General features: G+C 47.7%; 1 long non-coding RNA gene across 1 annotated transcript; it reads right to left on the reverse strand.

Annotated features, from left to right (window-relative positions):
- Nucleotides 1-14,911: 14,911 nt before the first annotated feature.
- Nucleotides 14,912-41,334, reverse strand: LOC123330220. The gene is made up of 2 exons (XR_006545952.2): nt 39,349-41,334; nt 14,912-15,452 (listed from the first exon to the last, which is right to left on the reverse strand). It is a non-coding gene; the product is annotated as an uncharacterized LOC123330220 (long non-coding RNA).
- Between the last annotated feature and the right edge of the window lie 30,755 nt (nt 41,335-72,089).

Here is a 72,089-nt window from a genome sequence, read left to right on the forward strand (position 1 = left end):
TCCCTGAGGTCGCGGCTAGCTCCTCCCCACGCGCCACTGGACAAGCTCTGCGCACAGGTCCGAGAGGAGTGAAGCACGGAGCATGCGCACAGGGAAGCAGCGGGGTGGCGGAGGCGGAAGGCGATCACCAAGGGCCAGAACCACAGCGGGCAAAGATGCTGTCACCGTGCACCGAGGAGGGGGGCAGGGGACAGGCTGTCGACTTCTCACAGCGCATGCCAGGCCCCCAGAGGGAACGCATCACTCCTCTTCCTTCCATAAATGTAGCATCAGGGCCGCCATGACAGACACTGCGGGAGGCGATGGGAACCGGACGGGGCCGAAGGAAAAGGAGGGGGCTGATTATTGCTGGGAAGAGGCACGCGGTATCACGAGAGCATATAACGGACAGGAGAGACCAGATTAGGAAGCTTCTCTGAGGAAGCAACCACTGAGAATGAAAATAAGCGTTTGCTCTGTTCTAGAAGAAGTGACTACAGATTCAAAGACCCTGCTGGAAGAGGGAGGTTATGCATTCACTTCATTCAAAGGTTACTGCGGCTGGGTCGAGAGAGGGGCAAAGGTGGCCGTGATTTGGAGCAAACAGGCACCAAGGTCCCCAGGGTCCCTGAGGAATGCTCTGGTCTCCATCCCAGGTGACGATCGTCCTGGCCCCTCGTGCCCTCTCTTGACCTGTCCCCAGGTGGCAGGGCAAGAATGTGAGCTGGCCCTCATAGAGCAGTGGCCTTCTTGACAAGTGCCAGCTGCCCAAAGGGTAGAAGAGGTTGGGGGGAGCTGGGGTGGAGACTGATAAAAAGGCTTAGGGAAGAAACGACACCCCACAGGCTCCAGCATGCTCCTGGGCAGTTTCCATTTACAATCTCATGTCATCACCAGCATCCTTTGACGGGGTCTGTTATTAAAACCCATGGCCCCACCCAAGGGACAAGGAGGCCAGGAGAGGGAGGGGGCCCTGCCCACAGCCATATAACAAGCAATCAGAGAACCAAGGCAGGACTCCAGGTCCCCTGAGAGCCAAGCAAATTCCCTCCTCACTCAGCAACTGGCAGTGGGGCTGGGGTTGGGGAGATGCTCATGGCTTCTCCAGGTTACCAACTTTCTTGGCCAGATCAGCCCTTACTTCCCCATACGCTGGAGCCAGAGTGCTCAGGTGACCCAGCTCCATGGTGACTGAGAAGGGAGCAGGGCAGGCTATCTGTAGATGACCTCAGGGGTGACTCAGCCTTTCCACTGGGCAGCTACTGGGCATTCTCTGGGCCGAGTCCTCATCCAAGGTCAGCCAGGCTCCCTTCTGCAGCTCGGGGTCCCTGCTCTGATGGGAAGTGGAGGGGCTGGCCCTTACCTTCAGAAAGGGATGCAGGAGACAGTTTCCCTTGGACAGTTTTTCAGGGATGTTCCCAGGGACAGCCCTGACCAGGTGTTGCCATGAAGGTGGAGATACCCATACCCTGGTCACTTGAGCTCTGGGCCGAGTTCTGATAGAGGGTCAGGTGAGGCCACTCCCATGGGCCCCTTTGTGACAAGGCTCCATATTTGGAATGAATTGAGCCACTGGCAGCTAGGAAAGAGATGTGCGTGTGTGTGTGTGAATGTAGTTTTACAAAATGCTAGTTAGCTAGAGAAAGAAGCTATAGACTTGGCTTAATGTGCACAGTGCAGCTGAATAGAATTTAGAATCAAGAAGAGCCAGATTTGAACCTTGGATCTGCCACTTAGATGCTCCACGACTCTGGGCAAGCTACTCAGCATCCCTGAGTCTCAATTCATTACCTATAAAAGTGGCTATAATACTTGCCTTAAAAGCTTTTTTGAAAATTAAACCAAATAGTGTGTGAAATAATTTATCCTGAGACCTGGTATACAGAATACACTCGATAAAAGCCAGTTTCCTCTTGAAAGCTGCTAATGGCCCCACCTCTGCCACTGACTAGCTGTGTGATCCCGGGCAGATGTCTTGACCTCTCTGTGCCTCAGTGTCCTCACATTTAAACAGAAATAATAATATTACGTACCTCACGGAGGGCTGAGGAGTAAGAGTCAGTACATTTAAGTGCTAAGCACGGCGACAGGTCGCATTAAACACTGTCTTTTCCATCAGCACCACACGTCTATGATTATTTTGTGAGTAGTTTTTTTGTTTTTTAACTATATGGCCTGAATCTTCAAACAAGCGAGTCCTCCTTGACAACCAGGGCTAAGGTTTCTCTTCCGAGAATCCCTCTTCAAATCCAGCACAGGATAAAAGGACTAAAAATGTGTGCTGATTATATATTGAATTTAGCCCATGAGCACAGATTCACAATCTGAGATAATAAAACGGTATATGAAGGCCTTCTTTTCTCAATCTCTTGCAAATGTTAGATCAGGTGATACAAAAGCATCATGAAACTTGCAATGTGTCTTCTTTGAGCAATAAAATCTGTTTGGTCCCCCCAGAACTTTCCCTCTCTCCGAAGGACTTAATACAATTAAAAGCAGCAAGCAGACTTCCTGTCTGGCCAAACAAAAGCAAGCTGAAAATGGGCCATGGATGCCCAGAGGCTGGCAGACCGCATAGGAATGAATTAGCAAATTAGCAGAAACAACTTCTGCTGAAAAACGACTAAGATGTTCCTCTGATAATGGGACAGATTTGTAACGGATGAAACTGTGGGATTCCTGCAGATGGGAAATCTGGGCCTCTGTGGAGTACAGGAGGAATTTTGGAAGCAATTATTGATTGCTCCAAAACACATCTCAGAGAAAAAAAAAGGTTAAAAGAGATGATAAACCCTGATTACAGACTGTCTCGCATGACTCGCTGATAACTATCACTTCCCCACTCACCCATGACCTTCTCTTGCCAGCTCAGGAGCCTTTGAGTTCCATTTTGGGCTCATTTCTCTTGATTTTTAGAGGCAGCAGTGTAGTTATATGGGAAAGAGAAGCCTTTCTGGTGCTTCTGTGATGCAAAATAATTAGCTTCAGAATAAAGTAAAATGAAGTTTACATAAAACCAATAAAATAAATTTCCCCCCAATGGGTATTTCCATTCATATTCTGAAAAAGTTTTGAAAGTGATATTACCTTCACTTTGATAATTTAAAGATGTTTTAAATCTCAGGATAACCTGAGAAAATAACAGATGGAGGCCTTATGTTTATCATAAAGTGAAAGTCGCTCAGTCGTGTCCGACTCTTTGTGACCCCATGGACTATACAGTCCATAGAATTCTCCAGGCCAGAATACTGGAGTGGGTAGCCTTTCCCTTCTCCAGGGGATCTTCCCAACCCAGGAATCAAACCAGGATCTCCTGCATTGCAGGTAGATTCTTTACCTACTGAGCTATCAGGAAAGCCCATGTTTATCATAAGTAAAATGTAAATGTAAAATTCTTCTACCCAAAGACTGACTTACTGACTGCTGGCTTTTAGTACCTAAGTTACAGGAAAATGAGTTCTCTGAGACAGAAAGAGACATTATAAGACATTATAAGAGAGTTCTGTGGTAAAGATGTTTAGCTGATGCTGACGCAACCACATCACTATCTTTGCAGCAGGACTTAGCAGCTTTAATATGCTAATTGACGATGAGCATTATAAATCTCCAAAACAGAGACAGAACATGAAATACTTCTCAGATTCACTGGACCACTAACTTTCCTCTACAACATCATTCAGAAGAATTGTTAACCCTCCTTCAATAAATAAATCCGTATTGTTACTCACCCTGGGTCGGCCAGATCTGCCTGAGGGAGAGACAAACTTTATCACCAATCAGGGCTCGCAGTTTCTCTTGGGTCATTTGGCTAAGTTTTTGAGGGGCCCATGCAGCTCTTCCAAAGTGGATTTTGAGTAGATCAGTTCATATACTTTAAACAATCCATCCTAAATAGGCTGCCCAGATTTGGTGCAGGTTAATCCTGTAGTTTTCATTTACAGGGGTGGGGGTCAGATCAGATCAGATCAGTTGCTCAGTCGTGTCCGACTCTTTGGGACCCCATGAATCGCAGCACGCCAGGCCTCCAAAGCCTTAGAGTTCCTCCCCTTTTTGCAAAGAAAATCAGTTGTTTCACATACTTGCATTAAGACCTTTTAACCAGAGACCATTGGTTATATATGGTTATGTATTTGGTTAGAGAACACCCGGCTTTCAGTGCTAATTTCGTGTCCAACGATGATGCAGCACCAAGAAAGCACATCCTGTGTGCTCTGCTTTCCTGAAGCTGGAACCAGACAAGACTAATCCATGATGATGGCAGTCAGAACAGTGCTTACTTGAGAAAGGGACATGGGGGTGTCCCCTTTTGCTTCTGGGAATATTCTACATTTTGATCTGGGTAGTGTATGGTAAAAATTCACCAAGCTGTTATGCACTTAAGAATTGTACACTTAAAAAAAAAAAAAGAATTGTACACTTTACTGCATTGTACAGCTTATTAAAAAAATAAATGTAAAAGACTAGGATGACTGGTCCCTGTTTGGGGCAACTCTGTGAAGTTATTTTAAAATGAAGAAAAAGAAGAAGTCCTTTATCTATTTGAATCTCTTCAAGAGATATGATAATTCTCAATGCATCTTTTGGGAGAAATCTTTATTTTATTATCTAAGATATAAAAGGTTAATGTGAAGGTGAAAAAAAAAAAAACAAACCCAAAATGCTCAGTGTCTACACTGACCTAATGCCTCTTAGATTCAGAAGATGTGACCCGTGGAGAGAACTCTGGGAGGCTCCGTGCACAGCTAGGTCACTAGGAGTCTCTGTGGCCACTCCCTTGTTCCTGATGATGGCTCTTCTCTCTCCAGCCCGCATCTCCATCGGAAATGAGAGCTTTCCAATGCAGAGGATCGGGCCCGCACTCACAGCGCTCGAGTGGAAAAGACACGGGGAAATTAGACAGCCTGTCAATCCATTTATGTGAGATGGATGTGGTTACAAATCAGGGAGAGAGCATTTGCATCAAGAATGGAAAAGTAGATGGCTCGGGACTTAAAAAGTCAGTCCCTGGAGACCCCGAGTGGCACGCTGGGGCACCTGGCACTGCCACCTGGATCCCTCAGCCCACTCATCCCTCACCTCTGCCCTCCAGGAAGAGCAGGCAGAGAGGAGGTGGCTGGGGAACACTCCCCAGCCAGCCAGAATCCTTTTTGATCCAGCTTCTTTCCCACTTAGTGGAGAAAACGAAACTTTCGGCCCAGAAGGATTCGATTCTCCTTCCTTTGGGAGCAGCTGGACGGCAGGTTCAGGGGTCGCACTGCTTAGGACTGGAGCCCAGTCCTGCTGCTTAATACCGGGGTGACCCTGGGCAAGTTCCACAGCCCCCAGAACCCTCGCTATAAACGGAAGGCTGTATCCTATGTGGTACCCACTGCTGGGGTCACCCCGAGGATGACAGGGACAGTGATGGGAGCGGGCGGAACACGGTGTGGAACACACATCATGCGTGGTACAGAGGAGGTGCCTGTTATTACTTGATGGTTCATCTTATCACCATGATTAGAGAGACCAAAGGGGCCCGCCTGCAAGGGAAAAGCTGCCTTGGCCACTGGTTAGTTCACCTGTACCTTTTATTTCTGGCCCGGGCGCCATGACAGCTTGCATGGCAACCAGGGGCACCCACCTCCACCTTCTATTCATGAGCTTCCCACAGCTCATTGAGAAAACCAGTCCTTCCGCAGACACTGAGGGAGAGGCTCCCGGCGTGGTGCCCTAGACAAGGGGAAGACAGAATTATTTCTCCTTCCAGACTCTGCCACCCCTCTGCTGATCTTCCAGGGCGGAGGACATTGTGCCATGAAGCAAAGGGGAGGATTGGAGCTGCTTCAAATTACCCAGCTCCATTCCACTGATGCCTGAAACAGAGTGGCACAGGCAGGGATTCAGACTCTCCCATCCTTCCTTGCATCTTATCTATCCATCCACCCATCATCCATCCAGCCATCTGTTCATCCCGTGTACCCCAAAGATGTCTTACACATCGGTTCCTGTGACAGGAGCTGAGGATATAAAGCTGAGTAAGGCAGGGTCTTCCCCTTGGAGAATTCACACAGAGAGTGCACATGGATGGCTTCACTGCATGAGGTAAGGTCAGTGGTAGAGAGAAAGGGGCTGTCTCATTGGAAAACAGAAGTATCTAGTCTAGTCCAGGTGATCAGGGGAGCCTTCTTACAGAAAGAAGTAGCTTCTCAGACTTAAATAAAGAGGTGGGAAGGATGATCCAAAGAGAAGCATCAGTGTAGCTGAAGAGACAGCAGTGAGAAACTGAGCATCTAATACCGGTGCAGAGAGGGGGTGAGGGTCAAACAGAAGGCAGAGCGTCTGAGTAGGGAAGGCGTCCTGTTCTTGGGCTCTGCTCCGCAGGCAGTGGCGAGCCAGGGGGAAGGGGTCTCTATGGGATGTGGTTAGACAAGCTTCTCCTGACAGTGACTCTGCATGGGCTGGAGAAAGACAAGCGTGATCAGTGGCCATCATCAGAGAAGTGACGACAGGCCTGGACTGTGGGGCAGGCATCCTGGAAATGTGCTGGAGGCAGGGCATGCGGTGGATGGAGAAAGTCACCAAGGATGAAAGCCAGTGTCTTATGAGAGTCTAGGGAGTGGGATTCTGGAGAAGGGGGACCTTGAAGGAAGGATGGGTCACCTGCATCCGTGGTCAAGATGTCTTACACCTGAAGGTAGAGAGGCCCAGGATGCAGTTACATTTCAAACTCAGCAAGATGATCCAAGAGTTGAGGAAGTGGATGAGACTGTACAGAGTGGAAAGATAAAGGGGCCAAGGATGAACCACTGGAGGACTCTAATGTCTATGTGGTCCTGATTCTGCAGGCTATCTACCTGAACTCCTTCATGTCTTTAAAATATCCTGGACACGGGCACAGCTGGAAGTCTTTCTTGGCCTTGACTGAACAGCCAGTCATGAAGACGAGGCAGAAATGAAGACACCACCTCAGAGACTTAGATTCATCAAAATTGTCTGGACCAGAGGAAACCCAAGCCCTGTGTGGGCTGGGGCTAGCCTCCTGCAGAGATGCTGGAGAGAGAATTCCTCTGCCTGAAAGCACTCGCTGTGTTGTAAGATTCTCTGGGTATAACTGGATAAATAAACAATGATACACTTATACAGTGCAACTGACCACAGCCATTAAAAAGAATAAGACAAATCTCTATGTACTGACATGCAAGGGTATCTCAGATGTATGGTTAAGTGAAGCATGTGTGTGCGCGCGCGCACGCACACACACACACACAAATACATGATTTGGGTGGGGCTTCCCTGGTGGCTCAGGGGTAAAAACTCTGCCTGCCAGTGCAGGAGACTCGGGTTTGATTCCTGATCCAGGAAGATCTCACATGTCACGGAACAACTGAGCCCGTGCGCCACAACTATTGAGCCTGGGATCTAGAGTCTGGGATCGGCGACGGCTGAGTCCACGTGCTGCAACTGCTGGAGCCCAGGAGTGCCCTAGAGTCCCTGCTCTGCAACAAGAGAGGCCACCACAATGAGAAGCCCGCGCACTGCAACTAGAGAGCCACTACTCCCCATTCTCCACAACTGGAGAAAAGCCAGAGCAGCAACAAAGACTCAGCACAGCCAAAAATAAATAATAAAAATTATATTTATATAAAGATTTGGGTGAACATATACCAAACTGCTGGAGAGGCTGGGAAAGACTGCAAGGTGTTTTCACTGTCTAAGTTACGTACATTAAGATATACAGATACCTGTTTCCTAATGAGAACACAATGGTGACTATCAAGGCATGAAGATGACATGATCTGCTATTTCTAACTGTGCGGATCCCTTTCTTGGGCTGTCCCATCTTCCAGCCGCACGTGGGGCTCAGGGCTCTCTGAGCAGGGGAATGAGGAAGAGGAACCACATCCTGCAGCTTATCGAGGATGTCTGATCACATTCTTGTAGATGAAGCGTCCCAGCTGTGATAACAAGGGGAACCACTGTGTGAGCTAAAGAAATCACGTTAAGAATCGGAAAAAAAGAAAATGATGAGTCTACAAACGGGAACATGTCACACACAGTCAGAATTCAAGACAAGAATGGAAAGCGGAGGTGAGATGGGAGGGCGAGTGGCTAGACTTAAGTCGGGACTATGTGGGAGCCCACCAGCTTGATGCGACACGGAGCTGACTATGCACTCTGGGGTGCCGGCCGTTTCAAGCAACCGCGAGGACCAGACCCGGCACCGCCAGTATCACAGATGGCGGGGAGGGAGCGGACGGCTGGGAGCTGACCGACTGCAGCAGCTGCCTCGTGAAATTAACCAGAGCGCAGGTACGAAGACAGAAATCCCGGGATGATTGGAAACAAGCAAACAAAAATCCTTCTCTGTGGGGTGATGGCATTCTTAGTGCAGATTCTTCTTCGAGGGGTACAGAACAGAAGGACCAGCTTTGCAGCTCCGGGTTCCAATCATCTCTGAAGCCATCATGCCCCTGCCCTGCTTTCCCCCAGAGAAGTCAACCACCATCTCAATTAGACCCTCAGTTTCCAGCTCCGGGTCTCCCCCAGCCTTGAACGAGCCTGGATTTGCACACGCTGCTCAAGTGCTCAGAACACCAGACCACCGGCACGGAACAAAATAGAAAACGCTCTGCTCCAGACGAGTAAATTAGGCTGACTGATGAACAGTTTTTCTTAAGAGGATTTGCTTACCTAAACCCAATAAACCCAGCCCTGCAAAGTCTCATCCTATCAGGCTGATACCTGCTCCACTAAGCCGTGGGACAGAGCTGCCTAAAGAGACAGGAAATGGGTGATGGAGAGTCTCTTCATGTTGAAGAAGCAGAGGAAAGGAACGTTTTAGTAAGCAGCGTCTGCCCTGATCTGGCTGTGAGTGCAGCCCCTCCACCCACCTCTACCCAGCCAGACCTTCCTAAACAGCATTTGCCCTCTCCCCTCCCCACTCTCTTTTCTAACAGTCCAGAAACCACGAATGCAGACATGAGAAGCCACCTTGGCCGCCCCAACCCAATTAATAAATTAAATGTTTCACTTGAAACAGTCCATGTCCTTCCTGCCCCCTCCAGGCCAACAAATTTCAAATCACCTTGCAAAGGTCTTTGTGAGTAAAAATGTGTATTTGAAAATAAAACGCGCCCTGCCATGAGGTCCTGTGGGCCCAGGCATGAGCTTTGAGGACCAGGGGTTTTTCTCACGCACTGTTTAAGCTGGTACAGCCCCGATGGATCTTTCGGGAACAGACACCAAGCTTTCAGACAGCAGGCAGCTACCGGGTGTCTTGGATCTGCTGAGGGCTGGAACCAGGGTGAAGTGAGTTGACCATGGGTGAAAGCTTCACCTTGGGTGCAAAATGTAGGGGAGCACCCCAGATCAAGATAACAATTAACACAAAAGTGAGTGCACAGCAGTCCTCCATGAGCAAATATCAGAATGTTAACTAAAGACAAGGACTTCCCTGGTGGCTCGGTGGTGAAGACCCGCCTGCCAATGCAGGAGAGGCAGGTTCGATTCCTGGTCCGGGAAGATCCCATGCGCCACAGTGCAACTCAGCCCATGTGCCGTAACTATTGAGCCTGTGCTCTAGAGCCCGGAACCACAACTACTGAGCCCACATGCCACAACTGCTGAAGCTCGTGTGCCCTAGAGCCTGCACTCCGCAACAAGAGAAGCCACCGCAATGAGAAGTCCACACGCCGCAACTAGAGGGTGGCTCCCACTCGCCCCAACTAGAGAAAAGCCCGCTGGCAATGAACACCCAGCACAGCCAAAAACACACAAGTAAAAAAATTAAAAAAAAAAAAAAAGACAGGATCTGACCCTGGATTCGCATAACTCATGTCTCGCATCCTGTGCCGTCCCAGGTCAGCAAGTCCCAGTATCTAGGCAGAACAGGAAAGGATGCCCTTACCCCAGGAATCCCCCATCCCAGGTGTGGACCCAACAGAAATGCTTTCACCAAAAGACACGGACAATAACTTCAGAGCAGCGCCGCTGACAACAGCCCCAAAGCAGAACAAGCGGCATGGCCATCAACGGGAAAAGTCTGAGTAAACTGTGGCCTCTCCATGCAACTGTCAGAGAGCAACAAGACTAAACCAGCTCTTGCTTCAGGCAACACGCAAGGAATCTCACGGGAGTGTTTCTACCACGTGGAAGTCCCCTGCTTTGTGCTTTTTCCTGTATATTTGTTATACTTCTATACATGGATTATTTAAAGAAATGCAAAAGAGCAAAGTGAACGGCAGCCAACTCCTCTTTCATTAGCACTTATTTCTCATGACTGGAGACTTCTTTATGCTGGACTAAAAGGAGGGTATCAATACTTCCTGAGACCACGCGTTCCAATGGAAGACTTTCTCGTCCCTAAAATTTTATCATGAATGAAGATCTGATCCTGAGTCTCTAACACATGTGGATGGTATTAATAAAAATGGAATGTTCTTTTCTGAGGTCCACAATTCCTGGTTCTATCCAGACTTCCCTGAATATCAGGCTCTTTCAAAAGACCTGCAACTGATGATCCTCGGGTCATTTCCGTGGTCCAACCCTGGAACCACACCCAGAAAAGGCTCTCCCTTTGGACCTATCCAGAAAAATCCAAAATAATCCCCTGACTCAAGGTCCGTAACTTTAATCACAGCTGTAAAGCTCCATTTTTCCCAGTGAGATAACAACTTCAGTTTCCAGAGATCAGGGCCTGGGTATCTTTGCATGCTAAGTCGCTTCAGTCATGTCCAACTCTTTGCAACCCTCTGGACTGTAGCCCACCAGGCTCCTGTCCATGGGATTCTCCAGGCAAGAATACTGGAGTGGGTTCCCATGGGATCTTCCCAACCCAGGAATCAAACCCACGTCTCTTATGTCTCCTGCATCGGCAGGTGGGTTCTTTACCACTAGCGCCACCTGGGAAGCCCTTATTCTGCCTACATAACTGTTAACATAAATATTTTCTCCTAAATAGCTTTTATACTCTCTCAGCCTTTGACACTCAAAAATTCTCCAGGTTCATTTACAAGAAGAAAGAAAAGAAATAAGACACATGCAGGACTTCTCTGGGGGACCAAAAGCAGGCTCCACATTGACTCATTCATTTAACAAATACTTGCGTTCTTTCATTGGACAAACACCAGGCAGCATGGATACAATGAAGAACAAGCCAGAGAGATCCTGGCTCTTCTGTAGTTTTTATTTCAGTGGGTTAGAGATGATAGACAAATACATAATGTAAAATATGTAATTTGCAATGTGGCTTCTGAAATGGCTCCCACCAATTCCCACTGGATCCTTCCCTGTTTGACTTTTGGGATAGCCACAGTCCGGGCCCACACTTTGATGGCAGCCTTGTAAGAAGCCATGAGCTGCAGGATCTGGGCAGCTAAGTCAGAGGCAGGTTTCTGATCCACAAAAGTCATGTGGTAATAGATTTGTTGTTTCAAAGTCACTATGTGTCAGGGTATTTGTTACAAAGTATTAGCTGACTGATTCACCTGTCAAGTCAGATGGTGATAAATCTTAGCAGGAAAAAAATAAAATAAAAATAGAGCAAGGGAAGGAGAACAGGGAATTCCAGAGGCAAGTTGGGCTGCATTTTGTAAAAGGGCCATCAGGAAAGATTCTATATGCTATCATAACAAACCAAGGACTCAAGGAAGCCTTCTGGGAAGCCACAATTTCTGGGTAGAGTGGGGTTTGTGGGTATTGACTAATGCAATCAGCAGGCTGAGAAATGTCATACAGAGTGAGTTTCAAAGACACAACTTGAATTCTTTCACTGGACTTTATTACTCTCCCTGCGTGACACTCCCTAGGCTCTGTTATCACAGCTGCTACTAGAAATTCCCTGAGTTTTATTAACAGAGCAGTTTCTCACTGTGGTATTATATAACACGCTGTGAATATCTGCCTTCATCTATATGGGCTGAGAATTCCATATGGATTTAGTTTTCAAAGGAGGGGGTTCCCATAAGGCAGGTCTTCTCTTCAAAATGTAGATGACATAGCCCTCCTGGTGGTCTCCTGGCTAGGATTTGGCACTTTCAAAATGTAGACAACAGAGTCTAGAGATGCCTCCACTGCAAGGATGCGTAATATACAATGGGGCTATGAAAAGAAACACACCAGAGCAAAGAGAAGCAGGTTTTGCCCAACATCCAGGGTTGTTTTAACATACAAGCCCCCCACACATGCAAATTCATCTCCGTAGCAAAGTGTGTTTTGATTTTCCAGGGTCTGATTTTCCAATCATGATAAATCCTTCCGATTATTTCTTTTATTTGCAAGTTACAATTTAAGGTTCTTTCTATACGGTAGCAGTGGGCATGAGAATATTGGTAGATGTGATTCTTCATCTTGGTTGAGGCAGAAACTCAAGTGAGTGTAACGATTTATATGATCAAATAAAAGCTTCTGAATAATAATAATAATAATAAAAACATCTTCCCTGCATCTCCCAACTCTCTCGAGTCATTTAGTGCCTCTGCCAAAATGCAATGCCAGTGACTGTATTGAAAAGGGCCTAAACGGTGGCACATAAATTCTCTCTCCTTTAGGAAGGAAGCTTCAGAAATAGGCAAAGGATTCATTGAACTCTCTATGCCTCAGAATCACCGTATTTATCGATACAGAAACAGTAACAACAAAACCCCCAAAAGGCTTGCTCTGTAGCTATTTTCACTGCTATATGTACCTGCCTCCTCTGAGAAGGCTCCCCTTCTGAGGTGCCTCTTTTGGCTCACACAGGGCTGGGTCAGATGCTGCCTTGGGTGCCTTTTAATCCCTCCCTGCCTCATCCTCCATGTCTGTCCTGTCCCTGCCAGCTATTAGGAGTCCCAGGAGACTCAGCGCTGGCTACAGTTGTACGAATTGTGCCCTGCACAAGGCTGCTGGCCTAAGGAAGGGGGCTGGGCTGATACGCAAGTCGCTGATACGTTGTTACATGTGCTGAGCCATGAACCCTGCCCAGAGGAATGGGGTGCCTTCATCTAATTCACTCCAAGGCCCCATCTGGGCCTGCCCTGGCCCTAAGACCAGGAATTTGATGAGGTCTAGACCAGAGGTTCAGTCTGTTCATGGTTTGAGCCCCAGCACCCAGCACGATCCTTGGTGTGTGATGAGGACTCAATAAATATGTGCTCATGAATTACTGAATGGATTAGTTAATCAGCTGGAAGGTCTAATGAAGCAGAAAGAGCAGCTGGTGTCTGGGTGGCACTCCTGGCTAAGTGGCAGGAGGGCAAGAGGAGAGAGCGAAACCCACGAAGAATAGATACACGTACGGGTATCACTGAATCACTTCACTGTACACCTGAAACTAACACCACTCTTTGATCAACTCCACTCCAGTACAAAATAAAAATTTTAAAAGGAGAAAACGATGCATGAACACTTAGAGACAACTCCACCTACTGCCCTGCAAGGCAGTGCAAAACCACTTGGCTGGAAGCTAGTCTATCTGCCCCAGGTCGGAGATAACGGACCCAACCAGTCTCCTTGAGAGGTTGGGTGGCTCCAGGTGGAGCAGGGACCCAAGCGGCTCCTCGTTCAGAGTCTCCTGTGCTTGGAGCACACTCTCTGGGAGGCCACTGGGGGCCCCTCTTCTGCCCTGCGTCAGCATCGCTTCAGCTCTTCACCCTCCAAGCAGAACCAGCATCAGCAGGGGTGCAGACTGGATTCCTGCCTGCAGCTCCAGGACTCACTGGGGTGTCTGCTCCTCAGTTACTGGAGGGGACGAGCAGCTGACGCTTCTCAGAGGGTGTCTGGAAGGATCTCTACTGCTGACCCAAGACACTGCAAACCCAGATTCCCTGGTAGGCAAAGTCACCTCCTGGATTCCGGGGTATTTCTACCTTGTGAGCTGGGGTGGGTTGTTTCCAGATGCAGAAGGGGACTAACATGGCACCGGTGTAAGAATGCCGTAAAGGGCGCCCTTCATAGGTGGCCTCGAACAATGGAGATGTTGTTAGGAGGCCAGGAGTCCTTAATCAAGGTGCCATAGGATCACACCCCCTCTGACAGCTCTGAGAAAGGATTCTTCCTTGCCTCTTCCAGAGTCTGGGGGCTCCTGGCAATCTGTGGGGTTCCTTGGCTCACAGGTACATCACCCCAGCAGCCATCTCATCACTGCGCCCCTCTCCCCTCTGTCTGCATGTCTCTGTGTGTTCTCTTCTCAGTAAGACACCAGTCATCAGCTTTAGAATCTACCCTTATCCGGGATGACTTCAAGTAATTACATCTTTATTACAGATGTATTACAGCAATATTTCCAAAAACTGCTACATTCTGGGGTTCTGAGTGGACATGGTTTTAGAGGGGATGCTATTCACCCCACGACAAATGGAAACAGGTCTTTTCTGCCTTAACATTGGCAGTGAAATATGTAGAATATATACTTCTACTATCTATATATATATATTTGTACTACACACACACACACACACACACACACACACACGGTGGGAGACTGTATTTCCCCACAAATGCATAAGCCCACACTGTATTCAAAGTCTAACTTAGATTTTTCTGATCAATAAATTCTCACTGTATAAATCTCATAGAGACACCCTGATTCCATAACTTCAGCGTGGATGCTGAAATTATGCTGAATGTCAAAATTACATCAAACAACTGCACTTATTTCCACCAGAAAAATTTGATTATTTCACTTTGATTTACATGGCATTCCCCCCACCCTACATACACGCTGACTTTGAAATCCCCTTCAGCACTGGACAGTGAGAAGCAGGCTGTGTGTTCGCTGGGAAAGAGAACTTTCATTACATTTGATACTGTATTTTTCTCTCCTTGATTTGAATGTTATAATTGGATTGGTGAGATATTTATTAGGCACTCTGTGTTTTTTTTTGCTCCCCCAACTGCTTGGAGGGTGTCCCTTAATTTGCTTCTGTCTTTTGACTTCTGAGAACTGGCTGTGAGGTATTATTCCCAACAAAACTCATTTCTTTCAAACATTTATTTAAGGGTATCATTTTCTTAATCATTCTGAGGATAATTCAAAATAATTGCCATCTCTACTGCAATTTTTAATTTCAGTGAAATGTGTGTCACAGACTCTCCCGATGGTTCCTCTCGCAAGAGCCCCTCGGTCGAAAGTACCAAACTCACTCAGACAAGACACGCAGGAGGAGCAGCACCCACCCCTGGGGCCGGCGGGGGTCCACCGGCCCTGCTGTTGACCCAACTACGACAGGTCTGCTGGACTCGGTCTCCCTGCTGCTGGGGTAAGAGGGCTATTCTTCATGAGTGGCTTCAAAGCATTTATGTTCTGTTCCATTTTAAAAACAACATGAGGGACTTCCCCCGTGGTCCAGTGGCTAAGACTCTGCGTTCCCAAAGCAGCGGGCGTGGGCTCGATCCCCAGTCAGGGAACTAGATCCCACAGGCCACAACTAAGAATCTGCCAGCTGTGACTCAAGATCCCACATGCAGCATGAAGATCCAAGACCCCGCACACCACCGCTAGGACCCAGCGCAGCCATCTGTGAATGAATAAATTAAAAAGAACACCCTGATTAATTCCATCAAATAATATAATGTGTGTGTGTGTGTGTGTAACTAAACTTTTTTTTTAAAAAAAGAACAACATGAAAAGCAAATTAGGAATCAGCTTAATCACGGATCGCCTGAGGAGGGAGTGGGGTGATTCGGGGTGAAGAGAATTCTCTGAGAAGTTGGAAGCGCTCTGTGTCGTCTTTGGGGTGGTGTTACAGGGGGTAGTCCACCCATCGAAATTCATCAAGCTGTTCACTTCCACTGTGCACACCTTATTATATATAACTATGCCTCAATGATATTGATTAAAAAGTGATGTGCTTTTATCAGACGAAGTAGGTGGAAATATGTGAAAAAAAAATTAGGAAACCCTTGTTTTCCAGTGCCAGCCCTGTGGGAGTATCTGAGCATTACATTCAAGGCATAATGTTGCTGAGAGAAGTGGCTTGATGCAGTGACAGGCACTAAATTCAGAAATCAATTTTTTCCTGAATTTGAAGAATTTCCAATACTCTACTGGACTCATCCTCTGTTTCTCTTTGCTCAACAGTTGCCTTGTTGATATTCTATTCCTTCACTCAGCAATTTTTTACTGAGTGTCTATGACGCTCCAGAAACTATGCTAAGTGACTAAAACTCCTCATTAAATGCCCTGATATATTAGCACAACCACAGAGTTACCAGAATTTTAGATGAGCTACAAATTGTATTTTTTACAAGCCTACATTTTCCAAGACCTTTTAAAAAAAATTTGCTAATAAAAATTTTTAGCTGGAAAATTAAAGTAAACCAAATTCCCAGAGACTGAGAACATAAGCCTCCGAGAATTCCTAGCTTAAAATCCCTCCTTTTCCATAGGAAACACATGCCCACGCTGGACTGAGCTCAGTGGTCACTGCTGCCTTCTTTTCATTGTTCTGTGGGAATCACTGTGTCTGGATTCTCGGAGTCTATGTGCTAGAGTGTGGACTTCTCTCCATCTTTGTCCCTAGAAAACTGCCCCGCTTTCTCTTTCTGGACTAGGGAAAAGTCACATGCCTGCCTGTTTCTCTTTTCACAGTGCTCACCAGGACGCTGCGGGCCGAGCGTGGGGACCAATCAGGGCGCCTGCACAGCACTGTCTGGCCTGCATGGCCGTCAGCCGGCCATTCCCTGGTCTGACTCCTCTGCACAATGTGCTACTTCTGTCGCTCTTTTTGGTTTTCTCCTAAGCATCGCTTTGTTTCATGTATCCCATAAACCACATATGGAATTAGGCCAAGTGTTCAAAAGTAAGCGCCATGATTAACCTGCAGTTCCTGTCTCTAATGTACACAGCATGCTGGAGATACACACTATGCATTAATATGTCACACACACACACACACTGTACACGGCAGGAGAGCACAGCAAAGGCTCGGTCAGCATTTCCCAGCGTTTCCCCAGTCTTCCCAGTTTCCACGTAAGGACAAGCACTTTCACTCGGGTTAAATACTACCTATCAAAGAGTATCTGAGAATTAGACATTCAGATGCGACTTTTCACCTCCTGTTTGAGCTATCTCAATGCAACCGGAATTTAGAGATACTTTAGACGTTAGACATTCTTTCTAGAAGGAGGCAGAACTGAACCAGCGTGTCTGCTACAAGCCTCCTCCTCCCCTTCCCCTCTTAACCTTTGCAGCTGACAGCACCCCCCAGTCACCTCCTCTTTCTGCTCAGCCCCCGGGCCCAGGAGAGCAGGGTGCCAAAGAAGGCGCTCAAGCTTGGAGTCAGACACAGGAGCCCCAATTCCACTTCGGCCTCTTCCAGCTGCGTCGCTTGGACAGGTTCCTAACTCCGTTGAGCCTCTGCTTTCCTACCCAGCAGGAGACAACAAGTGTCTTACCTCCTGGGGTTCTTGTGAGGAGGCTTCAGTGAGAATCCCGTGTCACTCCCAGAGCATAATGTCTGGCACAGAACAATTACCAGTAGTTTTTCGTTGAGTGGGTGGAGGGAGGGAAGGATGGAAGGTGGATGGACGGACAGACGGACTGATGGATGGATGAATACAGAATAGACTATGCCCCCTAGACAGGCCAATGCTATACATCAGGTGAGGGATATCTTTGTACTTTCTTGCCAAAATCTGGAAGGGACAACACATTGTCTCCTACATCTCTGTCCCCATAGTTCAAGGCCGTGACTACGGGTGCGTGCTCACACACACGCACGCAGTCACAGTGTGGAGTTTCGCTCTCCCAGGGGCTCTGTGATTCTGTTTGGGAGCTGCCGTTTGTGTCCTCCTGGGGCACCATCCGTGGCATGTGTACCAGCGTGCATGCGTCTCGGAAAAACAGCAACCAAAGGGCAGCTGAGAGTGACGACCGCCACCTGCGTTTTCAAACCCCAACCTCACCTCAAAGGTGAGTTACTCGATTACCTCGCTTTTACCCTAAAAATTCCAAATAAGAGGCAAACGGGTGAAGGATCTCAACACTTAACTGAAATTCTGTCTTACAGCATGGACGCTTTTGTTTTCTGAGCAAAGATGACAACGCGCAGCTCAGAACATCCCCTGCAAATTCAGACGGTGGGTTTCGCTTCTGGCGCAGTGAGGCAGCCGGGAGGGTGCTTCCATGGGGGCAGCTGACAACTTGAAAGGTTTGATGGATGTCATGGGGCTGGTTCGCCCTTGTCCCTTCGTCACGGGACAGGGGGAAGTGTGACAAAGGAGGAAGATGAACATTTATAAAAAGGCCACGGAAAAGGGACCCGTTGTTCCTCGGGGAAGAGTCTTCCGATCACCAGTTGGTCCGGAAGCTCTTGCTTCCTGTCCCAAACCATGGTGCGGAGACCAGGGGCCACTCCCAGGGCACTGGGGCCGAAGCAGGCATACCGCCCGGCATGCCAGCGCAGACCCTGGGGCCCAATCCTTCACCAGGGCCTGTTACACGTCAGCAAGTGGTCTGCACCAACCATCAACCGAGACCCCCGGGTTCCGTGCCTGGTGTCCCCACAGCCTAGCCCTCCCCAGAGAGTGAGGAGGCCAGAGGTTTGCCCTTGGGAACAAGGAACCAGGGTACAGAGGCACTCAGGAGAAAAGAGAGATTCGGCCAACCAGTGGGCAAAGGGCAGCTCCTGGGACACACGCAGACTCAACCTGCACGCCCAACACGAAGGGCAATCGATGGCAGGAAAGAGCGGAGGAAAGAAAGAAGGGAAGGCAAAGGTGAAAAGGAGGAGAGAAGAGCAAGAGGAGGGAAAGAAGAACCATTGGGAAGACGCATCGGTTTTCCCTGGCAACTGGGAAGGAGCTGTCTCCCACTTAGTGGAATTCAGTGCCCCCACAGTGGAAAATGTAGTCAGACAGAGCCTGGCATTGGCCTCACGCTAGCACAGCATGGTCAAAGGGAGTGAAATCGAGTGGATGCCTGTCCTGTAACCAGGTGCCACCTGCATCCTTTCTTTGCACGCCCTTTCGAGCATCCTCTGAAATGGACACCTTTTTAAAGAACTTAATTTTCTGGCTGCACCGTGCAGCATGCAAGATCTTCCCAGGACTGGGGGTTGAACTGATGTCCCCTGCAGTGGAAGTGTGACGTCTGAGCCACTGGACGGCCAGGGAGGTCCCTGAAACAGACTCCTTCTTCTGCCCCATCTCAAGGCTAGGGAAGCTGTACCTCAGAGAAGCAAGAGTCCTTGGAGAGGTTGGCCTAACGTTTTTCATTTCCTGGGCGAAGGGTTTAGAGTTCACACAAGAGCAGCCAAACCTCAGAGTCCGCACCAGGACAGCAATCTCATCATGCCTCTGCTGAGAAAAGCAGCAGCTGGAGAGCCCCAGCCCAGCGCCCTTTGGGGTTAGGGTACCACGGCTGGGATGCTGGAGTGACGTGCCAGCAGTTGGGGATGGTGGGGATGCCATGATGCCAGCGGGTGCCTGTAGAACAAAAGGAAGATGCTGGAGCAGGAGCCCCAGAAGTGGGGGGCGGGGCCTGGAAGGAGACCAGGAGGACAACCACGGGAGCGTCCGGGTACGCACAGCACGGCCACTCGTGGACAGCTGGACGGAGCCGAGCCAGGACCACTCTCAGGCTGCGAGCACAGGATGGGCGAGTGCGGGCCTGAGAAAGCCCCTGGGGGCTCCTGCCCGAGGGACAGGGGCGACCAAGGAGACTGCAGCTGAGGACCAAAGACGGGGGCGATGACGCCCGAGGTGCAGCCCTGTAGGCCATGATAAGATACCTGCATCTGACTCTTGGTGAGACGGGAAGCAACCAGAAGTGTGAGTGCCTAAGAAGTGCCGGGCTGATCTGGGGTGGGGTATACGGGAATGCTTTGTACGTGGTTCTCAATCTCCGGTATCCCCAAACTGTTCCAAATAACGAGTATAAAATATCCACCTATCCATTCTTCCTTCCTTCCTTCCATCCATCCATCCATCTATGCTTCTTATACGTATCGTTAGTGTTATATTTTTAAAAATCGACATATTTTGCTCACTTCTCTGCATCTAGACTTTTATTTTTTTGGTCATGCCATGCAGCTTGTGGGATCTTAATTCCCTGACCGGGGACCAAACCTAGGCCCAAAATAGTGAAAGCACAAAATCCTAACCACTAGATCACCAGGGAATTCCCACTGCCTCTCTACCTAACAGTGTATTTTGAAAATTCCTATAAATCAACTGTGGTAAAGCCTGGCTCATAAGTTTCGGAGAATGGACACTTACTTGAAAATTACTATGTGACTCCTAAATGCAGTTACTGTTTTTATTTAATTGTTAAAGTACTTTTGCTTACATCATTTTAACATAAAAATAGAAGGTTAGGAGGCTTTCTAAAATGATAATATGGAGGTCCATGCCCTTCAAATTGCATAGGAATACATGCAATTTATATAAATACACTATCCAGTGGAACCAAGTGAACCATATATTCCTAATTATCTTCCTTTCCATCTCTGATGGCTCAGTTGGTAAAGAATCTGCCTGCAATGCAGGAGGCCCTGGTTCAATTCCTGGGTCGGGAAGATCTAGTGGAGAAGGGAAAGGCTACCCACTCCAGTATCCTCGGGCTTCCCTTGTGGCTCAGCTGGTAAAGAATCCATCTGTGATGCAGGAGACCTGGGTTCAATCCCTGGGTTTGGAAGATCCCCTGGAGAAGGGAAGAGCTAACCCCTCCAGTACTCTGGCCTGGAGAATTCCACATGGGGTTGCAAAGAGTCGGATATAACTGAGCAACTCTCACTTCAATTCACTCCATAAATCAACTGAGAAACATATAAGTCATTGTACTAAGAGCTGCTAACATCCCATTTTATTTTAGTGTTCATAACCATTTTCCTTGTCAAGGTTTCTGTGTGAACATCATGAATACACATATAAAGGATCTAATTATTATTATCTGAAACAAACTGGAATTGGGTTTCAGCAAAATTCCTTCTTTCTAAACAATTTTTTTTCTTTGAGGATTGTTGTATTTATTTTTTAATTGAAGGATAATTGCTTTATAGAATTTTGTTGTTTTCTGTCAAACATCAATCAGGTAAAGTGTCTGTGTCTAAACTAAACTAACATTCACGATCGCCACTGTCTGAACATTTATATTTGTGCCTTTGTGTTACCTCCAGGCCTTCATCCCGGACACCCACATGGGTCACATCACTGAAATATTCTGGCTTTTCTGCTGCTCGGGGAAACCATCTCCAAGGCACAGAAGTAAGGCGAGCACACCCCAGTGTCCTCAGCAGAGGCAGAATAAAAACAGGACACGTCTCTGCGAAGGGGAAATAGGGCCGTGCACCACGTGGGTCTCGCAGAAAGCGTGCAGGCCCGTGGCTGTGAGCGACGAGAGGCGGCGGCGGTGCCGAGGCAGGGAGGCCGCAGGCAGGTCCGGGGAGGTGGGGAGAAGCCTTTGTCTCTCCCCCGAGTCACCAGCGCTGCCAGCAGCCCTCGGATGTTGACTCAGCTTGGCTGGCAAGCGCCTTGGCAGCGGGGCCCTTGCTGGGTGGGACGCCAGGCCCTGCTGGGGCTCGGAGACCAGCGTCCCTGAGGCCTCCTCCTGCCTTCCCGCCCGGCATCCCCTTCCTGGCTGGATGCGGCCGGGTCTGGGCCAGCGCGGGGCAGGAAGGACCTGGGGATATTGGCCGAGGCCTCTGTTACCTTGGCCGAGCCTGCGGCTCCTTCACAGCGGGAGCCTGGGGCCCGGCTCGGTGGATGCCCAGTCCTCCACTTCCCTGGGGATGCGTGCTTTCTTAGGCCCTACTGTTGTGATCCTCTTCCACACAGGGACCAGACCTATTTTGTTTCTTAGGTTATAACAATTCTCTCTTTTTCCCCCAATACCTCTTCTGTGTCTACTGGTGAGAATTCACTTGGCAGAAAGATCCATCTCCAGCTTTCACGGAGAGACAAGATGGACAGCAGATATCAGACTGTCCCAGAGCACACAGGTGGCTGACCGCAAGTACCCACAGAGCTGGGAGGAGAAACTGGGGACCCTGCCCCTGAACTGCCCTGGAAACGGCCAGGCACTGACCAACGAGGAATCCAGGGTCGGTTCAGAAGGCGGCTCCATCGCTGCGGTCAGCTATGTGATCTTGGGGGAATCTACTGAACTTGAGGGAGCCTCAGTTTCTTCTTCTGTGAAATGGGTCTAGCCGCCGTTGCTGACTTCCTGTGCCGGTTGTGGGTTAAACGCACGTAGAGTGCTTAGGGATGCAGTAGAGGTGAACTGCAACCATAGATAGCTTTCCCTTCCCTCCTGGCCTCAGAGGCCACACTTGGAAAACAAGACTGTGAGAAGAGAGGGCTTCCAGGGGCCTCCTGCAATCATAAACCTGTATCGTTCTGAGATTTTAGTAAGGATTGCTAATTCTTCCCCAGAGGTCTCCCAACACTCTGTGGACCATCGCTGAGCCGCCGCTCAGAACAGCCTTCTGCCTCTGCCCACGTGTGTGGGACATGGCTTCACTTCACTCGGCTGGCTTACGGGGCTCCAGGAGGGAAGGTTCTAGCGACTGCCACTCACCTGGGAGGTAGCTGCTGATCAAAGGGACCATCTAAAACCACCAGGCGCTGTTTGCTGTCACGGCCACAGGGCTTGTGGCTTTTAAAGGCAGCAGCTGGGGACGGCTTCCCAGGCAGTCATACGGGGCCCCTCGTTGCTAAGTTCTCCGCGCGTCTAACGCTCTGCTGCTGCTGCCCTGGGTGTTTCTGAGCCAGGGTTCCCACATTTCCGGTTTGCACTGAGGCCTGCACACCAAGCATTGGGCCACTCCTGCAGGTGGATGCATGTCCAAGGTCACGACTGTCGACACTACCCTGTGTGTGTAGTCCTGGATGTGGTTGGGGAGACAGGAATCCTTTGGAATTTTAAGTTGCTGCACTAAAGAGATGCCTCTGTTAGCACCCCTTGCAGGAAAGCAGCACGGCTCTAGCAAGGAGAGTTCCCTGCACCAGGCCTGGCCCCACCGACAGGAGGAAGCCTGCGCCGCGGCGGCCTCAGCTCGGCACCCGGGGAGCAGGAGACCAGCTGACTCATGGAAATCTCCCAGCTCACGTCGCAAGATGGTGATTTTTCTCTGCCCAGCTCCTGTGTCTCTCCCAGATGATGTATGAATTGCCTTATTTACCTTTTCCCTCCAAACCTTCTCCTTTATTATTTTTATTAATGCCATGCCAACACTGAAAAGGTGTTTCCTTTGCAAAAAAGAAAAAAAGGTGGGGGGGAAGGAAAGAAAATAACCCTCAACACCTCATTCCATTCACATAGCAGAGGGAACATCTATTTAAAAATAGTAATATTTATCTGTGTGTGTGTGAGAGAGAGAGAGGACTTAAAATGGGTTGGTTATACGAGAGTCTAAAATCGGAATACCAATAATAATAAATTCAGGTCTTTATTTCCAAAAGGCCACAATACTCAGGAAAGTTTTACTATCTTTATTGACAATAAAAACGTTGCTGCATTTAATACCTTTTACTTTTAGGAGGAAGGGGAGACATGCTGCCCTTAGACCCAGGGCAGCATCATAAAATCCACGTTTTTGGGTGCCAGTACCCACCACTCCAGGCCCGTACCTGCATTTCTGGGTGCCAGTACCCACCGCTCCGGGCCCGTACCTGCCATGGTCATCTGCCACTAAGCACTGGAATTTATTGGCCCATTAAATCTGCGCAACTCCCCATAAGACAGGTGTGTCCCGATGTCTAGAGGACAAAGCTGAGGCTTAGAGACACTCAATAAACTTCCACGAGGTCACCAGCTCCTGTCAGAACCAACACCGGAACGCAGATCCCTCTAGCCCAGAGGTCACCACATGAGTTCTCACTATCCTCCTTGGCCTGGGTTTATAAACAGGAGCTACTCTGATTGTCTATGGCAAAAGCAACAGTCACAGGAGCCCTGCTCAACAGGACTACTGATCGGTTACAAACGCAGCATCTCCAGGGAGGGAGACTTGAGAAGCCATTGTTCTAACCTGCCCCTCAAAGCATGGGCTTCTCCAATGCGTCCCACTAGAAATCCTTCCTTTTTTGATTCTTCCCCATGACAGAGAGCTCACCACCTACAGAGGCAGCCTCTTTTGTGACCCATAGCTCTGTGAGTGAGAGCGTCTGTCTTCACCTTAAAAGACACATCTTTTCGCCTCTGCTCTTAAATCCAAGCTGGAGGCACAAAGATCAAGCAAACCCTTGTGTTCAGCAAAGGCTCCCCTCCAACCCCCCTCACCCCCAATGCCCCCCACCCCACCCTCCACCCACCTCTTGGACTGGACATGTCCAAGAGGACATGGAGCCTCCTTCATGCTGCCTACCATTTTCCCCACAAACCAATCACCAGGCAATTTTCAAACCAATTCACAGTACCCATCTCTGGCTGAAAAAGACGTTCCCAGTTCTGCGTATCTGCATGTAACCTCTGGGATTTGTGGGTACATACTTGGGCCTCCATTCCATGCAGGGGATGTGACCCAGGGCTTCTGAGGAGGAGGGATTGCTTGGCTTCTGAACCCTGAGCCCAGCTAGAGCCGCAATTCAACACCCAAGCTGCATTTTTCTGAGTGGAGACCCCTCTCTACCTGGCAGTGGGGAAGCCCTTCAAGGACCCCGGAAGGTGAGGCTTTGCCAACTGTGAAAACGCTTGTTGGACAGAGCCGAGAGCATGCCTATTTGAAGAGGGGAGGGAGGGGGAAATTATAAAAACATCAGAAAGAAACAGATGTGCCCGAGTCAGGTTTTGTGGCAGGAAAAACTGTGGGTTTGCTGGTATCGATTCCATTCTTTCAACGGAGGAGGATGAATGACTGTGCGCTCCCGGGACACAGGGTCCCGCGGAGCCCAGCTTCCCGCGGGGCGCTCCAGGCGCACACGCCCACCTATGCGCAAGCAGCACCTGGGTCAGTGGCGAAGCTGCCTGGGGCAGGCGTCGGAGGGGGCTGATGTCCCATACGAAGGTGGTAACTACTCCCCCAGAGGCGTGCCTTTCCACCTTTTCCTGATGTGCATCGCTGCCAGCAGCAGCAGCAGCGACGGAGGAAGCACAGCGATCACGGGGACAGGGGTTGAGAGGGACCATCTCTTCCCCCCAACCCCCAATCAGCTGGGTCCCTGAGTGACAGCAGTAGAGGCCCCCGCCGCCCACACAGACATAGTACATTTCCACTGTCCCTCAGCTGAGGTTGAACAGAGAGGGAAAGGTCCTGGCTCAAGGTCACACAGCCAGACGGTGGCACAAGTGGCTGGCTCTAGAGACGGTCTCCCTTACTTTGAGCTCAAAGTGACTCTGAGCTGGGGGCCCCCTGAGAGGCTGCAGGAGGAAGACCAATCACACCTGAGCAAGATGTGCTCATCTTGTGCAGGGATGGGGGAGCCACAGAGGGCCCAGTATCGGGGGCGCTGTATAGTTGTTTCCTAGACAAGTGGGAAGGGCTTCCCACTCCGACAGTAAAGAATCTGCCTGCAATGTAGAAGGCCTGGGCTCCATCCCAGGATCAGGAAGATCCTCTGGAGAAGGCAATGGCTACTCACTCCAGTAGTCTTGCCTAGAGAATCCCATGGACAGAGGAGCCTGGTGGGCTACAGTTCATGGGGTCACCAAGAGTCAGAGATGACTCAGAGGCTAACACACACACACACACACACACACACACACACCTGTCCCCCCCCCACCCCCCACCCCCACCCCGCGCCCTGCCCCAGACAAGAGGGAAGAGGCCTTTAGAATGTTACTGAATGAATGAATTTCCCTAAGGCTGATATCTCAAAATGCACTCTCAGGCACACAGAAGGAACATCAACTTTAGCCCAATTTCTGAGTTCCCATGATGAAGAGGGAAAGGACGAGATGCTATGCTAAACAATTTACAAATCCTTCTTGTTTAAAAGTTTCTTTAAACAACAAGACAAGGTGTGCGATCCCTGTCTATACCTAGAGCAAGAGGCTCAGAAAGGCTAAGGAAATCTGCAAAGGTCACAACGCTAGTGATAATAGACACAGTCATGATTATTAATATAAAACATAATTATTTTGCTGACATTTATCAAATACTTACTCTGTTCCCAGCATTGCTAAGCCCTTCCCAAGGATTAGCTCATCTATGATGTGCTTATGAAATGTGCTTATGAAGATAGCAATTTTATTATCACTATTTGACAGATGAAAAAACTGATTCAATTCCTGCTCTCATTTTCCAAGCTCTTTGCCACTATGCAGCGGTTCCCAAACTGTGTTCCATGGAGTTCTAAGGGTTCCATGGAATCTTCTTGGGAGCAAAGGATGAAAGACCTAGTCTCACGGCCCAGTTCCTGCCCTGTCTTACATCAAAGCAGCTAAGCTTTCATCTATTTTATTTGTTGTTGTTTTTCCATAAGATTTTCTTTAAGCAAAGGTTTCCATACCTAGAAATGTTTGAGAATCTCTGAGCTAGAGGCTGTATCAGGCACATAAAATCTAGGATTCTGTGAATGGAATCTCTGATTTTCTTTTGCTAGGGTCTTGAAACCTTGCTTTCTTGTGTGTGCATTCCAGCCACATAGTACCAGGTGGCGCCACCCAGGTTTCTGTCCTTCAGTCTATGCGGTAGGACCTATAGCCACCAAGATCTGACTCTGGTCGTGGTGCCATGGCCCCGAGCTTGCAAGTGTGCGTGCTCAGTCGCTTCAGTCGACTGAGTCTGGCTCTTTGCAACCCTCTGGACTGTAGCCCGCCAGGCTCCTCTGTCCATGGGATTCTCCAGGCAAGAATACTGGGGTGGGCTGTCATGCCCTTCCAGGGGATCGTCCCAACCCAAGGACTGAACCCGCCTCTCTTACACCTCCAGCGCTGGCAGGCGGGCTCTTTACCACTAGCGCCACCTGCGAAGCCTGGCCCTGAGCTTAACCACGCCCAGTTTCCTCTGCAAGATGAAAATCACAAAGGCCAGCCGATCCCACCCGGCTTTGGTCTAGAATCATCAAACAGTGCTGCTCGGGACACATCTGGAGACAAAGAGCTGCCTACTAACCCAGCAGCCGTGCGTGCTGGCGGACTGCCTACTGCTCACCTACTTTGTTCCCGTATTTTCACTCAATTACATATTTTCATGGCCTGGGCCATTCACCCAGAGGCCCCAGGCAGCAGACAAATTTTAAACAATTTAAACAAGCAAATAAAATTCAAATAAGTGACCATTCTATCCTTCTAGGTCTAATCTGCCCCCAAGGCTTGGGGTTCTTTTTCCACTCTAGGGGTTTTGGGGAGACAGTTGATTTAGTCTCTAACCAAAAAGCCAGGAACCTTTTTGCCAGGCCACAGAACTCAGCGTCCATCACCTGGGAGCTCTAGAGTGGCTTCTCTCCTCAAAGCATCAAAAAAGTCCCCAACTAACTCTACTCAGTCCTCTGCGGCCACCTAAATAGAAAGGAGACCCTAAGAGGGGATATATGTATAAGCATGATTCGCTTTGCTGTGCAGTGTAAAGAAACTATACTCTGATTAAAAAAGAAAAAAGTCCCCACCTGTGTCGCCCTCCTTGTGTTATTGGGTAATCATATATACGGAGATGTACATGCGTCGTATGTATGCACAGAACTTAGTTCAAGCCTTCTAAACATTATTGTATTACATTCTCTTAATGACAGCTTACATCTCCTGTTTTACTAATGAAGAAACAGAGACCTGGAGAGGATGAGTCAGCTGCACAATGTCACACTGCTGGGAAGCAAGGGACCTGAGCGGTCACCAGAAGCATCTGAGTGCTGAGCCGGGGCCCGTAACCACAGCACAATGTGGCCAAGGATGTCCTGACTGCTCCTCGGGGAGCCGACCGGGTGGCGGGCCGTGGAGTCCAGTCATCCTTCTCTGGGCTTCTCAGGGGTGGGCTCCCAAGGTGGCAAGGGGAAGTGATTAATGTAATACCCCAAGCTTTGAACTCAGGGGGCCACATCTTGTAGGACTCTCTTGGGGAGGCTTGATAACCCCCAGTGGGTGTTCTTACTCAGCAGACCAGGTGGAGTGGTGGTTAGGAGTTCAGTTCCACAGCCAGCTGACCTGAATCCGATCCTGGTACCAATTCTTACCAGCGGCTGAACTTTGGGAAAGTCACCTGGTCTCTCTGTGCCTTGGCTTCCTCATTTGTGAAATGGTGATGAGTTGCTCCCAGAGTAAGGTTATCATGGGGATCAAAGAGTTAATATACACAAAAGACAGAGTACAGTGCCCAGCACATAGTAGGTGCTTTGTAAGGGTGTGTGTGTGTGTGTGTGTGTGTGTGTGTATGTTTGTGCACGCGCACACACACACACTCAGTTGCTCAGTCACCTCTGACTCTTTGAGACTCCATAGATGTCACCCGCCAGGCTCCTCTGTCCATGGGATTCTCCCAGCAGGAATACTGGACTGGGTAGCCATTTCCTACTCCAGGGGATCTTCCCAACCCAGGGACTGAACCCTCATCTCTTGCATCTCCTGCATTGGCAGGTGGATTCTTTACCACCAGCACCACCTGGGAAGCCCTTGTGAATCTCACCTATTATTATTAACTCTGTTATATACATGAGGACTGTAAACTCTTGGAGGTGAAAGACCCGTGTGCCACACATCTGTCCTCCTAGCACCTCGTATAGAGCAGATGTTCAGGAAGCATGAATAAGCCTGCTGATACTAGTTTACTGCTTCTGTCATTACTATTACTAATAATATAGCTATAGCTACTTTGCAAAATCCCTCGTGCCTTTCATCTGGGTTGATCCTTACACCCTCCCTGTGGCAGCGCCTCTGTGATCATCCCCTCTGCAATGCACAAGGTGGTGGAGGATCACGAGGCAGAAGACCTGACTACAGCACAGATCAGAGAGGCTCAGAGACTTGCCCGAGGCCCGACAGCACAGACCAGCAAACCTGAGGGTATCAGCCGAAGCTCAAGGAACCTGTAAACGATAATGTGACCCCCCTCAGGGACATCCAAGGAGGGAGGACCCCCTAGGAGATGGGGTACGAAGCCTGCGAGGCCCTGCAGGCTGGCTGTGCTGTTATAACCTGCAGAGGGGGCAAGCTCTGCCCCTGACATCGCATCTGAGGTTGTGACCCGCTTTGTCTGAGCACGGGAGTCTCTGCCCCCAATGCCCCCAAGGAGAGCCATTCCCAAGAGCCCTCAGTCTCCACCTTCAAGGCTGCGTGTGCCAGGTGCTATCTCTGGCACCCGTGGAGAACTGTCACCTCTGAAGCAATGAGCTCTGGCTCCCCGGCCTCTCTCTTTCTCCGTCCTTGCTGGCTGCAGTACAAAACCCTGTGCCTTATCGCTTGTCATCGCTGACTATCCCTGGCCCGGGGGACCGGGAGAGCCTGTCACCCGGGTGGCCTGGCAGCAGGCCAAGCCAGGCGACACGCTGCTGCTCCGCACACCCAAGTTTCCTGCCTGTGGTTTCCACCACCGCGACCGGGCTGGGTCGCGTTTCCTGTCCTAACGCACAGGCTGGCATGACACTGCGTTCCTCCGGGACGCTCAGGGCTTGCCGCTCAGGTAGCCAGCTTGGTCCTGCAACATGTCTCCAGGAGGGAAGAGGAACCAGAGCCCCGGGCCCTTGCGGCCGTTCACTCATCTGGACTGCCCCGTCTTCAGAGCGTGGCCGTCCCAGGCACCCTCTCCTGCCGGAGCAGCTTCTTGTCTGTGCAGGTGACACAGGGCGCCGACGGGGAGACAAAACTGCATGGAACGAATACCTGGGTGTAAGCATCCGCTCTCAGAGCCCAAAGGATTGCGCGCACGATACAGGGAGCAGGGGTCATCTGGGTCCAGGATACTCACTGGGAAACGCGTCGGCAATCGTGTGCTAACTGTTCTGACCCCCTCCTGCCAACCCCACCTGCCTTCCCAGAGGGATCTTATAATACAGTAAGCGTCCTACATAGGAACCCTCAAGATGGAAACTTTCAAAGCTGCTAATGTGTGTGACCCTCTATGCCAGCTGTTGTACTGTATTAATGTACCCTTCAAGGTACTGTGTGTAAGATTAAAAATTACATCTTATTAAATCTAATTAAAAATGTTTATTTCTGTTTGCTTTTTGCATACATTAAAATGTTTATCTTTTTTATGTATTATGTGTGTGAAAATATTATAAACCTATGACAGTACAGTACTATACAGCTGATTGTGTAAGTTGGCTACCTAGGCTAATTTTGTTGGACTTAATGAACAAATTGGACTTATGAACCTGCTCTGGGAACAGAACTCATTTGTCTGTAGGAAACTTCCCATATAGATCAGATCAGGTCACATCCTCGTTTCAAGTCCTTCAGTGGGTTTTCCATCTTTTCCAGAAGGGAGACTAGAGTTCTCATCGTGGCCCTTCGGTGTGACAGCTGTTTCCTGACCATGGATGTGTCTCACCCCCGTGAGGCCACACCAAGCTCCCTGCCCCCTCCAGGGCTGGCCTGGGGCCTGCAAAGGGCTCTGTAAGACTGAACACCTTCCCCTACACCACCTAAGCACAGCTTCTCACCCACAAGGTTCTGAAATCTGGGTAAGTACATGGAAACACCCTCTCGTATTTGCTAATTAGTGAGAAGGCAATGGCACCCCACTCCAGTACTCTTGCCTGGAAAATCCCATGGACGGAGGAGCCTGGTGGGCTGCAGTCCATGGGGTCGCTAAGAGTCGGATACAACTGAGCGTCTTCACTTTCACTTTTCACTTTCATGCATTGGAGAAGGAAATGGCAACCCACTCCAGTGTTCTTGCCTGGAGAATCCCAGGGATGGGGGAGCCTTGTGGGCTGCCTTCTACGGGGTCGCACAGAGTCAGACACAACTAAAGCGACTTAGCAGCAGCAGCAGCCCCCAAATCAGTGGTTGATTTTTGAGAGAAAACCATTGTTTCTGGAGTTAACAGAGTAGGAAAGAGCTCTGGAGTGATCAGATTCGGTTCAAGTCCCAACTCTGGCACATGGGTGGCCCTGGGCCACATTCGCCTTACCTGCTGGAGCTGTTTAGCACCAAGGCCTGCCCACCCAATAACCTGTAGGTGCCAGTGCTGGGCCAGCTCTGGCCAAACAACCAACTGGGCAGGGACACAGCCACACCTGTCAGCAGACAAGCTGTTGAAAGACCAGAGGGCCCACAGCTGCCTCTGGACATGACCCTGCCCACCCAAGGGCCAAGACCCACCAGTGGGCAGGCGCTGGTCCCCCTCCTCCACGGAGCCCATACATGCCTCCAGACCAGCCCTGCCCACCAGCGGGCTGATACCAGAAGCACGAAAACTACAGCCCTGCAACGCCAGCCAGACCCTACTCCAGGACCAGCTGGCTCCTGGCTTCCCTGCCCACAAGCAGGCGACTGCAACCTTCCGGACACCCGAGACCAACCTGCATCAGGAACACACTCCCTGCCCGCCCCCTGACCGCACCCCCCATGCCAACAATGATCTGAAGTGAGGTCTGGAAACCCAGGGTCCTGCAGCCAGACTCGAGGAGCCAGCTGCCCACCAGCAGCCTGGCACCAACCCCAGGACCTGGCTCCACCTGCCAGGGGGCAAGCAGCAGCTCCAGAGTCTTCAGGACCCTGACTCCCCCTGCCAGCAAGCCAGCACCAGAGCTGGGACCCCCAAGGACTCTGAAACCATCTACCTTGTGATCAGCCTCACTGAACAGCAGGTGCCACACACGACAGGGCCTGGCAACCAGCCAGACTACCAGACTAACCAAGCCTACCCAACCCCCCTTGCAGTCTGCCTGCCACCACAGAAGTACTCACACAGCCCTCTTACAGGGAATGGGGGGTGCCCTGCTGGGACGTACAGGATGCTCCTTCAGAGGCCCCTTCTACAAGGTTGAGAAACAACCAACCTACCACACACACAAAAATACAAATAGCAACTCAGACAAAATGAAGTGGCAGAGGAATGCGTCCCAGGCGAAGTGACAAGATAAAATCCCAGAAGAACTAAGTGAGGTGGAGACAGGCTGTGTACCTGAGAAAGAGTTCAGGGCAATACTCATAAAGATGAGCAGGGATTTTCCTGGTGTTCCAACGGTTAAGGCTCTGTGTTTCCAATGCAGGGAGTGCGGGTTTGATCCCTGGTCAGGGAACTAATATCTCACATGGCATGTGACACAACCAAAAAATAAACCAAAAAGTCAAACAATTTTGTAAAAATCCAATTAAAAAAAAACAAAAAGATGATCAAAGAACTTGGGAGAAGAATGGACACACAGAGCGAGAAGTTAGAAGTTTTTAACAAAGAGCAGGAAAATCTGAAGAACGACCAACCAGAGATGAATTATAGGGGCTCCCAGAAAGAGAAGATAAAGAGGAAAGGGCCCCAGAAAATATCTGAAGAGATAATAGCTAAAAAACCTCCCTAACCTGGGAAAGGAAACAGTTATCCAAGTCCAGGAAGCACAGAGAGTCCCATACAGGATTAAGTCAAAGAGGAACAGAACAAGACACACTGTAATCAAAATAACAAAAATTAAAGATAAAGAGAGAACACGAAGGGCAACAAAGGAAAAGCCACAAATAACACACAAGGGAACTCCCATAAGGCTTTCATCTGATATTTCAGCAGAAACCCTGAGAGCCAGGAGGGAGTGGTGTGATATATTTAACATGATGAAAGGGAAAAACCTCCAACCAAGAATACCCACCCAGCAAGGCTCTCGTTCAGATTTGATGGAGAAATCAAATGCTTTACAGACAAGCAAAAGCTAAAAGAATTCAGCACCACCAAACCAGCTTTACAACAAATGGTAAAGGAACTTCTCTATACTGAAAAGAAAAGGCCGCAACTAGAAAACAAGGAAACTGGGGAAGGAGAAAGCTCACTGGTCAAGGCAAACATACAGTAAAGGTAGGAAATCACCCACACACAAAGCTGGCATGGAGGTTAAAAGACAAAAGTAGTGTCTGCATGTGCAATAAGCAGTTAAGGGATACACAGAACAATTAGATGTAAAAATATGATATCAAAACCAGTGATCGTGAGGGGGGCAGAGTGCAAATGCAGGGTATTTCAATTGCATCTGAAATTAAGAGATTAGCAACTCCAAACAGTCACGTGTATATATATAGCAGTCTATATAAAAACCCCATGGTAACCACAAACCAAAAAATCTATATTTACATACACACAAGAAAGAAAAAGGAAAATGCTTAGACATTGTTCAGGGGGGAAAAGGGACACAGACAGTTACAGCCAAACCCTTGTCCTCCGGAGACCAGGAGTTCCAAACCCGAGCTCCAACAGCAGACAGGGTCCCTATTTACTTTTAGTTAAAAAAAAAAAAAATCACAAAATATCATTGGATCTAAATGGGACCCCGAGGGGGTTAATTACATGGTAGAGAATTGTCTGAAAGCTCAACTGCCATGGGTTTAATAGATGTACCTTCAGAAAAAAAAAGAAAAAGAAATATAGCACATTGATCTCTAAAAAAGAAAAGTAAAGATCTCCCAAATGCAGATGAGGAAAGGAAAAAGTCCTCGCTCAGCATTTCACCCCACCATTAATCCTCAGGACACATTTCCTGCAGGATCTCTGGGTTCTTCCTGTTGTGGACTCTGGAATTCCAGGGCTCAAGGCTCCCAAACGGAGCTGTTTTCCAACCACTCTGAACAAGGGCCACCTCCCTCTTCTAAGTCTCTTAGAAGGAGGGCAGGAGGTGGGGGTGGGTGGGGTGGGTGGGTGGAGGAAACAACCTTCCCACCATCACCAGCACAAGGAGTGTCTTTCTATTAACAATAGAAGAATTTCTGACAGGCTTGTGTGTCTGAGACTCGGTTACTTCCTCGGCAAAATGGGGATAATACCATCAATTTCAGTAGAAATGCTCACTTCAGATAGTGATTGAATAAACTCTGACAAGTTTCCACATGCTTTCTGTGTGGAAGAGGCCCCGTATTAAGCATGTGAATAGATACAGCTCTATCTTATCATCATATGTGGCAGTTATTAGTATGGTGTATGTGTGTGTTCAGCTGCTCAGTGTCCCACGCTGCGCGACCCCATGGACTATAGCCCGCCAGGTTCCTCTGTCCATGGCATTCTCCAGGTAAGAACATTGGAGCAGGGTTGCCATGCCCTCCTGCAGGGCATCTTCCCAACCCAGGGATCGAACCCACATTTCCTGCATCTCCTGCATTGACAGGTGGGTTCTTTACCACTGAGCCACCTGCAAAGCCCCTGGTATTAGTATTACCATCTCCATTTGCCAGGGAAACTAAAGGATAGATAAAATGTAGTCACTGCCTCCAAAGTGCTCAACTTTTAGGTGGGAAAGGAAGAACATTGAGTCCTGTCGAGAGAGAGGTATGTTTCCTTAGGGTGTAGCCAGCACACAGGCAAAGAATCTGAGATGTGGAGGCAGCCCAAGACATGCCCCGGGCTTATGAGATTCAGATAGGTTAAGTATCTTACTCAAGGACACACAGCTATTTAGAGGTAAAGCCTGGATTGAAATTCAGGTGGCTTCTGCCCCGAAACCACGGACGCTCCCCTGCTCCAGGGTCAATTCCACTTTCAGCTTGTCTGGGGTAGAAGCCACACTTCTCCTTTCTGCAGCAGTCTTCCTGTGTAGGCAAAACAGTGCCCCAGTGATTCCATTACATGCAAGGATAATAAGCTTGCAAACAGAAGCCCGTTTCCCCTACACAGAGCTGCTAAAGGAGCTGAGTTTGTAGTTTCACCTCCAGTTGCCTGCACCAGAAGAAGGAATCGCCACCAAAAAAAAAAAAAAAATATATATATATATATATATATATATATGTATGTATATATGTGTGTATGTATCTCAATAACCCACACTATTCCATAGACATATACGACTATCTGCGTGCCTGGTACAGGGTAGGTATGTCATGGCCATTTGCCCCTGCCCTTTGGGAGTTTACAGTCAAGCTGGGGAGATAAATGCATGCATAGTGCATGTATCTGAAGGTAGAGCAATGCTGTGAGCAAGGTCTCAGCAAAGCGCTCTGGGAGTCCAGAGAAGCCTGTGATTAAATCAAAGAGGCTTCTTGCATTGGGATCAATCCAATGATGGCTTTGCTTGCTGGGCTTTGGGCAAAAGGCATTTAATATCACCCGATGTTGTAAGGCTGAATTTGATTAAGACCTGGAAGGGTTGGAGCCCCTTGCTTCATAAATACCACGCAGCCAGAGAGCTCCAAGTAGCACGCCTCCCTGGGAGCATTGTGTTTGGATTTCCAAATTCCCAAGAGCAGATGCAATGTCTTCCTCCTCAAAATCTTACCCAGTGTGGGGAGACAGGATGATGGAAAAATAATCAAATTTTGAGGGTTTTCTGAATGATTATAGTATTGCAGTCATTGTAAAAATGCTACTCTCAAGATTTCTCTTCTAGCATCTAATTATTTGATTTTGATTGTTTTCTGGCTGTGCCACGGGGCATGTGGGATCTTAGTTCCTTGACCAGGGATTGAACCTGCAGCCCCGCAGTGGAAGCACAGAGCCCTAACCACTGGACAACCAGGTAATTTCCCAGGTTTTTTTTCTCCCCCCTTGTGCTTTTCCTGATCCATTGGTCAATACTGTTTGACAGTCACATTGTCATGATGCTAGAGCACAGGGCTTTCTATGTGGCAAAACCAAAGTGAGATCAATTTGATTCAAGTGACTGTTCCTCTTTCATCCATCATTGTTCTAAGAGGAATTTCCCACCACAGCTAAGGAGAGGGCACCCTTCTGCAAGCCACTCCCAAGGCAGGCAGGGAGAATTCATCTCCCACTGCGGACAAGGAGACCAGACCAAACTCCAGCACAGAAGATGAAGTTATGCTGAATGTCTAAGTCTTGAAAGAACCTTGACCTATGTTGCTTATCTCTACTCTCACAACACTCTTTAAGCATTCATTCATTCTACAAATATTGACTACTAACTGTCTACCGTGGCCAGGCATGTTGCTGAGTGACAAGACTGGTGAGTAAGAAACACCAGTTCCCTGGAATGTTTAGTGAGGTTTACCAAGAAGTAAACAGAGAATTTCACAGGAAGCAAAGCCAATTCTTGAGGCAGTAGTGACAGAGGTGATGCGTAATGGGCTTGACAAATATTTAGAAGCCCCATTGTACAGATGTGGAAACTGAGGCACAGAGCCTGACTCATCCATGCCACATACTGTTCAAGCGATAACACCCCCAAACAACATGTATCCTCATGGCCTGTGACTGAGTCAGCCCTGTGGAAATGAATTCTGGTCAGCCAAATGAGGCCAATGACAGCCTCAATGAGATGACTGATTTTTTTTTCAAGTTTGAGGAGACTTGAAGAGTTTTCTGTAGTTTATTTCCCCTTTTGTTCCCTACCCTGGAATAATAGGGCTGGGATGACCCTTTGAGCATCAGCATGAAGTGACCTCCAGCCATCTAGTATAAATACAGACACGCACCTATCTGGGAGACGCCTGAATTTCCCCAGATATCCTCACGCCAACTCAGGCCCTGAGGGATTTGGGGAGCTTTTGAACAGATGCCCTGGCACCCAACTGTGCCCATCAAGCATCCCCAGCTGCTTTTCCTCCTCAATAAACCCTCTGATCCCTGTTCAGGTCAGTTTCAATGGGCGGACAGGAAGCTCGGAAAGAGATCTGAAGGGTTTAACCCTTCCCCGGGGTGGGGGTGGGGGGTGCGCAGTTAATTTGCTGCATTAGCTGGGGGCCACACGGTACCTTCTTGCTCGGTTTTCCCCTCCTCTCTGACCCATCTCTCAGGAGGATTATGCCGTCCTCTGAGACTGGACTCTGCAGCCCGTATTTCAGATGGGGATTTATTTGAGACAGGCACATCTGTTGCAGTGATTCCTGTCTGGTCAGCCAAATGAGAGCTCAGCTGGAGATCCCAAAGGTGGAAGTGGGCTATCCAACAGTCGGCCAGGATTTTGGAATTTCCAGGAAGAGTAGTGGGACGGGGACGTTTTATTAGTCGTTCATTCCCCACTAATCGCACGCGGTCGTGTTGCAGTTTTTAGTCCGGTGATGGGTTTTTCTGTTTGCATGGTGATTTCCTCGACAGCTCATTGTCGACACGGGTACTTCTCGGGAGAGACGTTTTTCCGTTGACCAAATATAGAAATCATTGAGTTATTATCTGGCGAAAAATATGTCATTACTTTCTTTCCCCCGAATTCTCTATCCCATTGGATATGGGAATTAGATAAGATTAAGTTCTTAGGCTACATCAACTTAGGGAGCAGACAGATTCTGTGCTGTTCAACTCTGTCAGGACAACGTTTATATCTACTTAGATAGAAGACAATGTGACCGGCGTACACACAGAGAGGGCCTGCGTGAGGTCTGCTCTAAGTAGAGCAGCGTTAGGTTACTTTAAGGTGACAATTTCTAAATGAGAGCAAAACTGTGTAATAAGATTTAAAAAATTGGACCCATTCTTAGTTCACCAGCTCCCCAGCCAGTGACAAAATATGCCATTAGTGGCCACAGCACGATTCTGAAAATATACCTTCCTTACGATTTAACGTTTTTTTTTTTTTTTTTTACCCTGTGAGCTAAAAATTACAAAGCCCCGGATTTCATCGCTCTTGCAATCTATTCTTTTCCCCTGACTTCCTGTTTTCATGAAATTTTAATCAGGCACTTAAAATAAATAGCTATGCAGAGCTTCGCTGCCTCCTGCAATAGCCAGGATGGATGTTTTGGGGAAAGTGATAGTCCAGAGACGTTGAGAACAGTGAATCCCATTCTGACTTGGCAAGACTACAGAAATTAAAATGTAGCTCTGTCCACGGCCATGCACTCGGAGGGGACCGACTGGAATTGGAGGACTAAATGAAGACATAGTACATTGGATCTTTAAAAAAAAAAAAAAATCTGTCTTCAAATATTGACAGCAATATGACCAATTTAGGAAGGGCAAGCCAGATAAAGGAAAACTAGATTACTCCAGGAGAGGGGAAAAAGGAAAAAAAGATCATAGTAAACTTTTCAAATCCCCTTAAAATTGAAATATTAATTATTCAATTTAGGCTACTACTCTTCTTTGCTAATGGTTTTTGATGATGTATATCTGAGTTCCTTTCATTTCAACCAAAAAAAGATGTCTGGTTTTAAACCTGCCCAAGGGTTTTTTTTCCCCCGCCATATAATGAGGATATCTACAAATGATATTACAGAAAAGATCAATATACTTGTCACAAAACCATCATGTTCGGGAGTCAGTGTCTTTTCCAGCAGTAACTTCAGATTTCACAGAGAAGGCCATGTACCAAGAGTGGTAAGGATGCTATGGACATTTGTACCCTAGGAAGAAGACTGCTGGAGATATAAGAGGAACTCAGCTTCCTTGTCTGAAAGTGCCAAGTGTGTGTGATCATTACAAAACATCATGAAAGGCTCTTAATTCATTAGTAAAAACAAAATGACACGTGGTGAGAGTTAACATCTTCGACCTCATGAACCACCATCTCCTGGTCTCTTTTGACTCAAGTGTGAATAGATAGCTACGAACAGCAGGTTCAGACAAATGGCCATGGACATTCGCCCAGACACACATCTCCTTGGCTCCGGAGGACCAGCTTCTGGTTTTAAATATTGGGAGATGGGTCCTGAAGGGTGGTGGTATGCTGGTAAATGTTTCACAACGGGCTCTCCCAGACAAGGGCTTTCTGGGTGGTTCAGTGGTAAAGAACCCGCCTGCCAATGCAGGGGATGTGGGTTCGATCCCTGGGTCAGGAAGATCCCCTGGAGGAGGAAATGGCAACCCACTCCAGTATTCTTGCCTGGGAAATCCCACGGACAGAGGGGCCTGGCGGGCTATAGTTCGTGGGGTCGTGAAGATTTGGACACAACTTAGTGACTAAACAACTCCCAGACAAAAACTGGGGAGCTATTTGTAGCGTTTGCTCACTTCTGTGATGTAAACTGTCCCACCATGGCTGTGACCGAGCCTGGAGCTGGGAAGGCAGGTAGAGCAGTACCCCAATATACAGAGCAGCAGATGCAGATTCAAGAGAGAATAGCGTAACACAGCAAGATAACTAGGAAGACACAGTCTTTGAGTACTTAGGACCTTTTCAAAAATAGAATTTATTTGACAGTAAGTTTCTACACGATTCATTTTTTAATCATGGCTGTGTATCACAACCAACTCACAAAATTTCTGAAAATTTAACAATGGGCCCTTGTGAGCCAGTACCAGCCAACTTCAACACATCAGTGCGGCAGGGGAACCTGGCTCCATTCAGTTGGAAATGGCTGTGTGTCATTTGTGGTTGAGTAAACTTGCCTGTTTCCAGCGAGAGACCGTATTTTTGGATCTGGACTAGAGACACTCGCTTTGGTTTTGGTCCCCAAAGCTCTCCCCCCTCAAATACAACTGCCCACAAAATCTCAGAGCTGCCTGGTTTCTTTGATATGAAGTTTCATTTGCTTCATTGTCTCCAAATATAGCTCTAAGCTGGCTTTCTTACCTTGCTTAAGTGGAATCGAAATAACCTCAAGAAGAGAGCAATCGGCTCCTCAGACAAAGGAAGTCATTCAGCTTTATGGCATCTCGTGTTGGAAGATCTTGTAAATATTTCCCTTTCTCGAGACCCAGAGGATAGAGTTCCACTAGGGAAAAGAAAGGAGACTGAATGCTTGCCAAATGTCCTTGCTAACTGCCAATATTTGGTGACCTCATTAAACAGGAGAATCTGGGGTGCGCCCACCCTGGTCAACTCTCAGCAGACCTGTGTGCTCTACCCTGATGGGGTCCCGGGAGATGTGCGTGCTCCCACCCTAATGTAGGTCTTAGCATTTCATCTCACAGCTCTCAAGACCACATCTCAGAGATGATTATGGGTGGGGCTGGGGTGGGGCGAGGCAGGGGCCGGCATCCAACAGCAGTTTGAAAAGGAGAGGCTACCAGGTAATCTGGGGCAGCCTCCTGGGAACTGTCTTCTTGGTAAGATGGCACCAGTGATGTGCTGGTGCGGGACCAGCAGGAAAGAAGGCAACGGTTTCAAAACGTGAATTTGAGGATTCAGTTCAAGTCTTGTATTCCAAGAGTTTTTCTGGGCCCCCTTGGGCTCCTTGGCCACGTCCAAGTCCAAGGTGCCAGCAGCCCCTTGCTCCGTCTCACGGCAGTCCCGGGAGCAACGGTGTTGTGATTTTTCTGGAATCCCATTCGTGGAGAAGACAGCCAAGCTCATGCGGTTGGATGCATCGAGCTTCTGTGAACCACCCACGCTATCAACAGACACTGTCCCAGTGGCCGGGAAATCATCCTGCTCTTGGCAGGAAAAACCCCTGCCACTTGGGTAGGAACTGAACGGAATCATCCAAGCCAAGCAAAACGGAGCAGAGCAGGGCTCTCTCCACAGTGAAATTCAGATTCGGCATGAAGGATCTTGGCAGAACTACAGCTGGGCCCGGCCCTGGTAAATGTCACAACCGTATCTCAAATAACCCATTCTCTTAATAAAACACAGTTTGACTTAAGGCTCTGAAATACCAATTTGAAGGCAGCAAAGAGGCGAAGAGGGAAGGAGCTGGGGGAGAGCTTCCCTCTATATTAGTGCTGTTATTGGATACATATGCTCATATGCATTTCTCACAGTATAATCCAAAACTTGGAAAATGAAACTGGCTGTCCCGGCTCCTTTATTTACAACTGCTAACTGCTCAGGGATTCTCAGAAATGCAGTGGTTTCTCGGAGCTGCCTGCCTGCAGTAACGTGCCTTCCCTTCAGCCCTGCTGAGGTGGTTGAAGACCCGGGGCAGGACTGCCCTGCGTCTGTTCATTTTGCAGGCTCTCCTCGAGCTCCGCTGATCCGAGCCTGATGCCAGCAAAGGGAAATCAAGCTGTCAGGAGTTTCTATTTTTGTTCCCACCTATAGTCTTCGTGAGCCAACCCCAGTTCTTCCCCTTGCTGAGATGAAACTACCCGAGAACTCAACTACCCGATCAGGGGCGTCCTGAGGCTGGGTGCGGGTGGGAGGCAGCTGACTGGCTCCCTGGATGCAGATCAAGAGAGTTCAAACTCCACCTGCACTCTTATTCATCAGGCACACCTCCCCCTGAGCCAAAGGTGGGAAGGGCGTTCGTCTGGATTAGGATTCGAATGAGTAGACCCGAGCCTCCACACTCCTTTAGCCGGGTGGGAACACAGAGGTGAAAACACAAAGACACAGAGGAAAACATACAGATTAAAGTCACAACCACTCAGGCGGGTGGACTCTTTTTAACTAAAAAAATAAACATTTCATGTTTTTGTATCTATTTCTAAGGCATATATAAGCATGTGTGTCCATTTGTATCTGCATAGCTGCCTAGAAATACACTTTATAAAACTAATAATGTCTTTGAATACTATAAGGACTTCCCTGCCAGCAATGCGGGAGACCCAGGTTCAATCCCCGAGTTAGGGAAGATCCTCTGGAGAAGGATAGGTTACCCACTCCAGTATTCTTGGGCTTCTCTGGTGGCTCAGATGGTAAAGAATCCACCTGCAATGCAGGAGACCTGCATTTGATCCCTGGGTTGAGAAGATCCCTTGGAGGATGGCATGGCAACCCACTCCAGTATTCTTGCCTGGAGAATTCCATGGACAGAGGAGCCTGGCAGGCTATGGTTCATGCGGTCACAAAGAGTCACACGACTGAGTGACTAACACTTTCACTTCGAATACTTTATCCTGGTATCTTGAATATCAGCTTACTTGTGTTTTTAAAAAAAAGAAAGAAAAATGGGAGGGAAGGAGGGAATAAAGGAAAAAGAGAGAAAAAGGAAGGAAGGAAGATTAATTCATTCACCATTAGGGAGAGTTTGGTGAGGGCACTCAAAACTTCATGTCTATTTTAAGCAACCCTCTGCTGCTAAGTCGCGTCAGTCATGTCCGACTCTGTGCGACCCCATAGACGGCAGCCCACCAGGCTCCCCCGTCCCTGGGATTCTCCAGGCAAGAACACTGGAGTGGGTTGCCATTTCCTTCTCCAATGCATGAAAGTAAAAAGTGAAAGTGAAGTTGCTCAGTCGTATCCGACTCTTAGCGACCCCATGGACTGCAGCCTACCAGGCTCCTCCGTCCATGGGATTTTCCAGGCAAGAGTACTGGAGTGGGTTGCCATTGCCTTCTCCAAGCAACCCTCTGTGAGCCTATAATTACTTAAAAATAGTTTTGTAAGGGATCATTAATAATTACAACAACGACAGTAATACTCAAAGGGTGTTTCTGGAAGGGTCACGTGGCATCATGTAGGTACAAGCACCCAGCACAGTGCCTGGCGGTGGGGGGGGGGGGGCGGTGATGTACAGTAAATGTTGGGTGAATGTGCGCATGGGTGTGTGGACACTAAGCGCTCAGTAAATGCTATTTTAACATTATTTCAAACAAGGGACGATGCACATTAGGTTCATCAAGCATCGGGAGAGATATTTCCTCCCAAACCACTAGAACAATATTTGGGCCCACAAGTGGTTCCCAAACAGGCAGGTTAACAAGGCTGTGTATTAATGGAGCATCCAGCCTCAAAGACATCCCACATGCTTTCTTTCGCTGTCCTATTCATCTCTGCACTCCACCCAGCTCGAGGAAGGACAGAGCATGTCCCTGCTCCCCATCTGGGCACACTGATGGGGAAACAAACAGCTGGCTGACACAAACAGCTGGCTTCCTGAGGCCTCGCGAGCAGCTCAAAGGGCCAGGCAGTGGACACTCCTCTTCAACCACCCAGAGCTTTTTCTACTTGGCTGGCCATCAGGGCCCTAAAGGGTTTACTGAAAATTCAGAGCCCCCTGAGGACATGAAAGGCAATAGACGTGTGAGTTGGGCAATGTTTCAACCCCATTTTCTCAGACCATTTAAATGCCCTTGAAAAATGCATATGGAGTATGTATGCTAAGGAAAAAATCCAGATGAAAGATTTAAGGACATTTTAAATTTTATAAAGCACGTTTCTAGGCACTTAAACAATTATGAATGGACACATGTGTTCAGGTGTGCCTCAGAAGAGCAGATACAACCAAAAAGACCCAAATGTTGTATGATGATTATTATTTTCATCTTTGTGTCTTTCTGAATTTCATAAACTTCCTCTAGTGTAAATAAATAATAAAAATAATCAATAAAAGAAATTAATGATCAACCGTGGTTTACTGTCTTCTTTCAGAATTAGTTACAGTGATATCCTTGCATAATTATTGATACTATTGTGGAGATAGTAAAATGGGGGGATCAGGGGAGGAAAAAATGACAGTTGATACCTTGAGCCATTTCCCCGAAGCCAGAAACAGCGCAGGACCCAGCCAAGCACTGTGTCTGTAAGGAAACCGGGCTAGGTGTGGAAAGGCCCGGTGGAAGAGAAACCAGAAGTTTGCACAAGACCTGCCCCCCTGGTAGTCAGCTAATGCTCTGGGCAGAGTCACAGCTTCCCAAGATCTGTTTTGCTAAAACGCCTGCCTCGCTCAGTGTTTGGAGGATCAATGGAGTTGAAGCAAATCACTCGACACTCTAGACGAAAGACAGGTGTTGTCACAAGGCATTGTAATTCTCTGGCTGTAGAGCTGTCATCAGCCCAAACTGCTCTGCTTGAGCATTGAGGGTAATGGCCAAACATTAAACAAAAGGAGGGCAGTGGAGTGGACCGAAACAGTCCCCGTCTGCTGCTTCTCTGTCTTCTAAAGGGTCCTGGGAGTCATTTCCTAGGCCAGGGAACCTTAGGTCCTTGTGAGGACAAGGAAATCGGCACCAGTGGGGTCTAAGGGGTGTGAGGTACCACTCTGTTTCCTGAGAGCCCAAGGAGGGGCTGGGATGGGCTGGAGAAGGTGTCCCAGCACAGGGCATGCACAGCTCGATCTGAATTTCAGATAAACAATGAACACTTATCAGCATGAGTAGGTCCCAATACTGCACAGAACCTACTTAAACACTCGTCATTTATCTGAAATTCAAAGGGAACTGGGCATCTTGTGATCTCAGCGGCTAACCCCACAAACCCACCCCGGGGGTAGAGAGAGCAGCATCGTGGGCTGCCCAGCCTCCGCCAGCACCAGGGGGCTCCGACGACTGGGACATGGGATGCGGGGTAGAGACGGGCCTGCCTCTGCTTTTGAGAGAAGGGGCGGGGGGGCATGGATGTGAGACCACTGCACTCCACGGTGTCCCCTGTGCCAGCCCCAACCACCTGGAGATGAGTCTTCTGGGCAGAGAGGTAAGCCTTGAGAAACAGCTCAGATTGGAGTTCCACTGAATCAAGGAATTGGACACGAAACAGATTCTGCAGGGGACACAAACCTGAATCATGCAGTCCCATAGATTTTCAACTGCTTGAATCATGCAGTCCCATAGATTTTCAACTGCTTGGAAGCCAAATAAAGGGTGCTCGGCTCCAGTGAGAAGCCACAAATTGTCTGGCCTCTATAAACCCAGATGAGATTTAACTAGTGAGAAACAGTGTAAATAAAGAATCCTAATCAGATCATTAGGAGAGATGGGGGGTCTCTTCTGCTCTTTTAGGCCTTTAATAAAAGTTGAACTGCAATTGTGTGAGAGTTGGGGCCACCCTTGCCCCTCCCGAAACAGGCTTCTGGTGGGTGTGTTACATCAGAGAATGTGCATAATAAACTCGGGTGTGTGTGCACGTATGTGTGTTGCCCAGGCCTAGAAGATGCACAAAAATAACACAAAAGGATCACCAGGGCCTTGGATGTCTTTGAAGAAGCACATGGGTCTTGTCTCACCGCCCCAAGTGGCCAACATGGCCATGTGGGCAGTACCAGCTCTGCGCAGTTAAAATAAAGAAAACAAATATCTAAATATCCAATATCATTGCTGGGAGCCGGCCTCTGGGTCTTTGCCGACATCTGAACTGCTTCACATAACCTCCTGGCCTCTAAAAATAGATATTCTGTGGTACATATAATTTTCATAAGATGACTAATACAGGAATGCCCTTTGGGATAACTTACTGTCTTAGTTTCTTTCTTTTTTCTATATTTATCTTCTCTTCACTGGTCTCTTTGTGTAAAAGTTAGACTGTAGCCATGAACCGAGAACACTGGCCAAGAAATGATTCCTCTGTTCCTCAAAGGGCTATCCTTTTTATCAACAGAAAAGAAGCTTCCACTGCTAGAAGGGGCCGGGTGATGCCTTGGACCTGTGTTTTGTTTCTGTCTCTAAAGATCATTTTTCCATACGGACGGCCGGTCTGAAGGGGTTTCTAGCTAGCTCGCGGCTTCTCCATTTCTGTGCGGCTGAATCAGAAGTGGAAGGTACATGGATGGACTCTAGAAAACTCCTTACGTTAAAGCTTGCAGCTCTAAACACGGGTCATGAGAGATATGGTCATCCACAAACACTGAAATCTGTAGTCTGGATTTTATTTGTCTTCTGAATCAAGAGAAAAAAAAAAGGGGGGGGGGGTGGATAGGAAGAGAGTTGGCCATCTGTTGGATAGCCTTCAGGGCCCATGGAGCGCATAGCCTGATCTCTTGTTCAGAGGTGAGGGTTCCAGAAACGGAAGGAGAGGACGCACTGGGTTGGGGGGTAAGTAGGAGCCATCCAGCCTCACTTCCGGTCCCCTCTATTTCAGCAACCTCTACATGACCTCTGGGGCGGTTAACTGTGCTCCTGGGGACCTGGAGAAATAAATTTTCTTATCCAGCGGGGTCCTCCCTCCCTTCCCAGCATTCTCCCTCCTCCCTGATCACCAAACAGTAACTGCTAAACCCGGTGTGCCAGGCCAGGCCGGGCCGGCCCCATCTCCTCCCCGGATGGGAGTGTGGGCGGGGGGAGTGAGAGGGCAAGGTGGGGCCAGGTGGTGGGAAACCGGTGCCCCCAGCTCCCCACACCCTGTCCCGCTCCCCTGCAGGGCTCCCACTGCCATGGTCTTTACAGCCGTGGAGCCTTCTTGGTCTTCGGTTCTATTTTAAACTACAGCCCTCTGAGGAGAGAGACCAGAATCAACTTGGGTAGATGACCGGTTAGAAGTTGGCTACAAAAAGTACAACTCGAGGACAGAGAGGCAAGGTTTCATTCCGTGCCTGTGTGTTTTATGCTTTCCAATGAAAAGCAAATCCAAGTGTAATTTATTCTTATTTTTGTTTTAGTAATAATAAAAAGAATGTTAGGTGCTATGCACACCTTGGATTCTCCTTCTGCCTGTGTCCCCCGTGAAGTCACCATATTACCCTATGGTTTTGCTCTTAGAAATAAAGGAGGCAGGCCAGTGGGCACCTAGATTCAAGAGACGGTGTATTGCTCTGGGAAACTGCCAGAAAGACTGGAAGGCAACGCCACAAACTCACTAAATACTCGTGAACTTGTAGTCCTCAATACATGATGTCCAATATCCTGGATCCCTGATTTTTAAAAAATACTGCCAACAGCATCCTCTTTAAAGACCAGTGACCAGATGCCACTTCCTTATCTATAAGGAGCCTAAACCTGGAAGAAAGCAGAGTATTTTTTTGTTTGTTTGTTTTAAATCCTATACTTGCAATTTGAAAAACGGATCCAATCTTAGACCAGGTTCTTCCTGGACAGTGGACTGGCCTCTTAGTCTCTCCAGGAATCAATTTCAATGTTCTCATTCATTGGTGGTGATGACAAATGACACTGAAGAAAATACAAACTGTTTCACAAGCTTGCTGTGAGGATTAGATGAATTGCTCCTAAGGTACTTCCAATCTTGCTTCAAAATCCTGCTCAAGGATTTTTAACCCTGACCAACCTAGACAGCATATTAAAAAGCAGAGACATTACTTTGCCAACAAAGGTCCATCTAGTCAAGGCTATGGTTTTTCCAGTGGTCATGTATGGATGTGAGAGTTGGACTGTGAAGAAAGCTGAGCACAGAAGAATTGATGCTTTTGAACTGTGGTGTTGGAGAAGGCTCTTGAGAGTCCCTTGGACTCCAAGGAGATCCAACCAGTCCATTCTAAAGGAGATCAGTCCTGGGTGTTCATTGGAAGGACTGATGCTAAAGCTGAAACTCCAGTACTTTGGCCACCTCATGCGAAGAGTTGACTCACTGGAAAAGACCCTGATGCTGGGAGGGACTGGGGGCAGGAGGAGAAGGGGATGGCAGAGGATGAGATGGTTGGATGGCATCACCAACTCGATAGACATGTGTTTGGGTAAACTCTGGGAGCTGGTGATGGACAGGGAGGCCTGGTGTGCTGTGGTTCATGGGGTCACAAAGAGTTGGACACTACTGAGCGACTGAACTGAACTGAACTGGGTGAAGATTTCCTTGACCCTAATGCCACAGCATCAGACAGGAGCTCAGACACTCCCATGTGCCTCTCAAATGCTTCCACCCAGAAATGTCTCTAGCTACTTCTGCCAGTCTTATGGGTCACACCAAGTTAGGTGATCATAACTAAAATCTACAAGTGTGTGGAAGTACTGTTAGGTCCAGGAAGGGAAAAAGAACTGGAAACATTAGTGAGCATGAACACTTCTCATGCATTTGTATATAATATTCATTATTCATGAAAGGCTTGAAGATAGTGCCAAGCTCTGCTTCTTCCTTAGTAGAGCTATCGCCCTGTGTGAGATCTGAATGGAAATCAAGATCATAAATGCGGGCATGGAAGAGGAACATGTCTGTTACTTGCTTATATGCTTGCCTCCCAGGGTTAACAGTATTTCCAGAATCAGGATCATGTTCAACTCATCCTTGGTTCCACATGCTAGGTACACCATAGGCACTCAATAAATACATACCAGACAGATGGGTGATAGAGAGACAGAGATAGATGATATATATAGAAAGATGATATAAAGACAGATAAATAGATGACAGACAGAAAGGATAGAAAAATAAAGAGAAGCCCTGTTAAGCTATGAGACATCACAATACTAGCACCTTATTCAATATGTAGGGAAGCTCTCACCAACAGTGCCTTGAGTAGGCAACATACTTTTTATAAAACTCTGGCCCAGACACAGACTACAAAATTTCACTGCCCATTTCTGCCAGTAAACAGCAAAAAAAAGCACATATTTCATAAGGGTGTTTGTAGGGAGACTTTCTGTGTGTACCCAGACTTAGGCTCAGGCAGCAGCGTGCATCTCTATGGGCATGTGTGTGTGTGTACATGCACATGCACACACATGTGTACCCAAAGGCTCCCCGTGGCTGCATAACTGTGAGATCCCTGGGAGACTGTGATCTCGACGTGCCAAACCAATGCATTTTCCCAAGTGATAAAAGCGGGTCACTTGGTGAATCTATTATTCTCAATGCGAGCCTGCTCACAGTCAGCATGGAGTCACACTCGAGACAGGCTGTTCCCACTTGGGAGGCGCCCGGCCTTCCTGGGTGAGGCTGTGCTCTCAGGTCCACCCAAATACACATGGACAGCCAGTAATAACGTCACCAGTGCGCACCTTGAATACTCAGAGTATTTACTGCACCAGGTGCCTTGGTGAATGTTTTCTATTCAAAACCGTGTTTACCTCTCACAGGAATTCTAGAAGGAAGGCATTCCTGCAAAGAGCATTTTGCAGCCGAGGGCTCTGGCACTGAGAAAGATTAAGTAGTATGCTCGAGGTCACACAGATGGACATCGGTGGAGCTGGTCAGCGGGCTCGGCCGGCCTGACTCTGTAGAGGGAGGTGGCTCTGGAGTACGCCCTGTGGGCTCTCTGAACCCCGTCACTCTTTTCTAACTAGGAGCACGTTGCTGTTTGTGGCACATGGACTTGAGAACAGATGGCTTCTAGAAATTCTTCAGGTGCCATGAGATCCGCCACCTTGAAATGTCAAAGCAGCAAAATTCAAACCCAGGGCCCTGGGTGCCAGGGAGACAGCTGGCATCTTTTTCACCAGAACAGATGAGGTCAGAGACGGAACGTGAAACCTCTGAATCTGAGAATGGCAGTCGCCACTGATTGAGCACCATCTATATTTCAGGCCCTGAACTCCAGGCGTGATGGAGGTGCTCAGGGTAAACATGAGATACAGATACCCCCATCCCACTGCACAGGTGAGCACACTCAGCCTCAGGGAGATAAAACAGCTTCAGCCTGCCGTTAGCGATCTGAAAAGTCAGACTTTGAGTCCCTATCTGGCTGAATTCTATTCTATGCGCTGCCTTGCGAGAAAAAAGTAGAAGGCATTATTTTTCTTTTAATTTCCAAGACAGTTTAAAAAAAAACATAATGTGAAGGATGAGCACTCTAGAATATATTAAAATGTATCATAAAGATAATAAAATATGTACTATTATAAGAATCAACAAATTGATCAAGGAAGTAAAGTACCCTTGAAACAGACTAATCTGTAGGTGTGAAGTTAAAGCACAATAAAAGATGTATCAAAGCCAATGGAGAAAGGAAGATTTTTTGACAAATGCTGCTAAAAGCTGGTTATCTTTATGAAAAAAATCAAGTCAGCTTCTGAAATCAAATGTCAAAAGAAATTCTAGTTACAGAAGGTTTAAAAGTTGGATTCAGAATCATACAAATGAAAACATGGGTGAAGAATTAACTGGAGAGGATGGAAAAATCTTTCTAAACATAAAAGCAAAGAAAGAATATTTAAGCTTGAATATAACACACATGTTATTCATGTAAAAATACATACTTAAAATGAAAGAGACACATGGAAAAGATTGTGCCATGATGTGAAAAAGAATTAATACACAATATATAAATAGCTATGAGAAATCAATAAGGAAAACACCAACAATCATGTAAAATGGAAAAAAAATGGGAGGTGGAAAATAAAGGGCAGTTCATAAAAGGAGGAATAAAAATGGCTATGAGTAAGAACAAGGAAAGATATTCAAGTAAATAAAGATGTAAGTACAAGAGATTATATGTTACATATAAGATACTACATTGTGGGAATTCCCTGATGGTCCAGCATTAGAACTCTGCACTTTCCCTACCAGGTGTCTGGGTTCAATCCCTGGTTGGGGAACTAAGACCTCACAAGCCGTGGGGCCAAGAACTAAATACAAAATTATAAAATGCTACATTTTACAGTATAGATAATATAAAGATACTAAGACAATACCATATTATATTTCACTCTCAAAGAAAGTTTTATTAAATGATTTTAATAGTTACACTGAAGTCTCCTTATAGTGTTTGTGATAGTATAAACTGGTTCAGTTTTTCCAGAAAGCAATTTTATTTTGTGTACCAAATTTAAAATCATGGTTTAACAAATAATGTTACTTGTTAGCATTTATACTGAAGAAATAATCAGAGATTCCACCACAGATTCAGGTGTAAAGATGTTTAGTACAGTGTCATGTGTAATACAGAGAAGGCAATGGCACCCACTACTCTTGCCTGGAAAATCCCATGGATGGAGGAGCCTGGTAGGCTGCAGTCCATGGGGTCGCAGAGAGTCGGACACGACTGAGTGACTTCACTTTCACTGTTCACTTTCATGCATTGGAGAAGGAAATGGCAACCCACTCCAGTGTTCTTGCCTGGAGAATCCCAGGGACGGGGGAGCCTGGTGGGCTGCCGTCTATGGGGTCGCACAGAGTTGGACACAACTGAAGCGACTTAGCAGCAGCAGCAGCAGCATGTGTAACAGGAAAAAAATGGAAGCAACCTAGATATTCAGCATGAAGATTAAACTGCCGTGTTCAAAAAAGTTCAAAAAAGTAAAATATTCATCAGACTTTCAAAAATAATTTTTTGACAATGTTAATTATATAGAGCCTAGCACTAAACAGAAAAATATAGGCTGCAGACCTGTATAAATGCATATGTCCAGTATGCATATACAAGGCACACCTGTGATTACAAAGACTCTACAATCATCTGTAACAACAAACGTTCCCCGAAGTAACGACAGTAACTTTTTTCTGATGGGATGATGAGTGATTTTTGGTTTCTTTTTTGTCCTTTTTTTCTAAGTATGAGACTGTACTACTTCAATAATTTTTTTTAATTTTATTTTATTTTTAAACTTTACATAACTGTATTAGTTTTGCCAAATATCAAAATGAATCCGCCACAGGTATACATGTGTTCCCCATCCTGAACCCTCCTCCCTCCTCCCTCCCCATTCCATCCCTCTGGGTCGTCCCAGTGCACCAGCCCCAAGCATCCAGTATCGTGCATCGAACCTGGACTGGCAACTCGTTTCATACATGATATTTTACATGTTTCAATGCCATTCTCCCAAATCTTCCCACCCTCTCCCTCTCTCACAGAGTCCATAAGACTGTTCTATACATCAGTGTCTCTTTTGCTGTCTCGTACACAGGGTTATTGTTACCATCTTTCTAAATTCCATATATATGCGTTAGTATACTGTATTGGTGTTTTTCTTTCTGGCTTACTTCACTCTGTATAATAGGCTCCAGTTTCATCCACCTCATTAGAACTGATTCAAATGTATTCTTTTTAATGGCTGAGTAATACTCCATTGTGTATATGTACCACTGCTTTCTTATCCATTCATCTGCTGATGGACATCTAGGTTGCTTCCATGTCCTGGCTATTATAAACAGTGCTGCGATGAACATTGGGGTACACGTGTCTCTTTCCCTTCTGGTTTCCTCAGTGTGTATGCCCAGCAGTGGGATTGCTGGATCATAAGGCAGTTCTATTTCCAGTTTTTTAAGGAATCTCCACACTGTTCTCCATAGTGGCTGTACTAGTTTGCATTCCCACCAACAGTGCAAGAGGTTTCCCTTTTCTCCACACCCTCTCCAGCATTTATTGCTTGTAGACTTTTGGATCACAGCCATTCTGACTGGTGTGAAATGGTACCTCATAGTGGTTTTGATTTGCATTTCTCTGATAATGAGTGATGTTGAGCATCTTTTCATGTGTTTGTTAGCCATCTGTATGTCTTCTTTGGAGAAATGTCTATTTAGTTCTTTGGCCCATTTTTTGATTGGGTCATTTATTTTTCTGGAGTTGAGCTGTAGGAGTTGCTTGTATATTCTCAAGATTAGTTGTTTGTCAGTTGCTTCATTTGCTATTATCTTCTTCCATTCTGAAGGCTGTCTTTTCACCTTGCTAATAGTTTCCTTTGATGTGCAGAAGCTTTTAAGTTTAATTAGGTCCCATTTGTTTATTTTTGCTTTTATTTCCAATATTCTGGGAGGTGGGTCATAGAGGATCCTGCTGTGATGTATGTCAGAGAGTGTTTTGCCTATGTTCTCCTCTAGGAGTTTTATAGTTTCTGGTCTTACGTTTAGATCTTTAATCCATTTTGAGTTTATTTTTGTGTATGGTGTTAGAAAGTGTTCTAGTTTCATTCTTTTACAAGTGGTTGACCAGTTTTCCCAGCACCACTTGTTAAAGAGATTGTCTTTAATCCATTGTATATTCTTGCCTCCTTTGTCAAAGATAACCCTAACTCTACACCTAAAGCAACTAGAAAAGGAAGAAATGAAGAACCCTAGGGTTAGTAGAAGGAAAGAAATCTTAAAACTTAGAGCAGAAATAAATGCAAAAGAAACAAAAGAGATCATAGCAAAAATCAACAAAACCAAAAGCTGGTTTTTTGAAAGGATAAATAAAATTGACAAACCATTAGCCAGACTCATCAAGAAACAAAGGGAGAAAAATCAAATCAATAAAATTAGAAATGAAAATGGAGAGATCACAACAGACAACACAGAAATACAAAGGATCATAAGAGAGTACTATCAACAATTATATGCCAATAAAATGGACAACGTGGAAGAAATGGACAAATTCTTAGAAAAGTACAACTTTCCAAAACTTGATCAGGAAGAAATAGAAAATCTTAACAGACCCATCACAAACACGGAAATTGAAACTGTAATCAAAAATCTTCCAGCAAACAAAAGCCCAGGTCCAGACGGTTTCACAGCTGAATTCTACCAAAAATTTAGAGAAGAGCTAACACCTATCCTGCTCAAACTCTTCCAGAAAATTGCAGAGGATGGTAAACTTCCAAACTCATTCTATGAGGCCACCATCACCCTAATACCAAAACCTGACAAAGATCCCACAAAAAAAGAAAACTACAGGCCAATATCACTGATGAACATAGATGCAAAAATCCTTAACAAAATTCTAGCAATCAGAATCCAACAACACATTAAAAAGATCATACACCATGACCAAGTGGGCTTTATCCCAGGGATGCAAGGATTCTTCAATATCCGCAAATCAATCAATGCAATATACCACATTAACAAATTGAAAAATAAAAACCATATGATTATCTCAATAGATGCAGAGAAAGCCTTTGACAAAATTCAACATCCATTTATGATAAAAACTCTCCAGAAAGCAGGAATAGAAGGAACATACCTCAACATAATAAAAGCTATATATGACAAACCCACAGCAAACATTATCCTCAATGGTGAAAAATTGAAAGCATTTCCTCTAAAGTCAGGAACAAGACAAGAGTACCCACTTTCACCATTACTATTCAACATAGTTTTGGAAGTTTTGGCCACAGCAATCAGAGCAGAAAAAGAAATAAAAGGAATCCAAATTGGAAAAGAAGAAGTAAAGCTCTCACTATTTGCAGATGACATGATCCTCTACATAGAAAACCCTAAAGACTCCACCAGAAAATTACTAGAACTAATCAATGACTATAGTAAAGTTGCAGGATATAAAATCAACACCCAGAAATCCCTTGCATTCCTATACACTAATAATGAGAAAACAGAAAGAGAAATTAAGGAAACAATTCCATTCACCATTGCAACAGAAAGAATAAAATACTTAGGAATATATCTACCTAAAGAAACTAAAGACCTATATATAGAAAACTATAAAACACTGGTGAAAGAAATCAAAGAGGACACTAACAGATGGAGAAATATACCATGTTCATGGATTGGAAGAATCAATATAGTGAAAATGAGTATACTACCCAAAGCAATCTATAGATTCAATGCAATCCCTATCAAGCTACCAACAGCATTCTTCACAGAGCTAGAACAAATAATTTCACAATTTGTATGGAAATACAAAAAACCTCGAATAGCCAAAGCGATCTTGAGAAAGAAGAATGGAACTGGAGGAATCAACCTACCTGACTTCAGGCTCTACTACAAAGCCACAGTTATCAAGACAGTATGGTACTGGCACAAAGACAGAAATATAGATCAATGGAACAAAATAGAAAGCCCAGAGATAAATCCACGCACATATGGACACCTTATCTTTGACAAAGGAGGCAAGAATATACAATGGATTAAAGACAATCTCTTCAATAATTTTTTTTAAAAAATTAAGCCAACAGCGGCTGATCAGTCTCTCCTGGGCCCCCTTGCTGGGTGAGGCTCTGATGGTGAGGTTGTTGCTGCTAAAGGCAGGAACTGAGACCCAAGCCCTAGGGTCACTGCCAAAAGGAGACAAGTGGCCCCTGATGGCCACCAGGCAGGGGGAGGTTCCTCAGGAATGGTGGGGGGAGGCAGATTATCAGACAGCTGGGAAAAAGAGACACCAAGGAAAAGGTGGCCACCTGACTGGAATGCAGCATCTCCTTGTCACCCAGAGACTCGGCCATCTCTGGACGGGTCCAGGTGACTGCTCAGGCATCAGCGCTCGGAAGGTCTGCCTCCCCGCTTAGCCGCAGAGTCGTGAGAACCAAACAACCTGGGCAGCAGCCCACCAACCGCTCAGCCTCACGTGCAATCAGGCACTCTGGGCGCAAGGCTGGTACGTGCCACAGCGTCTGCTGGCCGCCTAGAGATAACCAGATGGGGGGCTGGGTCTGCCCCCCATGAGGTCCCTCCCGCCCCCGCCCCACTCATCTGCGACAGGCGCCTGATACCCCTGGTGCGCCCCCCGGGGCCGCCTTAGGAAGCCGCGCCACCCTGCTGGGCATCTGCTCTGTGTGTATCTCGGAGATGGCAGCACAACCCAGCCAACTTCCAACAAGGTGGCTCCTGTTGAGGCGTTTTTCCAGGACCCAGGAGGAAATGACGGGTTCTGCATTTCACCACGGGCTTCACAACCAGGCATTTTCTGATGCCCGTGAGGAGGGCGGTTATCTTAGGTCTGCTGGGAGAACTAAAGGAGGTGGTCCTAACCAGGCTGAGCTGCTACTCCTGCTTGTCACTAGTACACCTGCGGCTAGTACTATTCCCACCAGCGAGGCTCCAGCACTGCAACAATTAGCTCCGATGTTATTACTGCTCCCACTGCTGCTGGTTTAGTACAGCGCCACCACTAATCCCGTCACTGCCTGCCTGCCGCTACTGGAACTGCTCTGCCTACCAGGGGGGCTGTCACGACCACCTCAATTTTCACTATTGTTACTGCTCCTGTTGTTCCTCCCAGAAGCCCACGTGTGCTTACAGTAATCACACATCCCTGAGCTGGAGGAAGGAACCCTGATTTGAATGATCCTGCCTCACCTGCAAAAGATCTCTCACGACTGTCAGATGATGTACCTTTGGCTGCACAAAATATTTGTGCCCACAGTCCAAGTCCTCGCTCAGGGAGACCGATGCTGGGGGCGGGAGGAAAGCCGTGTTGGTCCCGGTGGAAACTCTACATCCGTCGTTACTTCACTGCCACCACCGTGGCTGCCACATAGGAAGGACTCCCCTTTTAATGGCGAGGAAACTGAGGCTCCCAGGGATGCGGCCACATGCCCATGTTGGCTCGTGCGTTAACAACAGGACCTGAATTCAGAGCTCCCGTGGAGCTCCTGCCATCGCTACGCTGCCAGTGTTCTACGCGGTTTACAAAGAGCTTTAGGTGCTGGCACGAGCCGGCGTCTCAGGGGTCCTGAGATGGTTGGGGAGTAAGAAGCTGAGCTGGCTCCTCCCAGGTCTCCTGACCTGAACACCGCTGTCTCTTGGTAATGAATCCCCCCTCCTCTTACAGGAGTTCGGGGAGCAAGGTGCCCGTCCATGCTGGGCACTGGGCCCCCAGAGGGACACCCATGTGGGGACAGTGAGTGCACCCTCGGTGCGCTGGGGGGGCACCAGGAGGCTGACGGCTGGGAAGGCAAACAGGAAGGCGGGTCCCCGGGTCTGTGGGGGCCCCCGCTGGCGGGGCCTGGCGTCCCCAAGGCCCCCAGTGCCTGTTATTTTTGGACCGAGCCACGTAGTGAGTAAGTGCCTGTTGGATTAGATAGAGTCAAGGCTGGGCTTCAGATTGGTGTCGCCCAAGCAAACTGGGTCAGTGGCTCCAGGGTTGGGCCTGGGGCGAGATTCCAAGCCACACCACCCCCACTCCCCCCAGAGCCCCCCCAAAGGCCAGAGGATGACAAAGGGAAGCAGCTAGAGGGAGGCGGAACTGCACCCCACCCCTCCCCCAGCGCTCACAGGCCGGGCCTCATGACTGCGGCCAGCCGCCCCGGGCCTGGGGATCTTGCAAGCTTGGACTTTCTGGGGCCTGTGCTCTGATGGGTCAACTGTGTTTCCTGGGTTGGCAGGGGGTGGATGAGCTTCCTTCCCCTGTGGGACTTGGGCCTTCCTGGTGGCTCAGGCGGTAAAGAATCTGCCTGCAGTGCGGGAGACCAGGGTTCGGGTGCTGGGTCAGGAAGATCCCCTAGTGAAGGGCATGGGAACCCACTTCAGGATTCTTGCCTGGAGAATCCGATGGACAGAGGAGCCTGGCAGGCTGCAGTCCATGGGGTCCCAAAGAGTTGGACATGACTGAGAATCTAGACCACCACCCGAGGGACTCGCACCTCAGCCTGCAGGGATCCAGAGTGCTGCCCTGGCCTTGGTAATCCGCAGGGACCACAGCAAGCAGGTCATGAGAGCCCTCAAGACGCCGGGTTTCTAAGTCCCTGAGATTCGGCGTGGCCCTTCCTATCTCAAGTTGGCAGACTCTTTCCTCTAAGAGAAAAGAAACCACCCTGCCATTTGAGATTTCAGCACTGTGTGTGTGCTGGCGCTTGCCTTTTTCTGTCTCTCTCGCAGCCATGGAAGCAATAAAAAGTCAGTAAAATTTTTAAGATTTCTTTAAAAAAAGCAGAACTGTGTCACTGTGAATTTTGCATTCCACGGGACAGTTATTCAAGTGACAGCATCGTGAACGCTGACAACAGCAATACAAGAAGACCCTTCCCAGGCTTCTAAAAGAGGACCAGAGACAAAGAGAGTCCTGCGCAGACTCCCTGCGTCTGTGAGTCTCCCTCCCTGTGTCTGCCATCAGGTCGGTGCGGAGACAGGATGGGTTTTGGAGGCGACAGAACAGAGTCCAGTTCTGTCACTCTGGTGTGTAAATGACATCGCCCTGGTGGAGTCACCTTCTCAGTTCTTGCCTTCCTCACATGCAATGTGAGAAAGGCACCTACACGGAAGGCTTGATGCGAAGATGACAAGGATGCACGTGCAGAGTGTTTGCATCTGACGCAGAGGGGATGGGGCAGCCCCTCCCCACTTTCCCTTTACTCCCCGCCCCCCATCTCCATAAACCTCTGTGACCAGGAGAGAAAGCATGGCTACTCAGCAGTGTCCTCTGTCTCAGTGTCCAGCTTCTGAGATGTCAGGATACGGTACTCCTCAAGCTCGGCCGTATTTCAATGGTGAGCATGTAGCAGAGAGATCTTCAGGCCCTATCTTCTTGTGCAACATGTGGAGCCTATACTAGGATCCTCCATTATCGAATCCTGGACTAAAAGACCGGGAAAGGTCTGAAAAATGTAAATTTTTAAAAGGCACAAGGCAGATAGTAAGATGTGGTCAACTATGGAAACATACAAGCTTGGATATGGACTAAAAGAGCATATACAAAAATAAGAGGAACAACTCTGCAGTGCTATTCAACACAGTAAGTAAGCACCAGCTACATATGGATACTCAAAAGTGAGAGGAAGCCAGAAGACCCAGACAGACATTGCTTCCAAGAAGACATACAGATGGCCAACAGGCACGTGGAAAGATGCTCAACATGGCTCATTATCAGAGACATGCAACTCAAAACTGCAGTGAGGCGCCGCCTCACACCAGTCAGAACGGCCATCATTAAGAAGTCCACACACAGTAAATGCTGGAGAGGGCGTGGGAAGAGGAAACCCTCCTAGGCTGTCGGTGGAAATGTAAATTGGTGCAGCCACTATGGAGAACAGTATGGAGGGTCTTTCAAAAACTACAAATAGGAGTTGCCACATGATCCAGCAGTCCCACTCCTGGGCATGCATCCAGAGAAACCTCTAATTCAAAAGACACCTGCACCCCAATGTTCATAGCAGCACTATTTACATTAGCCTAGACCTGGGAGCAACCTAAAGTCCATCCACAGATGAATGAACAAAGAAGGTGTGGTACACATGTACAATAGAATACTACTCAGCCGTGAAAAACATGAAATAATGCCATTTGCAGCAACATGGATGGACCAAGAGATTCCCTGGTGGCTCAGATGGTAAAGAATCCGCCTGCAATGTGGGAGACCCAGGTTTGATCCCTGGGTTGGGAAGATCCCCTGGAGAAGGGCATGGCAACCCACTCCAGTATTCTTGCCTGGAGAATCCTGTGGACAGAGGAGCCTGGCAGGCTACAGTCCATGGGGTCTCAAACAGTCAGACACAACTGAGCGACCAAGCACACAGAGATTATCCCACCAAGTGAAATCAGTCAGAGAAAGACAAATACCATATGATATTGCTTACATATGGAACCTAAAAAAAAAATGCTACAGATGACCTTACTTACAAAGCAGAAACAGACCCACAGAAACAGAAAACAGATTTACGGCTACCGAAGGGGAAAGGTGGGGGTATGAGGGATAAATTAGGAGTTTGGGATTAACAGATAGACACTACTATATATAAAACAGATAAATGACAAGGACCTACTGCAAAGAACAGGGAACTACATTAGCTATCTTGTAATAACCTGTGATCGAAAAGGGTATGGAGAGGAATACGTGCGTAACTGAGTCACTCTGCTCTACACTTGACGCTAACACGACATTGTCACACTTCAATTAAAAAAAAGAGCATATACACAAATAAGAGCAGTAACTCTCTGGTGCTGTTCAACACAGTTATTAAGTGCTAGCTACACGTGGCTGTTTACGTTAGCTAAAGTGAGCTGAAATGGAAGATTTGGTTCTTCTGTCACTTGAGCCTCATTTCAAGTACTCACACGTGGCAGGCGGCTGCCACCGGGGGCAGCTCGGATGTACAACACCTCCTTCACCAGAGAACGTTTCGTTGGCCAGTACCGACTTATGGATGAAGACACTCTGAGTGATTTCAAAGTGCTCCTCTCCCAAATGATATGTTATCTTTTCTCATATAAAACTTAAACATCAACCGGCAAAGGGATGTACTAAAACACTGCTTTGTCTTCCATCTTCATCCATACTGAACATTTATGATATTCGTATCTGTAAAATGGATATTATTATCCCACCATTACCTAAAAATGGCAAACTTGGCCATGGCAGAAGGAAGTGTTAAGCTGATAATACCAAATAGGGTGAGACTAGACTCTTGAGTATTTTTAGGTCTGGCGAGTGCTCAGGTGAGTCTCATAAAGGCCCAAGGCTGTCCTGTACGAGCTCAACCTCTGGCCTGGGACCCGGGGCTCCCTCAGAGCAAGGTGTCGCTCATCACTTCCCAAGAGGCCATCCGGGGGGCAGCGCTGTTGTCTGTTTTCCTGGTTAACTCTGAGAACAGTAAACAGAGGGTCTTTGAGTCTTCCCGCCAGGGTTTTAAATTCTACCCTTAAATAGTGTGAGGGGAAGAAATAAGCCTGGGAGGAGAAAGGACTGCAGAACAGACATCACAAAACATACCAGAAAATTCAGAGCAAGGTCAGACCTCAAAGGCTAGCAGATCAAACCTGAGAAGTTACATATGTGGTTAGAAGTGCAGAGTGCTATATGGGACTGGCTGCATCAATTTTGAGACTTACGGCAAAATGACAAGTCAAGATCCTCTGCTCAAAAATTATCAAGAATTTCAAGAGTTTTTTATTGTTAAAGCAAATGTGACGCATTTCTGAGCGGGGAACCCTGGAGGACTGCGCGCGTCACATGGCCATGAAGCCAGCCCCAATAACATTTTAATTTTCCACAAAGCACCAGGGGGGAAAAAGTGATTCCCGGAGTAAACAGTGGATGCTCCAAAATCTACTGGTAATTTATATATACATACATATACCTACCAATGTCATCGAAGCGTTAAGGAGACTGAATGACCCTAGCTTTTCATTTCATAGAGTAAAAAGCAAAAAAAGAAACAGACAAGTCCTGTAATTGTAAGCACAGGGTTATGACCACCTTATTATAAGATAATCCGAGACATCTTATTCTAAATGTTATCCTTCAGTAACACAGATGAAAATCAAAGTCGACCAGAGAATTATTTTCTCTTCTCTGTAACACAAATGAAAATCAGAATTGACCAGAGAATTAATTATCTCTTCTCGGAGTGGGATCTTGCAGACTTAATCTTGAAACTCCACTTGGAAAATAAGCTTTCCAATCACATACCATAATTTACACCAGTTTCTGTATGAACTGCGGTGACTTGGGATGGGAGAAGGGCTAGAAAATGTTGGCAAGTTTGAAAAATGCCAGAAGTGGTAAGATCACTTTTAAGGTTCCCAGCAGCAGAGTCTATCTTTATGGAAACTTCTAAAAATTAAAAGTCTTCCATTTCATCTGAGACCACGATGGTGTTAAGAGAAGCAACCTGCTTTACGTGAGGATATGTTACCTAGTTTTTACAAGCACTGGTGGAAGTTGTCCATCAATCCTATCTCTTAAATTTTATTGCTGGTCTCAGGCAGCAATATTGTGTGGTCTAGAGAAAGACGGGGGTTTGGGATCTAGCCCTGAAGACAGCACCAACCTGACTGTATGTTTATGAAACAGTAAAGATCACTGAACGTGGGAAGGGGAATAAGGTCCAGGCTAGGAGCACACAGTGCTTGAAATCCTGCCTCTACTGTTCCCCAGCTGTGAGAACTCGGGCAAGTTACTTTCTGCCTCAGTTTCCTCCTCTGTAAAATGGGAGACTGAGTACGTGCCTCATGGGTACCAGTGTGGACTACAGGGACAAAGCACATAATGTGGTATATTGAACATAGACCACAATATCACACTATAATTATGTGCTGTGATAAATACTATTATAATGACAACCCATGCTACAATATATAAATGCATCGGAGAAACATGCAGTGCACTTTAAATTTATACAGTGTTACGTGTCAGATTTATCCAGTAAAAAAAGAGGACTTAACCTGACAACTACTCATACTATTACTGGAAGTTACTATAATCCAGTGGGAAGAATGGACTCCTATGACCTATTTCTGAACTAGAAACTAAGGCGGCCTCTACATACAGGGACATAGATTTCTAGGCCCAGATATGGGGACGTATGATTTGACAACTGCAAGATCTCTTTGAGGGGCAAGGAAGCAGAAATTTTAAATTCATGTCTCTGCTGGGAAACTCAGGACACATGGCTGGATAGGACATGGGTACCAGTCTAAAGTTTTTTCTTTGAAAAGTTCCCTTCTGAAATCAGGTATACAGTTCTATGGGGGTAGAAAATAAGACAGAGAGATGGAGAGAGACCTGGTCACTCAGCAGCACCCTTCACACACATACGTACATACACACACACATAATCACACACATACACACCAATCCGTGCACATACACATACACACGCACATATATCCACACAGACACACACACAATACATACACACGTGCCCTGATCTCAAAAATATACTTAGAAATATCTTTGGGGAAAACTCTTCAAAATTAATTCTAGATGAAGTGAAATATATTCTATATACTGCTGTAGAGATGCAAAAAAAAAAAAAAGTCCTTCTGGAATTGATATAACTTAATTCACTGTGAAAGAGTATTTAAGATTCATCAGATACGCCTTGGATCCCAAGAAATTCAATGCTGATGTCCTAAAGGCTAGTGTTATATGGATGTCTTATGTATAAATAAATCCTGGAGATCACATGAAAGTGAGGCTGGTGTTGGATGTTTGTCTATAATTGATCCTTTCTGTCCTCCAGCTCTTCTATCCCCCTGCAGACATCCTCTTTTGGTTTACAAATTATATCTGTGTGTGTTATATGTACACACACACCTCCAACAGCATAAGTATCATATATACGTGTGTGTAAGTAAACACACGTATAAGTATCTTATTTCTTAAATACTGAATACATTCCTAAATGGGCCCAGGAAAGGCACAGGTTCACAAAAAACCGAGATCAGCTGCTCTAATAAACGTATCATGGATTTGATATAGTGGTTGTTTTCTCTTTTAGACTTGATTTATCTGTCACTTTCATTCCAAATTTGATTTATTGGTCAATTTCTTTTCGAGATTTGATTTATTGGTCAATTTCTCTTCAAGATTTGATTAAAACACATTACATAAGTCTTTTCAGATCTATTTCTAAATATCATATCTATTTCTAAGTATGGATGTTTAAAGTCTTTATCCATAAATGTTCTTGATTGATGCCTGTTTTTTCATTAGTTTTTTTCTTTAACTCCAGGTAGTCATTTATTCTGTAATCGGAATCAGCATAAACAAACCATAAAGTCCAATTCTGTAATGAATTACTCTTATCACAGATTCACGGAGAAAAGAAGCTTAAGATATAACAAGGTAAGGAGAGTTTGTGTGTGGGGGAGTGTTCATCAGTTGGTTGGTCTTCAGTCTCTAGCTTTATAGATACACGTATCATAAAACACTTGCAGAAGGCAAGCTTCTAGCATAACATCTCCGGTGATTGTTTGTCTGTGGCTGCGCGTGCGGCCTTGAAGGCGGAGGCTTGTATCGCTCTGGTAAAACAGGTTATTTTAATGGACTCATGATGTTCTGTTTCTTCTCTCCTCCCTAGTGCTTCTTCACAGACTTCCAGCGGAGCCAACGCCTGGGTCCCCTGCCCACCAGACTCGGGCCTCACGACAGGACAGCACAGCGGGACCCTGGGGTGCTGGGTGCCCCAGGGAAGGGGTCCACACCCCGGGAGGCAGGCCGCAGCGTGGCAGAGTGGGACCGTCTAGGGCTATGCTTGACAGCCCAGAGCCTCACACCCGCTTCTGGACCTCAGCCCTTAAACTTCGCTGGATAAGGAGGATTCCCGCTAACTGGTTACCAAGCGTGCACCTCCTGGACTTCCCAGGTGGCACTAGTGGTAAAGAACCCACCTGCCAATGCAGGAGCTATAAGGGACGTGAGTTCAATCCCTGGGTCGGGAAGATCCCCTGGAGGAGGGCATGGCAACTGGGCACTTCGCATGGAGGGCGGTTGCAAGGATTCCATGAGCAAATGTACACAGAGCGCTGAGCCCAGGGCTGGGCGATGGCAGCTGCGGTGATCTCTTTCAGAGGAACAGGCTGGCTAACCACACAGGCCGTTCAGAGAGTGGTGGGCAGCATTTGGGCACCAGGCGCCTGAACCACACTGTGAGGTCATTCTATAACCCATGCCCCACGACCCTGGGTAAACTCAGCAAGGTCTGTTAGCAGCAGCAGAGACAGACCCCACTCCAAGCTGGGGCTAAGCCCCTCTTCAGGAGAGCCTCCCATACGAGGAGAAGCCCACAGGACAGTGCCTATGGAAGCAGGCTGGAGCTCTAAGTTACTGAGCTATTCAGGTCATCAGGAGTTCAAATTTAAGGTGAGGATCTTCTGCACTTTGAGTAAGGACTGAACTTAACTGATTCTCTGCCCAGCCCTTGCCATGGACGGCAAAGCCCAGCTTAGATTACGCTGGCCCCGTCCCCAGCATGGAAACCTCCCTTCCAGGTTGACACTCCTCTGAAAGCGATCCTCTGTGGTTCCATTTGGTCTGTCTGAAGCCTGACACCCGTGTGGGTTATCTTGAAGTGCCTGAAAAGGCGCCACAGCCAAAACCCTGGCAGGAGAGGCGAGCTGCAGTCATCTCCTCTTAGCAGCCCCGAACTCTTACTCACCCAGAAGGCCACAGACCGTCACCCCCCTTTCCCTGAATCTATGGATGAAAAGGCCATTTCCACCACGGCACCTTATAGGATGATGATTCCGTAAATCAAGGAGGACCCTGAAGAACAGCTAGAAGGAAAGCAACCTCCTAAAGAGTTCCATTTCAGGAGCATAAGCTGAGCTCTGAGACACCAGCGGCCATCCCGACACAGGTGGTGCAGAGAGGAGGTGGAAGCTCCTCCCACCGTTGATGCTCCGCCCACCATCTCCACCCAAGCCATGCCCACCTTTGCTTCTGCAAGCACCGCTCCCCCAAACCCTGAAGCCCCAGGAGGACGGCTGCTGCCCAGCGCCGTCTACAGAGCCTAGCATCTGCACGTGCTGGCTAGATGGATGGAGAAATGAACCAGAATGAATGTCAACATTATGACCAAAGAAAGGGGTGCAGAGAAAAAAGGAAGGCAAAGATGAGATCATCAAAATCTGTAGGGGTTTAGGGAGGAGGGCGGGGGTGGGGGGAAGGGGGTAACAGATTTATTCCCCTGCAGGAAGATTACAGGAGTCGGGGAAGAGAGAGAGAAACTCCCCACTCAACAGGCTTTCTAGTTGGGTGCCTGCTCTGCTTTCAATGCTGGGTCAGCTAATTAACCATTATTTCCAGCTCTCGGACTCTTTCCTTCACAAAGCCCTGCAAGGCCTCACTCTGGACAGCTCTCCATGTGGCCCCCGAGATGGACACTCTCTGGGCTACCTCTGCAGCCAGCAGAGTCTTATCAAGGGCAAAAACAGACAGCTTAAATCAGGGGCCCCACCCAGCGGAGGAGGTCACCCTCCCCCGTAAAAAGGTCGAACCTGAAACAGAGCCCCTCTCCCTCCTTCTCCCCACCGTCCTTGCCAGTCTCGCTGGCTATCTCAATGGGTTGAATGCACCCGGGTAGGGGACGGTAGGATTTTGTACCCTCTAAGCCATGGCTGGACGAGGAGTCTCTTCTGTTAGTCTGCTGAAGTTGCAGGCCCATGTAAGATCCCTTCTGTATGCGGGTTTCCAGCCAAATTATAAAGGGAGGCAGAAGCCAGAGGCCCCTGGGGGAGGAGGGCAGTGACGGTTCACAAAATAATCTCTCTAGACTGAAGATCACCCCCAGAAACATGGCACTGGGGGCCATGGACCACAGCACATCAAGCAGACCCCCTGGCCCCACAGACGGCAGGGCTGAGTACTCAAACATTTGTGTGCATGGGCCCCATCCGGAATCACACAGCAGCGAGACCCAGGGTGCCCTCCAAGGATCTAAGCCAGTCCCTTCTCCTGAGAGACCATCGCACCCCAGCTATTCAAAAGGAGTCACCCAGGGATAAGACCACTACAGGAGTGCTGGATCTCCAGCCGGGATCCGACCCTGCCTCCCCCTGCCCTCTGACTCCATGCAGCATCTGTGGTCCTTGAGTGGGTTTCCCTTCCTCTCCATCAGAAGGCCAGGCAGCCAAGGGCAGCCAGTGCATTGATGCCAGTTCTGACACAGGCCTGAGGTATGGCGCTCTCTCATTCATACCTTCTCTCCCTCCTCTGGTGGTGTTTTCATCGCAGAAGCGCACGCCCTGTGGTCTCTTAGAGAAGCCACAAGGGCCCCATCAAGCTTGGGTCCGGCCGTCTCCCTTCAGGAGATTTAGTTGTCCCTGACAACGGCAAGTGGGAAGACTTTGCTGGCTCTAGGATCTTGTGAACAGAGGTCACACCCCTCACATCCCTGTTTGTAGCGGCATGCCCACGTTGTAATCCTCTTTCATGGACCACCTAGTGGCCCAGAGCAGGAGTCAGAAAACCACTGTCCCTGGGCCAGAGCCTCACTGCCCAAGAGCGAAGGGTGGTTTTCACATTTTAAATCTGTTTTTAGAAAGCCAAAGAAGAGTATTGCGTGGCACGTAAAAGTTATGTGAAGATCAAACTTTCAGTGTCTGCAAAGAAAATGCATCCATGCCACGCCCATTCATTTACATATCATACAAGGATGCTTTCTCACTCCAGCGGCAGAGCTGAGTAACTGTGACGGAGCCAGCTGAGAATACGAGCTATCCGGCTGTTTGCAGAAGAATTCTGCTGGCTCTCAGTCAGGGCTGGGCCTTGCTCTACCGAATTCTGCCTCCTGCTTCGACGTTTGCTGCTGTCTTTTCTATATACTGGGTCCTTTTTTTTTTTTTTAAGGTGATTTTAGTATTTTCAAGTCTTTATTGAATCTGTTACAATACTGCTTCTGTTTCATGTTTTGAGTTTTCGGGTGGTGAGGCCTGTGGGATTTTAGTTCCCCGACCAGGGATTGAACCTGCAACCCCCGGCCCCACATTGGAAGATGAAGGCGTAATCACTGGACTGCCAGGGAAGTCCCTGTAATCGGGTTTCTAAGGAAGATACATCTTCAACATGTTTGCAGGATAAGATGCATCCTCCTGAGCTTGGTAAAAAAGACCAGAGACCTACCTGCTCTCAGCCCTGCCTGGCCTGTCCAGACAGCCTCTCTGCTGCCCCCTGCTCTCAGGACAAAGGGGAACGCGGGCTACCCCCACAGAATGTCCTGCTCCCTCCTGCTCTGAACCTCTGCACCTGCTGCTCTCTCATCTGAAACCCCTCCTCTGACTGCCCTGGGGAATTCCGACTCTCCCAGACTATTTCAAGTCTTACCTCTTTCGTAACACTGTCTCAGCTCCCCAGTAACGTGACCCTCCCTCCTCCCCCACCCCAGCCCCCCCATCCTCTGCTCCGGACAGGATCTCAGCCCTTATCATCTGGCCTCTGAAACCACGGGCTGCTTGCTGCCAGACAGCTGCCCCCGCCTTCTCCCCACTCAGGGCCACTGCTGCTGCTCCTGGAGGGCATTTTTCCCTTGTGGCCATGTTCACGGTACTGAGCTCTGGCTGTGGGGCGGTCAGCCAGGGCTGATGGATGAGAGGTAGCCCCCAGCCCTGATCTCCCACATTCCGTCTGTCACACCAATTAGATTTGTGGGCAGGCCCAGGGAGAGGGGACCAGGGCCCCGCACTTAACACGAGGCAGAGCTGAAGGCACAGGGCAGTCTGGGATACGGGCAACTTGGGGTCTGAACTTCCGACTTTTGAGTCTCAATTTCTCCACCTGTAAAATGGGTTATTAACACCCCCCAACCTGGCAGATCTGGGAGGATTAAATGAAGCAGGAAAACAAAGTGTCTGGCACGCAGCCGGTGCTCAAAGATGCCAGCTGTCACCCTGAACTTCTGCCTTGGCAACAGCACCCACTGAGCGAGGCAGTCATTCCTCACGGCGCAGCATCTGTGAGTCTCCATAACCTCAGAGGAGCCCAGAGAGGGCCACTCGCCTCCAAAGGCCCCAGTCCCCCTGAGCCCTGGGCCCAAAGCCAGAGGCCACTGAGAGGGCCGTGCGGGTACACCCGGGGGCTTCTGGAAGCTTGCGCCACCCCGCTTACAGAAGTCTCCCTCGGGGGGAAGCTCTGGCAGACAGCCTGGCGTCGGCTTGCGTGCAGGAGGCACCTTTGTCGGAGAGACGCCTCAGTGCACGGTCACCGTGTCTCTCTGACACAGGCTGCTGCTTTCCAGGAGCCTGGGGGCCCACCGGCGCAGCTGAAGAGGGGTGAGGGCCAGCCCTGCACCCAGCACCTCAGAGAAAACCCTAGAAGACTAACGGCCCTCGGGGTTCTCGTCCCAGCCTTCCTAAAGGGCCCACTGACCAGGCACACAGGAAAACACCAAGGGTTCATGGCCGCTGCCCTCGGGGAAGAGATGGTCCTCTCTTAGCGCTCCCCAATGGTTAGCAGCAACAACCAAAAAGACGACAGGAGCAAAACCTGTGTTCAGTGGCCACGGGCAGAAACGGAGCAAGCGGCAGCAGCGGGATTCCCCAAGATGGCCCTCTCAACAACCCCGTGAGGTGGGGACAGGGTCTCTGGTTTACAGATGAGGAAAAGGTGGACCTAAAACAGGTGAAAAGACAAGAAAAGCACACCACACCTGTGTCTGCAGCTACACATTCCTGTACAGCCTTTACCACTCGACTCAAGCCGCTGATCGTAGCGTATCCTGAAAGGGTCCATCAGCTTTACCATGAGGGGGCCCAGCATACTGATTTTTAAATAGAGAATTACGTTGGTTCTGCTTTCCCTGGTCCCTGGCCATTACCGCCTGAACCCACAAGAAGAGACCTTCAGAAGGAGTTGTTTAAGCCAAGGGATCTCATAGGAAGCAATCACAGCTTTAAAGAAGCTGAAGCCCTGGAATCTGCGGGTGATGTCTTGTGGCCAACTCAACAATAAAATTACAGAAATGATGGGTGAGGGTTGAGCTGGAAGGATGGATATTTAAGTAGCCTTTGAAAATGTTGTTCTGGTATTCTTCATCCCGAGCCCAGCTGTCACCTTCCCATGTGAGCTATGTGACCAAGGCTACTATATCATCCTTCTGTGTCTAATTTACCCATCCAAAAAATGGGGATAATGAATCATAACCACATTGCAGAATTGCGCTATGGACTTAATACATGTGAAGAGCTTAAAACAGGGCTTGACACGGGTGGGCTGTGTTGGTGATCTTCCCTTATGGGTTCTTTGCCATCTTGCACACACACAAACTCTCTACAGCCAACACTCTATCTAACAGATAGACTTAGGCTAGTGAGGTTTTGTTTTTGTTTTGTTTTAGTTTTTTTTTAAATCCAATTCCATTGCTAGTGCCAGCCATATCAATGCTTGGGCTGCTGGGGAAGAGCTAGGAAAGACTTTTCTGCCAAGGTAATTTCCCGAAGTTTCCGTTTTTGGAGGAGAAAATTAGACAATGGCCAAGATCAGCAGTTTGAGGGTGGAGGAGGAGAAAGCTGGAGCGTCTCTCTGCCAACGATCTTGTCACAGCATTTTCCAGGCCCCCAGGTGCAGAGTAGAGGGAAAATATCCCTGGCTGTGAACAAGAAGAAACTGACCCACCAGGAGAGTCAGCCCAAATGCAGAGCGCTAATGGACGAAGACTGTTTCGGTTGCGGGCGCTGGCTGTAGCCGCAGTGTGTACCCTGGCAACTCTGTTTACTAGCTATGTGGCCTTGGGCATGTCAGAAGCTCTATGACTCAGTTTTCTCATCTGCAAAATAGGGATCATAACAATGGCCAGTGAAACAGAATAAAGAGCCCAGAAATAAACCCACACACTGACAGTCAATTAATCTTCAACAATGGAAACAAGAATATTCAATGGAGAAAAGATAGTCTCGTCAGCAAGCAATGTTGGGAAAGCTTGACAGCCACATGTAAATCAGTGAAGTTAGAACACACCCTCACACTGTACACAAAAATAAACTCAAAATGGCTTAAAGACTTAAAATACAGGACACCATAAAACTCCTGGAGGAGAACACAGCCAAAATGTTCTCTGACATAAATACATAAATCACAGCAATGTTTTCTTAGATCAGTCTCCTAAGGCAATAGAAATAAAAGCAAAAACAAACAAATGGGACCAATCAAACTTACAAGCTATTGCACAGCAAAGGAAACCATAAGCAAACTGAAAAGGCAACCTACAGACTGGAAGAAGATATTTGCAAATGAGGCAACCATCAAGGGCTTAATTTCCAAAATATATAAACAGCTCACTCTACTCAATAACAAAAAAACAAACAAGCCAACCAAAAAATGGGCAGAACACCTAAATACAGATATTTCTCCAAAGAGGACATCTGGATGGCCAATAGCCACATGAAAAGATGCTCAACACTGCTAATTACCAGAGAGCTGCAGATCAAAACTACAATGAGGTACTGCCTCACACCGGGCAGAATGACCATGATTAAAAAGTCTACAAATAATACATGTGGGAGAGGGTATGCAGAAAAGGGAACTCTCCCACACTATTAGTGGGAAGCCAATATGGAAAACAGTACGGAGGTTCTTTAAAAAACTAAAACTAGAATTACCATGTGATGGAGAGACCTCACTCCTGGGCACATATCCAGAGAAAACGCTAATTTGAAAAGATACACGCACCCCAGTGTTCATAGGATTTAGAATTAGCTGAAACACACTGCTGTTGCTGCTGCTAAGTCGCTTCAGTCGTGTCCGACTCTGTGCGACCCCATAGACGGCAGCCCACCAGGCTCCCCCATCCCTGGGATTCTCCAGGCAAGAACACTGGAGTGGGTTGCCATTTCCTTCTACTGTATATAAAATAGACTTAAAAAAAAAGAAAAAACAAGGTGCTACTCTTTAGCATAGGGAACTGTATTCAGTATCTGGTAATAAACTCTAATGGAAAAGAAAACAAAGTAACAGTGACCAGCGTCCTGAGTGCTGCAAAGATCACGTGGGATAACTTGTGTTACAACTGAACACCCTATCACTGTGATCCTTCAGCACTGCTAGTTATTATCACAAAACAAGGCTCATGTGCCGATTCTCATTTCTTCAGCTAACACACGTGAAGCGCCTGGCACATGCTGAGTGCCCTTTGAGCAGCAAGGACACAGGAGAAACACGGGTTTGTACCAGGCAGCTGAGCTGCGCACCTGCAGGGGACAGGCAGGCGGTCTGGGGCCATACATTTAACCCAAAACCTAAGTCAGGCAGCCAGAGAAGGCTCCCTGGGGGAAGGGACCCTCAAGCCAAGATGCTTCAGGGAGGTGGCAATGAGCCTTCCAGGCTGTGATGGGAGTGGCTCAGGGGAAGGTCAGCGGCCTCTCTCAGCCACTTTCTGGCACAGGTTGGAAACCGAACCTCTGTCCCAGAACCTGAGCACTGCATGGAGCGGGCCAGCCAGGGACCCTCCAAGGCAACATACCTTACAGCTGGATCCCTCTAGCCTTGGGTTTGTGGGAGTCATTCCACTGGCACAACAGTGTCGTAAAAAAGCCAGAAGGCAAAGTGTTAAAGGGCAAGGTGTCCATTCATGCTTGAGTTAGACCATCCTGGAAGGAAAGGAGGGAGGCAGGGAGAGAGGAAGCAAGGGAGGAAAGGTTGGAACAGCCCATCGCAAGGAAATGCCATGATTTTAAGTCATATACTCTTCCCTCTGGTTAACCACTTTGATCAGGTTTGTGATTTCAAAGGGTGAGGCACTTTATTTCTTTGAGTTAACGTTAAAAGGCATGATTGAAGCTGACTTTATATCATCATTTGTTTTCTCATATAAGAGCAAAGGGGAGACTGGAGTCAAACTTTTGCAGATGGGCTCCATTATACAAAAAAAAAAGAAAAAAGCAAAGCGTGAGGTTAGCTGAGCCTCCTGAAGAAGCACAGAATGGGGGATTTTCACTGAAAGCTGGGACGCAGCCCCAGGCCCTGAGGATACACCATGGAACCAAACCCATATCCCCTGCCGTCCACATCTTATCATCTAGATGCGGTTCCATTCATAAGCCCAGGGGCTCTCCTGGGGAGGACAAAACAAAACACCATCCTGCCTTTGGTTCTAGGTGCTCACGTTTGTGACAGAGATTCCGGATCCCTAGGAAGCTGTGAAACTCTAAGAGGCGATCGCAGAGTAACCTTCACGTTTCCCTTCTCTGAAGTCAGGAAATCATTCATAGAATCTGTTTATTCTTGGCTGGACTCACGCACTTCTCTTCTGAACCAACAGAAACACCACAAAAACCCCTACCCAGGGTGTGTCTTAGAGATCTCGCCTGGTGGCTGTGTGCTTGTCTGGGGGCTGTTGACTTTGATCTAATTGCTGTTTCTGAAACCACAGTACAGCTCGTCAAACACAAGCATCGCGCCTGAGGACACCGGCCGTGGTTTGAGTGGGCTTAGCTATTAACCAAGTTTGCACCACCAAGCAGAAAGCCCGCGGAGGCCCCATGCTTCTGGCTACTGATGGTTTGTACACAAACGTAACACATTCATTAGAATGAACCACTGTTAAAAGCAGATGGGAGTTTGGTTTACCACTTGAATCGCCCCAACCATCTACAGGGCGAGGACCAAAGGCCTCAGTCATTCCTTCTCTTCGACAATGTGTATCTGTATACAAATTCTGAACCCCTGACAGCTGGCAAAAATCAGACAGGGTCTCCTTCAAAGGGGAAGCCTGTACGTGGTCAATTCCAAAGCTACTCTGAGCGGTACATACCCCTTACCTATTGCCTTGCCTTCCATTCAACAGTAAAAATGAAAAACAAATATCAGGTGATTGAAAAGCTGGAGTCTGCTACTGTTTTATTGACTTGTCACTGCAGATAAATTGACTATAATTTACTTCAAGAGTAAATGACTAGATGTTCATAAAATAAAATAAAAAAAAGACAAAACTGTTGTGCATTACCGTGCCTAATTAAGATGTTAAACATGATTCCATTTTTAAATTGGAGGAACCAACGGAAATGAAAAATGCTGATGGAGTTATATTTCACTCCATTTT

The sequence above is a fragment of the Bubalus bubalis genome, chromosome 18 (genome assembly GCF_019923935.1).
Source record: "Bubalus bubalis isolate 160015118507 breed Murrah chromosome 18, NDDB_SH_1, whole genome shotgun sequence".
NCBI classification, from domain to species: Eukaryota; Metazoa; Chordata; class Mammalia; order Artiodactyla; family Bovidae; genus Bubalus; species Bubalus bubalis.